This window comes from Benincasa hispida, chromosome 10 (genome assembly GCF_027475165.1).
Source record: "Benincasa hispida cultivar pf3 chromosome 10, pf3_genome.v1.1, whole genome shotgun sequence".
NCBI classification, from domain to species: Eukaryota; Viridiplantae; Streptophyta; class Magnoliopsida; order Cucurbitales; family Cucurbitaceae; genus Benincasa; species Benincasa hispida.
The window spans coordinates 26,398,045-26,470,133 of NC_143487.1; the positions used below are offsets into that span (position 1 = coordinate 26,398,045).

General features: G+C 33.1%; 2 protein-coding genes and 1 pseudogene across 2 annotated transcripts in view; 2 read left to right on the forward strand and 1 right to left on the reverse strand.

Moving 5' to 3' along the window:
• LOC120089497 (NAC domain-containing protein 6-like) overlaps positions 1-577 on the forward strand; it is a 1,894-nt gene extending 1,317 nt beyond the window's left edge. The window contains exon 3 of the mRNA XM_039046986.2: positions 1-577. This exon is cut by the window's left edge and continues 35 nt beyond it. Coding sequence (XP_038902914.1) covers positions 1-415 — 415 coding nt within the window. The 3' untranslated portion in view covers positions 416-577.
• A 29,448-nt stretch (positions 578-30,025) lies between these two features.
• On the reverse strand, positions 30,026-31,749 carry LOC120089006 (uncharacterized). The gene is made up of 2 exons (XM_039046442.2): positions 31,270-31,749; positions 30,026-30,722 (listed from the first exon to the last, which is right to left on the reverse strand). The coding sequence occupies exons 1-2, from the start codon at positions 31,663-31,665 to the stop codon at positions 30,213-30,215; spliced, it is 906 nt and encodes a 301-aa protein (XP_038902370.1). The 5' UTR covers positions 31,666-31,749; the 3' UTR covers positions 30,026-30,212.
• Positions 31,750-55,083: 23,334 nt separating this feature from the next.
• On the forward strand, positions 55,084-56,232 carry LOC150033226 (uncharacterized; annotated as a pseudogene).
• The last annotated feature ends 15,857 nt before the right edge of the window (positions 56,233-72,089 follow it).

The following is a 72,089-nucleotide window of genomic DNA, read 5'->3' on the forward strand; positions in this document are numbered from 1 at the left end:
ATCATTGAAGGTGTTGGAGCAAAGGGCAGTAGAGGAAGAGACAAAGAACTTACAAATGAATAATAATGCTACAATATTAACAAATGCTTTAATGGGTGAAGAAGAACAAGGTGATGAACAGGACTCATTTTGCACTCAAAATATTCCAAGGCTGAATACAAGTGAAGTGATAATGAAAAAAGAGACAAGTTGTGGGGATGATGAGGAAGAAGAAGTAGATTCGCAGGTGGCTGACGGAGGATCCTCCTCGTCGACAACGACGTCAAGTTTACAGATTCCGACAGGGTTCGACATGCTCACTGATTTGCAAGTTCCAAAGGTGAACATGGATTGGACTCAAGACCAGTTTTGGAACCAATTCAATAGTCCATGGCTTCTCAATTTCACCTTTCATAGCAATATACTTAATTTCTAAGAGCCTAATTTAATTATGCTTAATAACTCTAGTTATTGTACATAGCTTCTTTCTATATGCTCTCCCCACGCAATTACTAACTTTAAAAGTGTTTTTCGCTACGGTTGATGAAAGACAATATTTTTTTGTTAATTAGAGAAAAAAGAGTTTCTCATGGACAAATTGATGTTAAATAGCTAAATGAGCTCAAAAAAATAAGTACAGTCGAGAATCCATCTAAGTATTTTTCAATAGAGAAAGACTTGAAACTATAGTAGAACAGAAGGAAGATAAAAGATACTAAAACACGTATGATATTTCCTTAATTATTTATTTACTACACTTTAGATTAATTAACGTGACGAAAATGGCTACTAGTACAATTTCTCCTCTCCACCAACCACAATTTTTTTTTTCTCCCTTTCATATGTGAGAGAAATTGAAAAAGGGCCCATGATGGAACCTTTAATAGTTGAAAGTCTGTTTCAAAGTTAATTGTCATCTACCTCTCTCTCTCAGATGGGAGAAGGAAATTATTCATGGCCCCATGGGAATATCTTTGAGAGTGGAAATATTTGTTTCTACAAGTAGTAATTTTTCCTTTCTAAGTTCCAAAGTTGTAGTTTTTTATTTATATGTTGATTTAATATATAATATTATTCTTTTTCATTTTATCCATCATATATATTAATAATTTTCCACTGTTACATCATCTTTTCTATTTAATAATAATATCATATTAGCAAATTTAGTTTGTCGACGAGCTTTAATAATTGTTATAATAGTAGATATAAATGTAAATGTTCATACATTTAAAAACATAAAAATTACAAAATGATCATTATTAAGATTCTCGATTTCGTCAGTAAAAGAGTTTGTTGATGCCAAAGTTGAGAGCGTCAACAAAAGCTATATTATGGTGATGATTTTGTCTAACTAACATCAACAAATATAGTTTTGTCAAAACTTTCTATAAATAAAATATTAAAGTAAAGATGATTTAACCATTAAGTACCTTCAAGGTAACAAGAAGACTATAAAATGTTAATCTTGTGTTATATTTAAGCAAATGTGAGAGTGTGAAGATTACGTTAATTTAAATTTTAAATACAAATCGGAATGTCTAAAATTAATGTCCTGTGAAGGAAAATTTGTGTAGGGTCAATGTTATTTGTTTAGTTAGTCCATGATTATATTCTTAATTTCTTCCTTTCATCATTTAACTAAAGCGAAATTCAATTGATTTGGTAGTTTGAGAAATGTTCTTAAGAAAATGTAGGTTTGTTGTTTAACTGTATGTATTTTTCCTTTCTCTCTAATATGTTAATGAATTTTGATGGTAAGCTTGGTCTATTATTTCTAATTTTTGTTCTTTTAATAGTAAGTTTTCTTTAGTTTTGAGTTGTGTTTTGAATTTAATGTTTAATTTGTACTTTTACATAAAAAAAATGGTAGTTAGAATTTTTTCCGTTTCCACGTAGGTGTTCAACTAGGTTGTGATGTAGTTTTTTAAAAAGTTCAATGTACAATTTCGGTTTCAACTAGGTTGTCTGGGTAATTTTAAATTTTTAATGACGGATTTTCAATGTCATTTGTGGATGACAAGGTTTATGACCATCATTGTAATATATGATGATGAGCAATTTAGTGACATTTTTAAACTGATATTGATGGTTAGTAGTCTTTCATGTTTTAATATAATACTTGGAAAAATAATGGTGGTACACATTATGGTTTAAAACTGTCATTGAAAGATTAGATTTGTTAACCAAATCAATTTGATTATTAAGAATACAACAGTAATGATTTAAAATTTTTCTTTTCCATAAAATATGTCAAGGTGAATTTCTTTTTTTAGTTTTCATAATAGAAAATTAATTTTAAAAACCTCCTCAGTTAATTAAATTTCTGAAAATTGAGTCCTTATTTCAATATAACCATTGTAAAGTTTTTTTAGTTAAAAATAATAATTCCAACTTCTTCACTTAATAGTTATTTATTTCACTAATCATGGTACAATTTGACTATGATTTTAAACATGTATTTGGATCATCATTAAGAAGATAAAAAAAAATTCAAATACGTAAGGCATTTTGTAGTAAAAAACAAAAAGTAAAGTAAAATAAAATGTCATATGAAACGAACCTAAAATGATATTAAAATTTAATTCATCGATATTTTGAAAAGGTACCTATAGAATATTTTATAGAGTCGTATATTAACAAATAGATGCAACCAATTCTGAATCACAATCAAAACAATCAGCTTCTTTTCATTATCAAACAAAATGGAAATTGTAAAGTTAGATAAAAATTCCAAATTTATTAGACTTCATCAAATTGAATAATGCATGTCTACTTTTAAGAGGATATTTTGTATAACAGTGATATTTGTGGCTTGACTTGGCCTTTGTTTATTTATTTATTTATATTTATTTATTTTTTTTTTTTTCTATTAGTTGACTCTCAAGTTGACTCTTTCTTACCTAACTTGGTAATCAAGAAGAAGAATCAAGAAGGATTGAGAAATCAACAAAATTGAACAAAGTTAAAATATTTACCAAAATGACATCAGAAGTAGTGTCACGACCTTCCAAGAAGCGTTGAACAATAATGAAAGACAGAATGCATCATACTACTACAAAACAGGATAGTGTCGCAACGCTGTTAAAGAACGTCACAACATTTCGGAGCTTGACAGAAATGTCCCCCCGCGCGCGCATGCCTTGTGCAACCAAGCGTCACCCCAGCGTGTCAACCCTCACCTCACACTTCTTGTTTTTTTTGTGTAATAACATTGAAACGTTGTCCTCAGCATTGAGACGCTACACCTATAATTATAAAAAGTTTTCTTTCATTTCTAGCGAAAAGAGGCATAATTTTTCTACAAAGTCTGGGGTTCCTCTCTAGATCAATTCACATCCTTGGTAATTCTATTCTAATTAGGTTAGATTTTCATTTTAGTTTTTGAATTATAAACAATGTATTGAATTTCTACATGGATTTGTCGGTGAATTTATGAGGTAATTTCTTCAATTTCATTTCTAGTTCAAGAATCCTTTGTACCTTTCTTGAGTTTTTTTCTCTTCCTTAACTAATTGCAATCTCCTGAACATATGCTTCTTTGAATCAATTTGAACTTCTAAAAGCATGTTTATGGATCTTTATCTTTTGAGCATATATAGTCAAGATTCTTAGTTTTGCGACAATCTTGCTTGAATATGTTGCTTTGAATGTATTCATATATAAGAATGTCTAGCTAAGATCTACTAATTGGCATTAGTTAATTATGTATTTTATGGCCATTTCTAGGATACATTATTGCTAGATTCAAAGATAATTTCAATTAATTGAATATGACTATCTTGACAATTAATCAACACAATTGAATTCTCGAACTTAATGCATATGTTTTCCATTCTACATGGATGCTATCGAACCCAATAGGATTAGAAACATATAGATTGATTAGAGTTAGTCTTCCAACTTTAATCAATGTTTAGAACGCTTTCTGGATTAGATTTTTGCTAGCTATCCGCCATTGTAGAGGTTAGCTTAATCAAGTCAAGCGTGTAGTTGTGGTATAATTCGCTTGCATAATTACTTCGTAGAAATTATGGGTGATCATCGATTGGTCGGGGTCGGTTTTCTGACCAGATCGACGCTGAACCGAGAAGAATCGGTTCTAAACCTGACCAAACTGATCCGACCGTTGACTGAGCAAAAAACACGACCGACCAACCGTGACTGAGCAAAAAACAGGACTGACCGACCAATCGGTCGGTCTGGTCGGCTTGGTATTTTCTTTTTTTTTTTCCTCTTCTTTTAATAATATTCTTAGAAAAAATTCTATATTTAATAATTAATTATTTACATTTTACCACTTAGTAGTTAGTACTATTTTCTATTAGGTAAAAGTTATATTTAGTTATAAATCCTTATAGTTATAAATAGCAAGTTTTTAATACAAATTAAATCAACTATCAAAAGTCAACTATTTGTTAACTTCTTTTTTCTTCCTATCAATTTAGTTAGTCAATTTGGATTGCATAGTGCAAAGTTTTATTTAGTTATAAATCATTGTCGTTATAAATAGCAATTTTTTTAATACAAATTAAATTAAATATCAAAAGTCAACTATTTGTTAACTTCATTTTTCTTCCTATCAATTTAGTTATTCAATTTATATTGAATATTGCTATGAGGTAAAACTTATATTTAGTTGTAAATCATTATAGTTTTGTCAAGACTTTCAATAAATAAATTATTAAGGTAAAGATGATTTAACCACTAAGTACCTCCAAGGTAAAAAGAAGACTATAAAATGTTAATCTTGTGTTATATTTAAGCAAATGTGAGAGTGTGAAGATTACGTTAATTTAAATTTTAAATACAAATCGAAATGTCTAAAATTAATGTCCTGTGAAGGAAAATTTGTGTAGGGTCAATGTTATTTGTTTAGTTAGTCCATGATTATATTCTTAATTTCTTCCTTTCATCATTTAACTAAAGCGAAATTCAATTGATTTGGTAGTTTGAGAAATGTTCTTAAGAAAATGTAGGTTGGTTGTTTAACTGTATGTATTTAGCCTTTCTCTCTAATATGTTAATGAATTTTGATGGTAAGCTTGGTCTATTGTTTCTAATTTTTGTTCTTTTAATAGTAAGTTTTCTTGAGTTGTGTTTTGGATTTATGTTTAATTTGTATCTTTACATGAAAAAAAATGGTAGTTAGAATTTTTCCCTTAATCATTTTAGAATTTTTCCCTTAATCAAGGGTTTCGACGTAGGTGTTCAACTAGGTTGTGAGGTAGTTTTTTTAAAAAGTTCAATATACAATTTCGGTTTCAACTAGGTTGTTTGGATAATTTTAAATTTCAATGATGGACTTTCAATGTCATTTGTAGATGACAAGGTTTATGACCATCATTGTAATATATAATGACGAGCAATTTAGTGACATTTTTAAACCGATATTGATGATCTGTAGTCTTTTATGTTTTAATATAAAACTTAGAAAAATAGTGGTGGTACACATTATGGTTTAAAACTGTCATTGAAAGACTAGAATTTTTAATCAAATCAATTTGATTATTAAGCATACAACGACAATGATTTAAAATTTTTCTTTTCCATAAAATATGTCAAGGTGAATTTCTTTCTTTAATTTTCACAATAGAAAAATAATTTTAAAAACCTCCTCAGTTAATTAAATTTCTAAAATTGAATCCTTATTTAAATATAACTATTGTTAAGTTGTTTTAGTTAAAAATAATAATTATTTATTTGACTAGTCATTATACAATTCGACTATGATTTTAAACATGTATATGGATTATTATTAAAAAGATAAAAAAAAAAAAAAAAGAAAAAAAATCAAATACGCGATGCATTTTGTAGTAAAAAGAAAAAAATAAAGTAAAATAAAATATCGTATGAAACGAAGCTGAAATAATATTGAAATTTAATTCACGGATGTTTTGAAAAGGTACCTATAGAATATTTAATAGAGTCATATATTGACAAATAGATCCAACCAATTCTAAATATCAATCAAATCAATCAGCTTCTTTTCATTATCAAACAAAATGGAAATTGTAAAGTTTGATAAAAATTCTAAACTTATATTAGGCTTCATCAAATTGAATAATGCAGGTCTACTTTTAAATGGATATTTTGTATAATAGAGATTTTTGTGGCTTGATCTGGCCCTTATTTTTTTGGTTTTATTTATTTATTTTTATTTTTATTTTTTGCTATTAGTTGACTCTCAAGTTGACTCTTTATTACTTGACTTGGTATGTCTTTTAACAAGCACATGGCTTTGTAATATCATTGTCACATATATTTTAGCTAGAAGATAAAAGTGTTAATTGGCCCTACATAATAAATGCATCCAAACTTGATTTTCATTTATGTATTTGAAAGGTACAAAATGATGAAAAATGATTTTAAGACCTTTTTTAAATTTTAATTTACTATAACACCTTAAGTTGTATTTAGCTGGTAGAATTTCATTAGATCATAAGTATGATTGACATTATACACTTACCTACTTCCTAAGAAAATCTACTTATTTATGAATTACTTGGTTAATCAAACTATATATTTGACCTCTAATTAACTTTTAACATGGTATCTATTTAGTTGTTTTAATATTTAAAAGGTTCAATTTCTATTAAGATTTCTTTTGTTCAATACAAATTCAAACTTAAGATATTTCATTCAAAGATATGATGTTTTAATCAATTGAGCTTTATGTTCAAGTCTATTTGAACTTCTATTACATCTTTCTAAATTGAATGTTAATATGTCACATGCTTACAATATATGTACATTCAATATCTATTGACCATTAAAAACCACTCTTGATTGTACAAAAATCAATTTCAAAAGTATATAAATCAAACATTAAAATCATTATTACTTGAAAATTATTTTATAAATCACAGGGTGTATTTGATGTGCATAATTGAGCTGAGTTGATCAACTCAAGAGTTGGTAATAATTGTCAGTATTTGGAGTACAGAGTTGAGTTGAATTGGTTTAAGAAATCTGCATTTGGGGGTGCAAGTCAACTTGTGTTGAGCTACAATTTTTATGTGTTATTTTTGTTGTTGTTGTCATGTTTTGTTTTTGTTTTTTTATTAATTTTCCTTTTCACTTTTCAACTAAACATACTTTTCCAAACTTGTAATACTAATTTGTGATGTGAACTTGATAAATAAAAATAAACTTTACAATCTTCTACATGTAACCTATTGAACTTAATATTTTCTATATTATTATTTATATAATAAATAACTCCACAACATACTTTAACTAAGTTTCTATCTTATCTATGAAAAAGAAGAAAACCAAGCCCTAATTTTCTTTCATCTCTCTCCCTTTTTTTCTTTAACGATGAGTTTATCGTGCTTCTTTCTCAACAACAATACGCATGCACATCAGTTGAGAATCCAATCTAGCGCAGCTCTGGCATGGACCAATGACACTACGAAAATGCATGTCGAAGTAATAAATTCTAATTAACTTGAGGATCATCCTCAAAGATTCGTACTAATGATTTCCCTTAGCCATTGTTATGCACTTACCAATTTTACTTAGGCAACCAACAATCGATTCAATTTTGATATTTAAAATCAACAATTATACATATCTAACACTTCAATGAGATACATAATTCCAAGGTGTTGGTTCAGCATGGTTTCTTAATATATTAATGAAAGACTGATGGTTACTTTATTGATAATTGCCTGAGTATGGAAGTCTTATTTTAGGATATCCTTTTTCAAGCTCAAACCATTCTAATCCTAATATGCTAATTTGAATCTCTTCAAAATTACGATACTAAGACAACATTAAGACCCTTCATATCCAACCTTGGTTATTATCCTATCATTTTCATCCATGTTCCAATAACTATCTAACCTGTCAAGTTGAACTAAAAATCCTCTTTTTCAAGCAAAAAAAAATTAAACGAAGAACATTTGATAAATGGTCAGTTAATCGAATGCATTAACATAGATAAGTTAGAAAATAATTGCATCCAATAAAATTCTACGAGTCAGCAATAGTAAGATTTCAATTCATGCTAAATTCAACACCCTAAAATCTAAGGGTTTATCTACACATGATCAAGAAACTCATACTTCCCTAAACAAATTCAACCATCAACACAAAAAAGAAGAGATAAACAAAGCAAGTGATTTGATCTCCTTTCACTACCACTGATTCATGATCTCAAGCTCTTGACCTTTGTCATTCAGTTTCGGATTGATCTCCAATAGCAACACATTTTTCAAACAGCTCCCTTCTACCCTTGGTAGAAAATCCCCCGAAGAATAAACTTCTGCATCATGGCGTCACGACGTTGTTAAGTAGCACCATAGTTTATTGTATTTATATATTTACTCTTCATGTAATGTACTTATACATTTGACATTTCTAGCTTTGGATATATATTGTATATACATCCCACTAATTAGAAATTTAGTTCAAGTGGGAGTTTGTTGGGTTTTATGCCCTAAAACTTGTAAATAGTAAATGTAACATTTGATCGATCATTATTATTACAATAAATAGTTATCGTTTATCTTATATATATCTTGCCTAAATAACCTTGATCCAATAAACTAACATCCTAGACTGTTGTATGAGTCTTGAACTATATGTGGAGACATGCAGGGATCAATATTCAAGATACAACCTAAAGGATCTAAAGTATATGGATAAGGCTGGGTATTTATCCTGGTGACACTATGGATACGACCGACTTTGTATTTGATACAAATACAGTGATCGAACGCGTTTTGGTAGGGGACATGAGAGTGGGGGTATCCTATGTAATGAGTTTGCATAAGACCGGCCATGAAATGGTAACCACTAGATGTAACTCCGTTGACTAGTTAGGTTTCTATTTCACTAGGACGACTTAGGCAACTTAGTCTTAATCTTGAGTGAGTTATGGACTCCTAGTCATGAGGGATTATCTTTTGATTTGTATGGGTGAGAGGGTTAGTTCGCCGACTCAATAAGTCTACCAGTTTGAGGACAAGACAGAGTGGGAAGATGGGAACATAATTTCATGAGATGAAATTCACTCTTTCTTGGCTTTAGGATAAGTAGATGAGTGTTCCCTTAAGTGGTATCTCTAGAACCTAAACAAAGGGCCCTACCCTCTCACTGGCCTGAGAGGGGTTTCTGTTTAATGGTAGGACCATAAATATGTTGTTCATTAGAGAAGTACTGGTACTTAAGAATACGGAGGTAACCTAGGGGTAAAATGATAATTTGACCCAATTGGTATTATGAACACTCATGAAGGACTAACTTATTGTCATTTGTCTATATCTATGGATACAAAAATATATTTGCAGTGAGAAGAACACAACCATGGTTCTTTAGTGAAGTGTACCCATAGATAATGAATATTGTTTAACTGGTTAATGAGTTTAGTCATTAATCTCATATGTTGGAGCTTCTGATATGTAGGTCCATGAAATCTCCTTCCTAGCTCTAAAGAAAATTGAGGCAATTATGCTTTGAATAGAGTTTGAAATGCTCAATTCACTCGAGGAAATAATATAATGTATAATGATACATTATAATATAAAGTTTACATTTTAATTAAACTTTATAATATAAATTTATTTTTGGATATGATGCAAAATTAACTTATGGGAGAATTAAATATTTGAAGGAGTTCAAATATTAAAGAATTGGATTCATATTAAAATTATAAGTTAAATCTAATGTGTATTTGATGCACATTAAAGTTAAAGGTTATGAGAGAAGTACAATTGAATATGATTCAAATATAAGCTAAATTAGATCTTTGATATTTAATTTGGAAACAATTTGATTGGAGAATTAAATAATTACTTAATTTAATTTGATTTAATTAAATTAATTGAATTGAAACTATAGATTATGCGAGAGATGCTTCATTTAATATGATTTAAATGAAACAATTAATTAAATTAGATTTAATTAATTATTAATTATTAATTAATTAAATTAATTAATTAGATAACTCCCACATAGGGGGTTATTTAAAAACGTAGGTGATCCCACGTTTCTCTCCTTCTCTATCTTGGTTGATCAAAAAGTGGTTTTGAACATAGAGGAGAAGAAGGAAAATTGTCTACAGAATAGTTCTATATTTTTCTTTGCTTATCTCAATGAAAAAACCCCTCTTGTTCCTTTTCCCAGTTGAATTGGTTCCCACACACGAAAAAAAAAAAAAAAACACCAAGGTTTCTTAGAGGATAGCAAGGTTGCTCTCCTAGTTCTGAAATTCCAATTTGAGAATTGGACTCTCACTTGGTTCTACAAAGGTAAAAGTTTCCTATCCCTTTTCTGTGTATTTATTTTCTTTTTAAGCATGCTTAACCTAGGTTCTAATTTTACGGCAGGCTAAATTTTGTTTGTATCATTTCCGAATTGCCTAATGTGGTATTGCAGAAATCTCAAATTAATAATGAGTTTTAGTTCTGTGCTTTCCGTTGTGTTAGGGCTTCTATTCCTATAGGAAATTCACGCGTGCTTAGACTTCGAAGCACCGTGGTGCTGTACCAAATTTGATGCTTCTGGAAAAAGCGTAGGGTGCTAGTGGCCCTATGATGTGCTTCTAGGGCCATTTTGGTCATTTTGGCCTTCTCTTTCCCAGTTGATTCAATTAAGCTATGTTTTGGCCTATTTTAGCTCCATTTTATCATTAACACTTCATTATACCTCTTACATGTTTGAAACCTATAAATTCATCAAATAAACATATTAAGCTCTTTCACAATTACTAAATAGTGGCTTATTCTTCAGATGGACATAAAATATCCATTTTTCAGTGGCACACTATCTAAGAAAGTCGATATGAAGTCACCGTCTATTACCTCTCATTCGACTTAGAAAGTATATCTTTTTAGTCGAGCATTATAAGGTCTAAAACAAGCTCAACGAGCTTGGTTTGTCACATTCCAATCTACTATCACTCAACTTGGGCTTACCTCAAGTCTCCATGATATGACTCTTTTCACACGTTAGACTCCAAAGGGTATTATTCTTCTCCTCCTTTATCTTGATGATATGATCATTACAGATGATAATGATCTTCAGGATATATCTGACTTGCACAGCTACTTGAGGTAATGTTTTGAGGTGAAATATTTGGGGCCATTCAATTATTTTCTTGACCTAGAAGTTTCTTCCCAGTCTAACGGGTACTACTTATCTCAATCAAAATATGCTTATGATCTCCTAGCTCGATATGGTATTACTGACTCTATCATGTCATCCATACTATTGGATCCAAATGTTTGCTTAACTCCATCTGATGGTGTTCTTCATGAAGGTTTTGCTTTCTATCAACAACTTGTTGACAACTTTATTTACCTCACGGTGACTCACTCATATATTGCCTATGTTATTCATGTTGTTAGTTAGTTCATGACTACTCCTCGGACTATACAATTTACTATTGTACTTCACATTCTTCGTTACATCAAGGGCATTCTTGGTTATGGACTTCATTTTGCTTCTCAGTCATCTTTGGTGTTATCTGGCTTCTTTAATACTAATTGGGCTGGTGATCCTACTACTTGATCTACCATAGGCTACTATTTCTACTTAGGTGGTTCCCTCATCTATCGGTAGAGTAAGAAACAAATTGTTGTTTCACATTCCAGTACAAAATCTGAATATCATGCACTTGTTGATGCTACTTCTAAGTTCTTATTCGATGGCTTGTTTTTGATGTAGGTGTTCCTTAACAGTCTATTACTATACTTCATAGTGAAAATTGTAGTGTCATCCAAATAGCTACAATAATGTATTCCATGAGTGTACCATGCACATTGAAAATGAATGCCACTTCATATGTCATTATCTTATGGGAACCATTCTCCCTATCTAAACCATAGAGCAACCAACTGATATCTTGACAAAAGCACTATATCTTGGTCGCTTTACTTAAGTACTACACAAAATAAAGTTACTTGTCACTCTACCACTTTGAGTTTGAGGGAGAGTATTATTAGGGTTGATGCCCAAAATCTCGTAGAGTCTTATAGTTTATAATTGTATTGTACAAACATGATATTTTATTGGACATTTAGTAGCATTAAACCCACAAACAAATAAACTAACATCCAAAGTTATCATCTGTAGCTTAAACATGTATGTAGAAACATAAAGGTGGATCATGTTTAAGTGATAACCTAAACGGTCTGTAGTAGATAGATAAGTTTGGATACCTTATCCTAGTGATACTATGAATACGACCCGCTTTGTAGATGTTATAATTGTTGTAAATTACTACAAATGATATGATCCTAATCATTCATGTGGAGACATGTGAGCGGGGGTATTCTACATAAAGAACTTTGTATAAGATCAGACCACAAAATGAATAGTCTCATTATATAACTCCGTTCATAACAGAGACATACATTTTACCAGGATGACCATAGGTGGCATGACCTGAATCCTAAGGGAGTTGTGAACTCCTGCTTATGAAGGCATACTTTGATTTGTATGGGTGAGAGTAGCCGGTTCACGATTCAATAAGCCTACCATTTTAGGGATTTGTCTGATTGGGGAGTTGGGAACACAACTACACAAGATGGAATTCACTCCTTCCCAATGTTGGGTAAGTAGATAAATTTATACATAAAGGTTGATTTCAGGGCTTAAACAATGTGGCACTTCACTATTTCTTGGCCCGAGAAAGATTTGATCATAGTTGGACTATGACTTATTGTTCATTAGAGGGATCAATGGTACTTAAGGAGTTAAATGTAACTATAGGGGCAAAACGATAATTTTGGCCTAGCAATAATTACGTGCAATTTGTGAAGGGTCGTTGCACTATTGACTGGTTATATACAATGAACACAGAAATATATCTGTAGTGCAAAGACTGCAGCTGTCGGTCTTTAGTGAAGTGCCCAACAGTTAATGGGTGTTGAGCAATTTAATTAAAGATGTTTAATTAATTATTCAAGTACTATTGGAGCTTCAATCTACAGGTCCATAAAGTCCCTTCTGTAGCTCAACAAGGATTTATGAGCATCAATTTTGAATTAATTTGAATATTCCAAATTAACTGAGGGGACTTATTATATGTGATATAACTAATTTAATTTAATTATACATGATATAATTAATATAATGTATTTGATACATTATAATATAAAGTTTATTTGAGAGGAAATAAATATTTGAATAAGATTCAAATATTAATTATGTGAATTGGATTCATATAATTAAATTTAGTATAAATGAGATTTATATTAAATACTATGCATTAATGAGAGAACTAAAACTATAGGTTGTGTTGTATGATATACCACATATATACATAGAACAAGTTAGTTATTATATATATATATATAATTTATTTATTTTAAATCTAAGTTAATTTTTTTTAATTTTATTTTATTCTTGAATTTAAAGAGAGGAAAATAACTTCCCCTCCCCCCCTAATTCTTTCAACCATACGTATTGAGTTGGAAGTTGTTGGGTGAGATATTTTCTTCTTCACAAAAGAGGTGTGAAAAAAGATTTTCAATGTACAAAGAACTCTCTACAAAAAAAAAAAAAAAAAGAAAAAGAAAAAAAGAAAAAGAAAAAGAAAAGAAATCTCTCAGGCTTTCTCTTCCAAAATCACAAAACCCACACAACTCTTGTGAATCTCATCCCAAGAGAATACAGAAGGCTCCTACTGGTAGTCGCCATTTTGGATTATATTTGATCCTTATCAATTCCGGAGAAGAGGATTCATGAAGAAGAAAATTGTTCTTCAAGGGTAAGTCTCCCTTCTACATTTTATTTTGGCATGATGTAAATTTTTGTTTTATTGTATAATTCTGTTTTGTAATTTACTTTATGTGAAAATAATTTTTGGGACCGATTCCTGATTCTGCTCATGGCCTTCATAGGTTCCTTCAATTGGTTTCAGAGTGTGGTTTTGGTTCCAGTTTTTCTTATTTTCTAGAAATCTGAATTACAGTGAATTGGTGGGTTTGCATTATGATAATTTATTCATGCGATGAATGTTTTTGTTGAATGTTTATAATTATTGGATGTTTTCAGGATTAACCATTTCGATTTATTGCTTTTAACTTACAAATTGGTCTGTAAGGGCCCGGTGTTTTGGGCATAATTAATGTGATACAGTCTGTATTTAAAGTCTTCGAATTGTTCGTCATCGTTCTAGTGAAATTCTGGAGAAATCTAGGCCAAAAACCATGGAGATTCGACGGATTTCGAAACTATACACTTGCTACTGTATAGTAGTGTTGCAACGTTGTGCCCTAGCATTGCAACACTGTGAATTGAAAGGCGGATTGAAATTTTTGTAGCGTTGCAGTGCTAGGTCATAGTGTTGCAACGCTTCGTGATGGAAATTTCACGAATTGGCCGGTTCACGCGCGACTCATTGAGTGTTGATTCCAATTCGGTTCGTGGGTTCTCCGGTTCAGTTAGTTTGATTTCTTTTGGGTTGGTTCATGGCTTGTTCGAATAGTTCACAGTCCGATTCGAGCAGTTCAAGGCTCAGTTCACTTGTTTCGAACTGGTTGACTATTATTTTGTAATAATTAAATGTTTTCTAATTAATTAAATTAATATAAGTGTTATGTTAATGAAATTAATTGTTTAGATGTCCAATCCTAGTCCAATAAATATTTTTTAAAATTATGCATTTGATATATGATTCTTATGTATGATTGTATGTCATAATGTATGTCATATAGTAAAAATTACACCATAGGTTATGCATAATTGATGCATCATTTATATTATAAATGTTTTAATATTAGTTATGTGATTTTATTTTTATAGCATGCTCATGCATCAGATAATATAAAATGTTATAATATATGCATGCATGCATTAATAACATATTCATGCATCATTTATATTATAAGAGATAATATATAGTATGTATGTTTGGACGGTTATATGTTATTTATTATTTCTTTGCTTTATTATATAAGTGTTATATAAGTTTAGTAATGAAATGGAATTGCATGATGCATGACACTACTTTAGATAATGTTATAGTCGTTATAATTTTATTATGTACGTCATAACATGCAATGAATTATTTTAATTTGTTTCATTTATTTTATTAAATTTATAATTAAATGAAATTAGAAATTAAAATCAATAATTTAGAATTTCATGCAAACCTTAGTTTAAAATATTTTTTTAAAAATAGTTTTAAAATATGATTCACATAGACCTGAGATCACATTTCTAATAAGATTAGAGATTAAGTTTAATAGGATTAAATTGGTTCTTAATTAAAAGATTAAATTTGTAGCAAATGTATAAGGGACCTTTTGTCTAAAGCTAGTTTTGTCTAGGCTGGGATATTTAAGTTGATGGAAACATAACATCCCTATCTGGGAACTTACCTGGAAATGTGGATTAGATAGATTTGTTACAAACATGCAATGGTTGATTGAGGTTTAGTGTTTAATAAACATTAATCAAAGTTGTTTAACCATCCAAAATAAGTGTTACTTTTGGAAAAATTTAAACAATCACTTAGTTAAAATCAGTAGTCGAATTTTTCTAAGTTAAATAACCCTAGGTAAAATACTCAGTGGGAGGAAAATGGGTATATGATACTTCAGTTTACATTTTCACGTTTCTCCCTAAAAGTTCACACCATGAGATCTATACTCGGCCTCGAGGCACTTTTGCTTGTGTCCCTCTACAGATAGTATTTGTATAGGTCAATATCAAGGTGAATGGAGAGAGTGTTTATAGTAAGTGGGAGTGGGACGTGTGTCAACACATCCCACAGTCTCTCTTATTAATTTGTAGTAAATTTTTGTGCTCGGCCTTGAGGCATTTTTGCTTGTGTCCCCATACAGATGGCATTTGCATGATTTTTTACTTCAAACTCCAGAAATGGATAGGGTTGCTTTAGTTTTTGTCTCAATCGATTTTTTCCTACAATTGGCTCATTATGGCAGAACTCTAGAATCTAAAATGAGGGGTTACACTTACAAGAAAATGTTAAGCGAGTTTAACAATATTTGGACCGAACAATGGTGACTGATAGTTAACGTAACAAGGAATTGTGCTGTCTATTGGTTGAGATAGTCTCATTTTAGTGAAGACGTACCTGATTATCCTACGGTGGCTTTTGTCCTATCTCACTGAAACGTCATTGCAAAATAGATGTCACTTCGGGTGCATTGGATTATTTTGCTAAATTTGGTTGGTTTTTTCAAATGAATTAATGCATAGAGTACTAATATAAATAAATTGTATGGTTTTAGCAAATTACATTATAACTTCCGCGGCTTTAAACTTGCTTGTCACCGACAAAGTTACTGGCAAAAACTATACAACCTGGAAAAACACAATCAACATGACACTTATCATCGACGACCTAAGATTTGTCCTAATGGAGGATTGTACTCCTATTCCTATTCAGAATGCCACTCAAAACGTTCGAGAGGCATACGAGCGCTGGATAAGGGCAAATGAAAAGGCCCAAGCATATATCTTGGCAAGCATTTCTGAAGTCTTGGCCAAGAAGCATGAATCCATGCTCACTGTCGATGAGATCATGGAGTCCCTGCAGGGATGTATGGACAACCATCTGGACAGCTCAAGCACGACGTTCTTAAAAATATCTTCAATGCTCGTATGTAAGAAGGGGCATGTATTAGAAAACATGTTCTTCAACGTGGCGGAGATGAATAGGTTTGTCATTAATGAAACCAATCAAGTTAGCTTCATATCGAAATCTTTGCCTGAAAGTTTCCTACAGTTCCTTAGCAATGCTGTTATGAATATGATTGACTCAACCTGACCACCTTCCTCAGTGAGCTTTAGACATTTCAATCATTGATGAAATCCAAGGAACAAAAGGACGAGGCAAACTGCTTCATCCTCTAAGTAGTTCTATAAAGGTTCAACCTTTGGGACTAAGTCTATACCTTCTTCTTTCAGGACCAAAAAATGGAAGAAGAAGAAAGGTGGAAAGAGGAAAACTAACCCACCTACTATAGCCCAGAAGGGAAAGAAGGCCAAGGCTGCAAAGGAAATCTATTTCCATTGCAACCATGAAGGACACTAGAAGAGGAATTGTCCCAAATACTTGGCAACAAAAAAAGAAGGCCAAGTAAAGTAAATATGATTTACTTGTATTGGAGACTTGTTTAGTGGAGAAAGATGATTCAACCTGGATATTTTATTCAAGCGCCACTAACAATATTTGGTTTTCATTTCAAGGAATTAGTTCCTAGGGGTAACTAGAAGTTGAGGAGATAACGATGTGTGTTAGAACTGGGCAAGTCATCTTGGCTGTGGCAATGAGAGGACTTCGACTTTGTTTACATAAATCATATATTATATTAAATAATGTATATGTGGTTCCAAAATTGAAAATGAACCTTATTTCTGTGAAGTGCTTATTAGAAAAAAAATACTCTATTTCATTTGAAGTAAATAAAGTGTTTGTTTACCAAAATGGTGTATATATTTGTTCTGAAAATCTCAAAGATAATCTTTATGTGCTAAGACTGTTAGCAACTAAAGGCCTCCTAAATACTGAAATGTTTAAAACCGCAGTAACTCAAAATAAAAGACTTATAATTTCTCCTAAGGAAAATTATCGTCTTTGACACCTAAGGTTAGCACACATCAATCTCAATAGGATTGAGAGATTGGTTAAGAATGGACTTCTAAGTGAGTTAGAAAAAAATTCTTTACCTGTGTGTGAGACATGTCTTGAAGGCAAAATGACTAAAAGATATTTTATTGGAAAAGGTCATAGGGCCAAACAACCCTTGGAACTTGTACATTCAGACCTCTGTGGTTTGATAAATGTCAAGGAAAGAAGAGGGTTTGAATATTTCATCACTTTTACTGATGATTATTCAAGATATGGGTATGTTTATTTAATGCAACAGAAGTCTGAAGCTTTTGAAAAATTCAAAGAGTTTAAGGTTGAAGTTGAAAATAAATTAAATAAAACAATTTGGACATTTCGATCTGATCGGGGTGGAGAGTTTTTGGATCTTACATTCTAAAACCATTTGATAAAACATGGAATAGTGTCCCAACTCTCAACACTTAGTAAACCTCAACAGAATGGTGCATCAGAAAAGAGAAAGCCAAAATTGAGTTGTAGTCATATTGTTCGCCGCCTCGACACATTCCCTTCTCTCCCTGGCATCGAACCTTGTTGAACATGGTTCAGTCTATGATGAGTTATGCTTCCCTACCGAACTTGTTTTTAGTTATGCAGACTGTAACTTATATTTTGAACTGTGTTCCATCCAAGAGTGTTACGACAACACCTTTGGAATTATGGAATGGTCGTGAAGGTAGTTTATACCATTTCAAAATAGGGGTTCTCCAGCACATGTTCTTGAGGCAAATCCTAATAAATTGGAACCTCGTTCAAAATTATGCCTATTTGTAGGCTAAAAGGATCGAGAGGTGGTTACTTATACGATCCTAAATAAAATAAAATGTTTTTGTCAATGAACGCTGCATTTTTAAAAGAGGACCACATAAGGGAGCATAAGCCCTACAATAAGATTGTGTTGAATGAACTTTCTAAGGAAACCACTGAACCTTCAACAACAGTTGTTGAAGAACCCAACACCTCAACAAGAGTTGTTGAAGTTGGTTTATCTAGTAGGTCAAATTCACCTCAAGTGTTGAGGGAACCTCGATGTAGTAGGAGGGTTGCGAACTCGCCTGTTTGTTATATGGGTTTAATGGAAATCCTAGCTATGGTAGCTGATGAAGATGTTGATGATTCATTGTCTTACAAGAAAGAAATGGAGGATGTTGACAAAAATGAGTGGATCAAAGCTATGGATCTCGAAATGAAGTCTATGTACTTCAATTATGTTTGTGATCTTCTAGATCAACTTGATGGTGTTAATCTTATAGGTTGAAAATGGATCTATAAAAGAAAACAGGGCTCTAATGGGAAGGTGCAAACCTTCAAGGCTAGACCTGTGGCAAAGGATTATACGTAAGTTGAGGGAGTCGACTATGAGGAGACTTTCTCACCCGTTGCCATGTTAAAGTCTATCCGGATCCTCATGTCCATTGCATCATACTATGACTATGAGATTGTTGGGTTTTTATGTCCTAAAACTTGCAGATTCTAAACAATAAATTTATTCTGAAATTCATTACAGTTGTTATTGAATATATAAATTGCTTATTTCGTTTTAGAAATAAATCCAATAAACTAAATGATCCATGACTATCATATGAGTACTTGAACTTTATATGGAATCATAAAAGTGGATTAGATTCATGTAAATAGTCAAAATGATCTATAATATATGAATAAGGTTGGGTGCCTTCTTTTAGTAACACTATCTGATGCAGCCTACTCTATAATTGTTACAAGGAGTTGTAAAGTGCTACAGACGAAGTGATCTTAATTCGTACATGTGATGACATGAGTAGTAGGGGCGTCCTATGCAATGAGTTTTCACAAGATCGGACCACGAAATAAGTCATTCTTACTTTATAATGCTATTTATTGTTTAAGACTGACTAATTCAAAATGATGACCTAGGTAACTTGACCTGAATTCTGAGCTAATTATGGACTCCTGTTTATTCGGGATTATCCTTAGATTTGCATAGGTAAGGGTTGGCTCAATAGTGCTAGCTCAATAAGCCTCCCATTTCAGGGGTAAGATCGAGTAGATAGCTGAGGACATAGGGTGCAAGAAGAAATTCACTCTTACCCGTTTTTAGGGATAGTAGAGAGGTTGCTCCCTTAAATGCTGAATCCGGGTCTTGAACAAAGGGTCCCACCCTATCATTGGCTCAAGAGAAACCCAGTTTGATGATCGGATCACAAACTAATTGTTCATTAGCAGATCAGTGGGACTTAAAGAACAAGAGTTAATCTCGGGGGTAAAACAGTTTTTTGACCCAGTCGTTATTACGAACAACCTGTGAACGGTTAACTTACTAATTATGGTTATATCGAGTGGACATAATATATCTATAGTGAGGGGAGTGCAACAATGAACTTTAGTGGAGTGACCTAGTAGTTAACGAATGGAGGTTAATTCGGTATAAAGAGTTTAACCAAATAATCTTGGATTGTTGGAGTCCATGATCTGTAGGTCCATTAGGTCCCCTTACTAGCTCACAAACAGATTAGCTTTAAAGTAGCGTGATAAGTTGATTTGAAACATTCAAATTAGAATTAAGGGAATTAGTAATTATATGTGATATAATTACATGTTTAATTTTGGAATTAAAGGAAATTGGAGAATCGATTAATATTTAAATATGATTTAAATATTAATTTCATGAAGAAGGATTCATGAAGGTGGAATTGGTGTTAAATTAATTTAATATTTGATATTAATTAATTAAATTAATTAAATTGTTTAATTAATTAATTATTAATTTTATTAGAAAATTAATTGGCTACTTAATTTTGTAAAATTAATAAAAGTTTAAAGTTTAAATTAAGGAATTAAAAATTGAATTGAATTTTGATTTTGGAAATCAAAATTAAAAAGAAAAACTAAAGGAAATTTGAAAATGGAAAAAAAAATCTCAAAAGTGGGATTTTTCCACTTTCAAATTGTAGTAGTTCACACATAATTCTACTTTTTTTTTTTCAGCTCAATTATTCAAGCATGAGCTGTGATTCATGCAGGGATTCAGTTTGCATGATCTTCATGCAATAAAGCTCAGAAGGTCTGAGTGGAAAGGGTATGAAAATCACTGAAAATTGCTGAGAATTTTAAGAAATTGAAGAAGGTGTTCAATCAAAGCAAACTAGTGCCCTCTTCTACTTTGTTCTTTAATTCAAGCTTATTTTGAGTCCCACAACTCAATATAAGGCACCAAGAGAATAGTAGAGAAGACCTTGTAGTGGTTCACATCCAAAGGGAGGATTGCATCTATGATTCAAGGGTATCTTCAAAGGTTAGTGTTGAAACCCTCTTTTTAGTTTATGAGCATGCTATTTTTGGAGCCAAAATTAATAAATTAGAATGCTTATGATCCTATTTTGCTTCCGTTGCTTATTTCCAAGATCCAACAATTGGTATCAGATCATCATTTAAGCATTCAATTCGGTTTAACTTTGGCTTGGTAGGTGTTTTTTCATAAGTTGTATGAAAATGATGAGCTATTATGGTTTTCTTGGGATTTGACATTTGTTTTCTCTTCAATTATATTGTAGTTCTTGTAATTGGATCTTGTTTGATGAGTCTTAATGTGTGTTTAAGTGTTTGTAATTCGATTAGAGTTATTAGAGTTGTAAATAGGTTGTAATTTAAGAAAAACGTGAAGAAGGTCCAGTAGCATGAACTAGATTTTCAGCCACTGCCCAATACTTGATGCCCGATGATCCAAAACTCGATACACGATGCCATACTCAATGAGCAACTCGATAGTATTTGGTGAAATACTCGACGCATAACGCCATACTCGATGGTACTCAATGCTCATACTCGATGGTAATTTGTGAAATACTCGATGCATGATGCCATACTCGATGGCATACTCGATGCACGATAGTACTCGAGGGCATACTCTATGATCGATGTCATACTCGATGATTGATGGTACTTGATGGTTTTTGCACGGTTCAGCACAATTTTGAGCATTTGAGGTCTAATTCGAGAGGTTCGGGTTCGGTTTAAGGCGGTTCGAGCAATCCAAAAGTGTTTTGGAGCCAATTTTTGTTGAATTTTGTAATAATTAGACATTTGCTTGCTTGAAAATGCCAAAACTAAAACCATATCAGTTTGTATTTAATTATTTATACATGAGATGTATGTTATAATTAAATAAATCTTGTATGTACATGAAGTATGCCATGTAGATTTAAAATCCCACCATAGGAAGCATGTTACATGTATTGAAAGTATGTTATAAAGTGTTATAATATATAGTATGCATGAATAGGGTTTCAAATGTTTTAATATAAATGTTATATTAAATGTTGATTGCCTTTGATGTATGTTATGGATGCTTAGCTTGTCGAAATTTTTTGTAAGTTATTATAAAATTAGGATAGATATTTAAAATCCATAACAAAGATAAGTTGCATGATCACGTTGGTTAATCATCTATTTTAATAGTTAAAATAGGTCGACATCTTGTAAAATACGGTTACAAACTCAACTGGTATATAATCCTGTCTAAGGCTGGGGGTATTTAAGTTGACAGTCTATGGAACACCTCTTACCCTAGATTATGGCCGAATCATTGAGCGTTGTTAACCAGTTTTATAAGCAATACGCTAGCGGTGTGAGGTTTTAAAACTAGTTTATCACCTAGACATCATAGGTTAAATCCAAATATAAACGTTATACTTAGATAAAAACCTAGACTTAGGTTGTTTAATTAGCCAGAACAAACCTGTGTATAGAGATACCCAAACAAATGTTAGGACACTTCAATGGGAGTTTAATAGCATATATAATATGTTATTAGAACACTTTAGTGGGAATTTAGAATGTTTCAGTAAGAGATTAATAACGTATATGATATATTATTTTTAGGTCTCGCGTCCTTAAGAGTTCACATTGAGATTCATGCTTCGCTTCATGTCGATTATGAACCTCGACTGCTCTATTCAAAAAGTGTTGGCATGAATCAAGATCAGGTGAATAGGGGAAGTTGTTCACAGCAAAATCAAAAGTAATGTTTTGATTTTCATTCTCACATCCTAAGATGTTCATACCGTGAGATTCGTGCAATGCTTCATGTTGATATGAACCTCGACTGCTCCGTTCGAAAAATGTTTGCATGGGGTCAAAATCAAGGTGAATGAAGGGAAGTTGTTTAATATAAAATCAAATATACAATATATTTATTTCAACTCTCATGTCCTTAGAAAGTTCACACCGATAAGGTCCATTCAACGCTTCATGTCGATTATGAACTATGGCTACTCCATTCAGAAAGTGTTTATATGGGTAAATATCAAGGTGAATAGGGGAAGTAGTTCATAGTAAATGGGTGAAGGATATGTGTCAACGTATCCTGCAGTCTCTTTCGTTTGTTTAGACCATGAGATTCCTATGTTGCGTTTGTTTGTCATCTTTAAGTTGGCCTTGCTAGTCGTTTAACGATGGCTATCCCCTCGGAGGGTTGTAACATAGGATTCAGAACAACTCAAACTCCAAAAATGGATAGGATTTCTTAGGTCGTTTTCCAACCTTGACTTTCCAACTCGGTAGAATCGTTAGATCAGACATCTGAAGTCTGAAAATGGAGGGTTACACTTACGAAATTACTAAAGTGTTAGTAAGTTCTGACAAAAAATGGTAGCTAAATGACTATTAGAATATGAGTTATTCTAGAGATAGTATTTAGTCAAGAATATCTTGCTTTAGTGAAGGAGTATTTGACTGCCCCTCAGTAGCAATTATTCTGACTCACTATAGTATTAATGCAAAAATAATGATTTTTTTGGGTACATTATTATTTTGCTAAAACATGATTGTGTTTAAAAGCAATTCTCTAATAAAATTTGTTTATGTTTTCAGAATGATGAATTCTTTAGTACAACTATTGGGTTTTGATAAACATACTGGGGATAACTATGCTATATGAAAATCACACCTAAATACAATACTGGTGATAGATGACCTGAGGTTCATTTTAATAGAGGAGTGTCCTCCCATTCCTAGCTCAAATGAAAACCGAAATGTTCGGGATGCCTACGAAAGATGGATTAGGGCTAACGAGAAAGCCCATGCCTATATTTGTGCAAGCATATATGACGTATTGGCTAAAAAACATGAGAGCATGAGTACTGCCAAAGAGAATATGGAATCTCTGCATGGGATGTTTGGACAACTGTCCTTCTCCCTGAGGCATGATGCTATAAAATATGTTTATAACTTTCATATGAAAGAAGGGGCCTTTGTTAGAGAACATGGAGAACATTCCTGGACGACGTGATGGTCCATTTCAACATGGCAAAAGTAAACGGTGCTATCATTGATGAGAAGAGTCAAGTTGGTTTTATTCTTGAATCTCTTTCGAAAGTTTCTTACAGTTTTGTACGAAGGCATTGATGAATAAAATAAAGTATAACTTGACTACGCTTCTCAATGAGCTAAAGGCTTACTAGACCATAATGAGGACTAAAGGACTGGAATCAGAAGTAAATGTTACTACTGCTGAGAAAAGAGGATCGTCCTCTAAGAAGCCTGATATTGTTTCTTCTTCAAAGAATAAGAGTATTCCTATAAAAAAGAATAAGGGAAAAGGGAAAAAGAAACCTACTGGCAAAAAGGGCATGGAAAATGTTGTAGATAAAGGAAAATGTTTTCCACTATAGTGAAAAAGGACACTGGAAAAGGAATTGCTCACAATACCTAGAGAGAAAATAGCAGAGAAATCAAGACAAGGAAACTAGTTCCTTGTAAACTCCAAGTTTTGAACAAGGGAGTATTTCTCAGAACAACCAGTGGGAGATATAATTGCTGTCAAAAGATAAACTTGTTCACTTTTATTACTGCAATGTAAGTTCTTTTATCTTTTGTAAGAAACATGTTGTGTGTATACCTTTGTTATAAATGAAATGTTCTGAGAAATACTCACAAAGGTTGTTCATTAACAAAAGTTATATTTTTTCTAAACATGTTGTGTTATAAATGAAATGTTCACTTTTATCACTTTTATTACTGTAATGCAACTTCTGTTTGAACCAACCAAGTTAAAAGCCATTTACAAATACTCAGATATTTAAAAACGACTAGAAATCAATAAAGGAAAATAGTTATTTAACCTAAGTGATAAGATTAAGACACTTGAAGAGTTCAAGGTGTATAAAATTTATTAGGTAAAATAAATCCAAAATACTTCGATTGGATCTAAGTAAATAGAGAGTTTTAGATTTCTAGAGCTATTTTGATAAAACATAAAATTCAGTGAAATCTCTCTACATCTAATTACCTTAATTGTTTTGAACATCGTTCTAAATTTAAAAGGTATTTTTTGAAACTCCATATGATATGTGGAGTACTCATAAAAGCTATTTATGATATGTAAAAGATGTTTAGATAAATAAAAAAATCTAGAGAATAGATCAACACATATGTTAGTATTAAAACCTTAAGTATTAGAACACTGTTTAAATAGCATGTCTATCAGTAGGCAACCCAAAAGTAGTATATTTTTCAAGAAAATAAAAATCAAGTATCTGTGTTGACAAATACTAAATTTTTCCTATAAAAGTATACGAAATCACCATGTATTATTTAGTTTCCATAAAAGCAAGTGTATATCAATAAGAGCTATTGATTAAAGCCAATATTATAACATATGCTGTTTAGACAGGTCAGATGCATCTTACTCAAAGAGTTTAGGGTACCTCGATGTAGTGGGAGGGATGTATGATAGTCTAGCCACATTTTGAGTTTATTAGTAACTCGAGTTATCAAGTTTTGATAACAACATCAAAAAATAAAGAGTTGTGAAAATAAGATGCATTCCCTATATAGTTTAATAAAAAGTCCATTGTATGCTAACATGTTTACATCAATTCTCTCAGCTAAAGTGTTTGAGAAGCTCCTAGTAAGACTAGGACTACGAGGTATATAACCTAGGGCAAGTGGGAGAAAAACCTATGGGCATGTGATACCTAAAAGCAGACCACGGGTATGTGATGCCCTAGTTTATTGTATTTCTCCGTAAAACTCAAAAAACTTAGTATATATTCATATGCATGTTACCACTAGAGTATTAGTCCAAGTGGGAGTTTTTTGGGATTTATGTTCTAAAACTCGTGGATTGTAAACAATAAACTTATTCTGAAATTCAGTAAAGTTGTTATTGAATATATGAATTGCTTATTTCATTTTAGAAATAAATCCAATAAACTAAAAGGCTCATGAATATTATATGAGTACTTGAACTTTATGTGGAGATATAAAAGTCGATCAGGTTCGAGTAAATAGTTAAAATGATCTATAGTATATGAATAAGGTTGGATATTCTGGTAACTCTATTGCATGCGACCCACTCTGTAGTTGTTGCAAGGAGTTGTAAAGTGTTACAGACGAAGTGATCCTAATTCGTACATGTGATGACATGAGGAGTGGGGGCATCCTATGCAATGAGTTTGCACAAGATCGGATCATGAAATAAGTGACTCTTAATTTATAATGTTGTTTACTGTTTAAGACTGACTATTTCAAAACGATGACTTTGGTAACTTGACCTTAATCCTGAGCTAACTTTGAGCTCCTGTTTATTTGGGATTATCCTTAGATTTGCATAGGTGAGGGTTGTCTTAACAGCGCCGGCTCAATAAGCCTCCCATTTCAAAAGTAAGATCGAGTAGATAGCTGGGACATAGGGTGCAAGAAGGACATAAATGGCCCACCCTCTCATGGGCCTGAGAGGGACTCGATTTGATGATGGGATCACAAAACAATTGTTCATTGGAGGATCAATGGGACTTAAGAAACAAGAGGTAATTTCAGGGGTAAAACAACCTTTTGACCCAGCCGTTATTGCGAACAACCTATGACGGGTTAACTAATCATTGTTATATCGAGTAGACATAATATATCTACAATGAGAGGAGTGCAACTCTAGCCTTTAGTTGAGTGACCTAGTAGTTAACGAATGAGGGTTAATTCGGTGTGAAGAGTTTAGCCAATTAATAAAATAATAAATATAACCATATTATATTCATAACCTATAGTTCGATATCATATATCAACCATAGTATTTTCTCCTATACTTGATATAAATCATATTTATATCCAATTTCCTCCAAATTAATGTATCTCATACATTTAGTCGATCATATCATATATAATTAACCAGTTCAATTATATCATATATAATCGAACTCCCTCATATCTATTTGAACATTTCAAACTGACCCAAAAACTGATTCTCAACTTGTATCCAAGCTACCAAGAGGACGCTATGGACCTATGGCTCAAAGCTTGAAAGGTACATGCATAACTGACTAAACTCTTTAGCCACGAGATCCACCATCCGCTAAATGTCAGACATTCCACTAAAGACCGATAGCTGAACTCTTCTTACCACGAATATATTTTGTGTCCATCGGATATAACCAATCATGAGTACGATAACCCTTCACAAATGCTCGTAAGTACAATTGGGCCAATTTACTGTTTTGTCCCTATAGTTACATCTCACTCCTTAGGCACCATTGATCCCTCTAATGAACAATACAACACAGTTATACTATATGTGAACACCTCTCGAGCCAAGAGAAGGTGTGTGGCGCCACATCGTTCAAGCCCTAGATTAGCCCTTAAAGGAGCAATCTATCTACTTACCCCTACTTCGGGGAATGAGTGAATTCCATCTTGTATAGCTGAGTTCCCAACTCCCAAATCAGACGAATCCCCAAAGTGGTAGGTTTGAGTCGGCGAACTGGCAACTCATACCCATGCAAATCAAAGGACCGCCCTCAATGGCAGAAGTTCCCAACTGACTCAGAATTGAGGTCATGTTACCTATGGTCATCCTAATGAAGTGAAGTCTCTATCATGAATGGTGTTATATAATAAGACATTAACACTTTATGGTCAGGTCTTATACAAACTCTTTGTATAGGATGCCCCCGCCCATATGTCCTAACACGAATGATCAGGATCAAACAATCTGTGACAAGTCACATCACTTGTAACTATTCCACAAAGCCGGCACATTCGTAGCATTACCAGGATAAGCTTTCTCTCCTATATTCATATACTACAGACCATTTTGGTTATCACTTAAGACATGATCCACTTGTATGTCACCACATACATACTTAAGTTACATAAAGAAAACCAGGGATTTTAGTTTATTATTTTGTGGTAAAGCAAATAAAACATCTAAATATGCAAAGTCAAGAAGTGAAATAAATATCATATATTAAACATCACAAGCATTCGTACAAACTTTTTACAAACTACAGGACACGAGACTTTAGGACATCATCCCCAACAAGGTCTGCCCCTATAGTTTGAGTAAACCTGGCTTTGTTAAGGAGATAGTCCGAGATCAAATTGTTTCTTATCTACAGAGTGTGTAGGACGTTCTTCAACGTGAGGGTCTTCCTAGAGGTAAACTTCAGTTTCACCTTATCAGTTCCAGCAACTTTTGAGAAGTGGTGATCCCTTAACAGAATATTCTTATCCTTAGTTTCATTATAAGTTTTAAATAAACTAAGGTCGTGACAGACATGGCGTGTAACACCAGTGTCTATCCACCACCCTTCACAACCATCGATCACATTTACTTCTGTGATCATGGCAACTAACGGTTCTTCTGTCAGATTTGCCTAACCAGCAGAACGACTCCTGTTCTTACAGTTCCTAGCCATGTGCCCAAGTTTATTACAATTAAAGAAGAGGAACTGTACCGTTTCTTCTGAAGGAGGCTTCAGTTTTTTTCTGTTGGTTCTACTTACTGGAGCCATGGTTCTGACCTTTCCTTTTTTTCCCCTTTATATTTATGGTCAGGTTTTACCATGGCAGAGGCAGGTTTCCCAAGTACTACGTTCACTTCCTCCCTCTGGTCCTGCTTTTGAGCTTCTTTCTCGATCCATAGCTGGGTGATAAAACTCTCCAAGGAGAACTTCTTGGTCTTATGCCTCAATGTGTTCTTAAAGTCCTTCCACAAAGGGGGCAATTTATCAATAATAACAGCAACTTGGAATTGTTCGTCTAGAGGCATACCTTCAGTAATTATCTCGTGGGCTATATTCTAGAGTTCATGGGACTAGGCCTCCATGGATTTGTCATCCTTCATCTTGAACTTGAGATAATGGCTAACAACATATTTCTTCGACCCGGCCTCCTTGGTATCGTACTTCTTTTACAGGGCATCTCAGACCTCCTTCGTTGTCTTCATTATATTGTAGTAGTCATATAGATCATTAGTCAAACCATTTAAAATAAAATTCTTACAAAGAAAGTCTTTCTCCTCCCAGTCAATAGCTTCTTTTATCTGTTGTTCAGCTGGTTCTTCTAAAGATACGATCGACTTATCTCTGGTACAAGTTTCGGCAACTTTCTTGACGGTGAGAAAGAACGGCAGCTTTTGCTTCCACCGTTTGAAGTTTGCTCCTCCGAATCGGAATGGACAGTTGAGGTCAGATGTCATAACGTCATTATTGGTAGTGAGGGTCATTAGTGATTTGGCAGTATACTCGTCTTAATATTGTTGGAAACGACAAGACCTTCAGACGACGAACAAGATATTAACAAATGGTCAGGTCACGGCGGTCGAGCAAAGAATAAAACCTGCAAAACAGAAGCTCGTTATAGGCTGAGTCGCTGAGCTTGCTCTCTTTAAGACGTTTCGAGGATCTACCCAAGTATGCAAGCGGGTCAGGAATACTGCCATGTCGTCCCCAGGATAAAACAACCTAAAAAGAAAACATGATCGAAAATACACCGTTACTGATCGGAACACACACACCCTTTCTGACTAACTGGCCAGAAGCGAAAAGTGGAATGGAAAAATAGGAGAGGAGAAATGAGAACTTTCGAAAGGAAGTGAAAAGAAGAACTGTGTTGATGAACTACTGAAGGTCACACCTTTTAAAGGCCTTCAGCGTGGAACAGTTGAGTGAGAAAGAGACAGACAACCTCATAACGTGCGAGGGGCCGGAAGACTCGCGTGGAGGACCAAGTTTTTTTCTTTTCTTTTTTCCAGTTTTAAAACATAATAAAAATAATATTTTTATTAAAGAGAATAATAATAATCACACGCGCTACACTCGACCGGCAGCGGCTTGCGTGTGGGTCGTCCATCGAACCCACATTGGTTTATCTCCTCACTCTCTCCAAAATATGGGTACCCCTTGGGGCCCAAACCCAAAACTCAAAGTTGGACACAATGGAGGCTTCCAAATCAAAATTTTTCAATGTAGGATTCTCCAACCAAAGGTTGATTTCCTCTCATTTTTGAAAATTAAAGTTTTACCCAACAAGAGTTCATAGATGAAATAAACACAAACATAAAGTTTAAAAACCAGCTTATAATTTAATAAATTTTCCCTAATCACGAACTTAATTTTTTCGATTTATTGCCGATTTAACATTATCTTATTGTAAACGCGATACATTCATCTTAACTTAAACTTTTTTGAGTTAAGCAGTGAATTAAACAAAAAGACATCATTCAATTGAGAGAGAGAATACTCCTTTTTCTTTTTGCAAGACAAATATATACACACACATATATTTGCCATTAATTATATTCATCTACAAACCTTCCATATATGGCCTCAAAAATACACACATCAATGGAATCCCATTAACTTCAATTAACATTCATTCTCACATATCCTTAGTTATTGATAATATTCAAAAGTGAAACCCTATTTCTTATCAATCTCCTAAACAAACCCTCTAATCCTCCTTCTAAATCTTGAACACACGTCTCCAACTTCCCTAACTGATCCCCCATGCTCTCTACGCCGCCACTGCCTACAACTGCGCTATCAGAAGCTAATCTGCTTGCCACCGCATCGACCGCTGCATCCACGGTTGCAAACTCATTTGCCTCTCCGTCTAGACCCTCCTCGGTTAAAAGCGCTCGTTTTGAGCGCATCAGTTTCGAAACTAGCGCCCAACCGCTACCCTTGGCCTTTCCTTTCTTCCCCAACACATAGCACAAAAGGGCTTCAAAAACATTCACACTTGCAACTTCTACGTCGAATAATAGAGTTATTAAGGCCATAGTTTCGGTGTCTTTAATAGAGATTGAACTTGGTTTTGCCCCATAAGTCTTCACGCTTGCTAAAGCCTTTTGGATCGCTCTTTTCACTACTTTTCTTGAAGCTAAATATTTGTCCACCTGTATATCAAAAGGTTAAAGGTTATCAGTTTTTGCATTCATCAGTCATTTAATATGGTATGGAAATAGGAACATGTACAAAAATCAGATAAACTCAAAGATTTGGCTAGGTGTATTAATTTTTACTATAAGTTTTCTATTTCTATTACATCCATGGACTAATATCATATAAAGACGTAAACATTATATTTCTAAAAAAGAAGAGATTAAAGGTTTGAATCTCGCTTCACTCCCATATCATTATACCCGATAAAAATGTATTCAAATCAATCAATATTAAATAAAACTCTCAAAACTCCCAAAGTTCAACAGAAACCAGCTCCCTCACACATACGACGATTGTAGAGAAAGACCAGATGGTTCGTTGCAATACTCATCTACGATTAAGTTAAAAAACGTGACATTTATCAACTTCAAAATCAAATCAAAACTCTTCTTACACACCTTCCAATATTATTTTTAAACATAAAAATCAATCCTATTCTCTTAAATATAAATTTACCACAACCCAGCAACTACAGATTATGCGAGAGTTGAAAACACAAACCTGATTAGCAACACCATTTCCACAACACCAAGAAGAGGATCTTCTCCTAACCAAAGATTGCAACTCCCTCACACACTCCTTGGTATGAATAACACCATCCTTAGAAGCGCTACACAAGTCCAACAATCTCAACGATCCATCAAACACCTCATCCACCCATTTCTCCCGGCGCTGTGCTGCAAAGGCGTCCCTCGTCCGCCGTAGCAACAGCAGCTTGTTGACACACTCCTGCAAGTCCTGCAGCCCGGCCAGCTTCTTCGCCATCCCCGACGCCGTCCATGGAGCCGAGTCCAGCGCCTTCAACCGGCATAGGTGCTCGTCGCACTCTGTGACAAGGGGGTGAGGCCTCGTCGGAAGGCTGTTGGAACGAGCATGGTAATTGGAGGAGCCTCCCATTCGTACAAGAGACAGAAGAGAGAGTTTTTCGAAATTTTTTTTCTCTCTGTGTGTTTGATCTTTTTATATGTGTTTGTTGTGTATGTGTGTGTTTGAGGGATTTTATTAAGTTATATGCCAAATTTGTTCAAAGGAGACAATTGGAATCTGATCCATTTGGATCTTTTAAAAATTAAAGAGAGAAAGAAAACATTTTTTTGGTTATAATTTGGAATGAATAATGTTGTCATACAAATTAAATGAATATATCAACATTTTTTTTGTCATACAAATTAATAATTTTGTAACTTTTAAAGTACTTTAAATGAAAAAAAAAAAAACTAGTATTTTTGTTTTTAGAATTCAAACATTTCTTTACAAAATATAAAATCAATACATAGTAGATAAATGGTGAGAAAATGAGTAGTTAAATAAAATATGAAATTCTTATCCAATAAGGCAGCCTAGTTAATTTTTAGTTTTATCGTTTTAAGAATTTCAATCCTTTTACATTGTGAGCTTCTTTTTTTAATTTTATTATTATTATTATAAAACAACTATATTCACCAAGTAGCACTTAAACTCGTACATATATGAAGAATCAATATGAGTATAATTTAATTAAGACATATAGTTCTTTTTTGGTAATTGATTTTAGGATAGAACCTCATACTAAAACATTTAGTTCTTTCTTTAACGTTATATGTTCAAAATTTTCAATCTCATGTTATATTAAAGAGAAATTATTCAATGTAGCCACCACATTATAACAACGCTAATCCTCTAAACTCGTAGATGAATAGTGAAACAAAAATTTTTAAATTTTCTCTAGTATATATAATTGTATTGTTTTCAATTGTGCTTCTAACATTTTGTAAATTTTAATTTTAATCCAATCTTTTAATTTTTTTTCCATTAAGATATGCATTTTAATGGAGATTGCTAATGATGAATTAGCTAAAAAAGACAAAAATGAGATCTCAAACACACATGTATTAATTTAGTATTAATTACCAAATGAGGTTGAAAAGAGACAAGCAGAATCTGATCAACAATTTGGGGAAAAAAAATGAAAATAAAATTGAATTAGTGAGGTCTAAACGTGATTAGGATTGAGATTTGGATCCAAAAACACAAAATTCAGCAATGTTTATGGATTGTCCCCTGCCCACCCACGTCCCCAACTCATAACCCTAACATTACTTTAATACTATAACCCTTCCTTCAAGACACACACTATCTATATATTTATTTTCCTTTTTTATTTTCACTTTGTCTTCTTCTTTCAACCATCAACATTTTCAATTCCTTAACTACATAGATAAAAATGTCGAGATCTCAATTTTACAAAAATGTCTATATAAATATTGATAAAATGATCAAACAAAGGATAATTATTTTAAATGGTAGAATTACTGAAAATATTTTCAAGTATAGCAAAAAGTCATTACAGTGACATTTTACTATATTTGTAAATAAGTTGGTTCTTTTTTTTGAAGACGACCCACATTTTTTTTCCTTTTTCGAGATATGATAGAAATATTCGGTACAAATTTATATAGTAAAGTTAATTAAGGAAGATTAGACTCAATAAATAAAGAAATAGTTGCGTTAAGGATAGATATATGCATGCTTCGTTGTTTACAGACAGAATACAAATAAGGAAATAAATATATTGCTTAATTTAAAAAGGAAAAAGAAAAAAATAAAAAAGAGTTTAAAATCGAGTTATGAGATTTTGTACAGTTGGAGCTTAAGAAGCCCAATGTGCGCTGTGAGTAAAGAGACAAGAAGGTAGCTTTCCACATGCACACGTGTGGGGAAACCCATTTGATACTGTTTCTCCACATATATATATATATAGAGGTTTCTGTTATGTCATATTGACCTTAAACAGTTTTGTTTTTATTTATGGATTTTTAAATTGTTTTAAAAAATAATTGTTTTTCCTTGAAATTAAAACCATGATAATTGACCGAACTAAAGACTTCCTTTGGTAATCATTTGAGTCTAATTTGGTAACTATTTAGGTATGTTTGGTAATTATTTTTTTTTTTTAAATGAAAATTAAGTCTATATCATCCACATTTTTTACAATGATTTGTATCTTTCTTAAATACAATGGTTGAATTCATAGCTAAATTCCAAAAACAAAAACAACGTTTTGAAAGCTAATTTTTTTAATTCTCAAAATTTGACTTGGTGAAAAGTAGATAACAAATGAAGAAATTTGGAGGAGGATGTAGTGTTCATTGACTTAATTTTCAAAAACAAAATGGTTACCAAACGGGGCCCTAGTTTTTTGTTTTTGTGTTTGAAAATTAAACATATTTCATCCATATTTCTTACAATAATTTGCATATTTCTTAAGTACAATGGTTGAATTTGTAGTCAAATTCTAAAAACAAAAACAACTTTTTGAAAGCTATTTTTTTTAGTCCTCAAAACTTGATTTGGTTTTTTAAATTATTGATGAAAAATAGATAACAAATGAAGAAATTTGAAGGTGGAAGTAGTGTCCATAAGCTTAATTTTAAAAAACAAAATGGTTATCAAACAACGTGTTGACTTTTTGTTTTTTGTTTTTTAAAATTAAGCATATAGACACTACTTTCATCTTCAAATTTCTTTATTTGTTATCTACTTTTTACAAATGATTTACAAAATGAAGACAAAATTTGAAAACTAGAAAATGTAGCTTAAGAAAATGTTGCTTTTTATTTTGAAATTTGACTAAGAACTCAACTATCGTATTTAAGAAAAATGCAAATCATTGTAAAAAAAAATGGAAGAAGATAGACTTAATTTTTAAAAAGCAAAAACAAAAACAAAATAGTTACCAAATGGGGATTAAAAGATTCATCGTAGTTGTCAATTTTTTCATCCTTGTTTAAATCATTTACATATTTTTTTTTCTTAAAATACTTCTCGATTTTAATTCATATATTTTTAAATGTCCAATTTTAATTCTTATATTTTTAATAAATCTCAAATTTAGTATTTCAAAATTCAAAGTTAAATATTATTAAAATTTGCTAAATAGTAATAATAATTTTGATGAGAAAAATTATCTTATGTGAATCTATTTTCAATATTTAGAGTGAAAAGATTAATAAATAAGAAAGAATTTATGAAAAAACTAACAATAAATAAACTACTAAATTTAAGATTTTTTAAATTTACATGGACTCAAATTGAACATCACACGAACTAAAATAGAAACAAATTTCATATATAGAGACCATTGTTGTCTTATCAAAATTAAAATTAATATTTCATGTAATTAAAAATTCATGTATATATGTAAACATAGTTAGGTGGTAAGTTCCAATCTCTACTTCAAATGTACAAACCTTTAATATATCAATTTTAACGAGGACGATTAAATTGAATAAGATTTCTTATAATTATTTATTTATTGAGAGAGGAAATAAAGACTTAATAATTGAATAATATTGTTTGTTTTTATATAGAGTTTGTAATAAATTATAGAGATAAATTTGATGGTTATGATATGTGTCCAGCCAAACAGGGTGCACACAACTCAGCAAAGCATATTATGTTAATGACCAAAAATCAATTTGCATATCTTTATTTATTATTATAACATAAACCATACAGCTATGTCGTGTTCTGTTCCATCAATCCCTAGATGTATAAATACACGAGTGATGTTGACACCTACGTATGCCTAAAATATTTCGATTCCTATACTTTATGTTTTATTTTATTTTACTCACTATACATTTTGTTGATTTTAAATTTTCGACAAAAAAATAAATAGGTCTGACCTTCACGTGACACCAACCATAAATTTATTTGAATGAGAGAAGAATGTGATCTAAAAAAAAAAGAAAATCTATATATCGGTGTGGTACTTGCCACACACAATCTGATATTTAAGTCAAAGAGTGAAAGAATATAAAAGTTAGAGAGTTTGAGAGTAGGACTCAAGTTACCTCATATGAAGTTATAACGATGCATTTATAGAAAAATTTGACTCAGATTGTTCCCTAGAGTTTTGAAGTTGTCTCAGGATAATTAATAACCTATCTACTTGATTGTCGACCAGCAGTAGGGGCCTTCCGGCCCCTGCACGCCTCAGGCCCTCCCAACACCCCATGCACACGCATGCGCCCCACGCCCACCTTGCTCGGTTTCTTGTCTGGCTGGTATCGACCTCAGCAGAGCATCTTTTTTAGGCCATATATTTAGGGTCTAAAATAATCTCTCAGGATAGAGCATGCGTAAAGCATGTCCTGTTAGACATTTGATAAGATTTGAGATCGAGAACAAGTCAAGCCATTTTTCTAGGCCCATTATGGTCGTAAGTTGTCACTTTCAACCTTTATCATACTTTCTTCTTAATTTTTTCATCTCTGTTTGTGTTAGATACGATTATATCATTCGATCTAAAATTACCCATAACACTTTTAGTATTTTTACTTTCAATAAATTTTAATTCAGTCTTTATGTTTTTAATGAATTTAAAATTATTTTTATCCAAATTAATTAAATAATATTAATAATTCTCATGCATATGAAAAATATATTTTCATAAAATTCAGAGATTAAAATAGGACAAAACTGAAAAGTATATGAATTAAAAATAATATTTTAACCCCTTTCACTATACATGTTTTCTTATCTTTTACTCACACTAGGCGTGTACATGGGTTGGATTGGGTTGGGTTGAAAGTGTTTTTTTAAACCAACCCGAATTTGATTGTCAACCCAAATGACTCAAATAAAGTTTCCAACCCAACCAAACCCAACCCTTAAAATTCGGGTTGGGTTGGGTTGGTTGGGTTGTCGGTGTTGGGATTGATGCCCTAAAGTCTCGTGACCTGTAGTTTGTAAATAGTTTGTACGAACGCTTGTGTTGTTAATATATGATATTTACTTCACATCTTGTATTTTGCTCAGTTGCTTGTTTTATTTGCTTTACCATAAACCAATAAACATAAAATCCTTGGTTATCTGTATGTGACTCAAGAATGTATGTGGTGACATACAAGTGGATCATGTTTTGAGTGATAACCAAAATGGTCTGTAGTATATGGATATGAGAGGGAAACCTTATCCTGGTAACGCTACGGATGTGGCCCGCTTTGTGGAATGGTCACAAGTGTTGTGACTTGTCACAGATGGTCTGATGCTGATCATTCGTGTTGGGGACACGCGAGCGGGGGCGTCCTATACAAAGAGTTTGTATAAGATCTGGCCACGAAGTGTTAACGTCTCGTTATATAACATCGTTCATGACAGAGACTTCACTTCATTAGGATGACCATAGGTAACATGACCTCAATCTTGAGTGAGTTGGGAACTCCTGCTATTGAGGGTGGTCCTTTGATGTGTATAGGTGCGAGTGGCCAGGTCGTCGATTCAAACCTACCATTTTGGGGATTCGTCTGATTTGGGAGTAGGGAACTTATCTACACAAGATGAAATTCACTCCTACCCCAAGGCAGGGGTAAGTAGATAGATAGCTCCCTTAAGGGCTGATTCCGGAGCTTGAACGATGTGGTGCCACACACCTTCTCTTGGCCTGAGAGGTGTTCACACATAGTTGAACTATGTTGTATTGTTCATTAGAGGAATCAGTGGTACTTAAGGAGTGAGATATAACTACAGGGGAAAAACGATAATTTGGCCCAACTGTACTTACGAGCATCTGTGAAAGGTCATCGTACTCATGATTGGTTATATCCGATGGACACTAAAATATATCTGTGGTAAGAAGAGTTCAGCAGTTGGTCTTTAGTGGAATACCTGATAGTTAACAGATGGTGGATCTCGTGGCTAAAGAGTTTAGTTAACTATTCACGACCCGTTGGAGCTTCGAGCCACAGGTCCATTAGGTCCCCGGGTAGCTTGGATAAAGTCAAGAACCAGTGTTTGGTTTAATTTGAAATGTTCAAATTGACAATAGGAAGTCCAATTATATATTATATAATTGGACTTGTTAATTATATATGATATAATTGGCTAAATGTATGAGATACATTTTTTTGAAGAAAATTAGATATAAATATGATTTATATCAAGTAGAGGATAAAATATTATAGTAGATATGTGATATCAAACTATAGGATAAAAATATAATATGATTATATTTATTAATTAATTAGTTAGTTAATTATATGATAATCAATCTAAAATTTACGTTCGGACGTGGGTTAATGGGGGAGCATGAATTAAAATGAAAATAATTTTCATTTTGTTCGAACGTCCAGAGAGAAAAAGTGAGAGTACATTGGTAGTATTGTAAATTATCGCTTAAAGAATCGAGAGCCTATACGATAGTTGCCTCGGGCCTAAACGATCGTCCACCTCGGGCCTAAACGATCACACACTATCGCCTACACGATCGCATAACTTCTCTAAATGATCGTAGTGTGTGTTGATTTTGCTAAACGATTGTATACCTTTTCCTGTACAATCGTTCAATAAAACCTACACGATCGTGTAGCTTCTCTTAAACGATAAGCATTTTGCTATACGATTGCGTATTTTTCCCTCCCACTTGCTTAACGCCTACACGATTCATGTTTCCTCATTCCTCTACCAAATTCACCAAAGACCACGCTTTGGGTTCTCAATCTGAGAATACCCGGGGATCTTTTCTGGTGGTGTCGTCCCCGTTGCGGTCGTGAGTTTGCGGTCATGCGTGCTACTACGTTGACGATTGGGTGGAGGTTTCCGTTGCAATGAGTTCCGAAGTTTCGAAGATTATCTTCAACTGGTATGGAACTCTCTCCCTTGTTATATCTTGTTCTTAGCATGCTGTTAATTAAGATTTGTTTGCATAACTGTATGTTTTGAATGTATAATGTGTATTTCGTTCACGGTGAGATCGGAGCAATCTGAACGTGCTCATGGAACTCTTCGGTAAGAGATCCTTCAGTCGGGTTAAAACTTACTTTTTTATTTTAAATGAAAAATATATAAATTTATATAGAACACATGACTAATAACTAAGATCTCATAAAATTAAAAGGCTAGATACCAAATATCTATGATATTTATTGTAAATTTTAAGCAACGACAAATATCATAACAATTTTAAAAGAAAAATATTAAAAATTCACAAATTAATTAATACAAAGTAAATCAAACTTTAAACAAAAAGGAATATATATATAATTTGGGTTGGGTTGGGTTGGGTGAACCCAATTTTTTTTTTAGCGAATCCACAACCCAAGCGAACCCAATAAAAATAGAAAAATTCAACCCAACCCTAGAATAAAACCAACCCAACCTAACCCTTACATTTTGGGTTGAGTAGTTCAGATTATTCGGGTTATCGGGTTATTTGAACACCCTTAACTCACACATATATACACTTATAAATGTATCTTTATTTTTCTCCCTTTCTTATTTTAAAGTTTTCAATTTATGTGACTTAATTATAATGTATGTGATTAACAATTTGTCTTCTTTTGTTACCTATATTGAAATATACGTTTCAAATTTTGAGGTGAATTTTAAAGGATAAAAAATATTTTCTTTTTTAACATATAATTTTTAACATTCTGGCTGTGAATTCAAACTTAAAATAAAAATGATATAATTTACAAACATTAATAGAAAACCAACATAGTCTTTGAAAATTAAATAATAGTAATTAAAATTTAGTTTATTGTGAGTGAACCTTTCAGACAATTATGTGGTTTATCAACACTGATTATTAATAAAGCTAGTGTGAATCCATGCATAAACTATAATTCATTTAAATTTACAATAGGTAGGATGAGCACCATTCACAACTGACTAAGCATGTGATTTTGTGTGTTTTTCAATCTTACAAACATCAAATTATAATAAATTAATACTACATGGTGTGGCTTTAGTACTAAGTGAAGAGGTCATTAATCTCTGACTTCAATACTAAGTGAAGAGGTCATTAAGCTTTCATTAATATATATATATATATATATATATATATTAGTTAAATTACAAATTTACTCTCTAAACTTTCACGTTGAACCTATTTAGTTTGAAAATTCAAACTGTCTTTCAACTTTTTATCCAATAAGTCTTTGAAATTTCAAATTTGTGTTCTTTTAAGTCTCTAAAATTTTAATATTGTGTTTAACGTGTTGCTTGTCTCATTTTCTATTTTTTAAAATTTAAAATTTAAAATTCTATTAGACATTAATTTCAAATTTTATATCATATATAAAAATCAATAAATTTTAAGACTTGAATGTGTCAATAATTTATTGGACTTGAAGTTTAGAAACGATATATATAAGATCCATCAAATTTATGTAATTTAGTTTTATGGTAAAATATATTTTTGGGTGAGTCTTTTTGTCGAAATTTTGTCATCAACACGATATAAATTAACAATATGACACAATCACAAACACCATGACAAAAAGGGCCACAACGTTATTCGATGACAAAGGAGAATATATATGAGAAAAAATGGGTCTGGAACGAATGAAGAAAGGGGAGTGAAGAGGGAAGGAAGATGATGACAGAAAAATTACTTATCATTATAACAATATAAAACTACAAATTGTTAACTCATTAATGTCATATAATTTTTCTATTAGTCAACTAACAGTAATTTAGTTCAAAAACAATTTAAAACTATTCTCAATACTTTAGGGATAAAAGTATTTGTTTTCAAACCTCAGGAACTAAATAGACATCAACATTAAACATCAAGATCTAAAATGTCTTTTGCCCTTAATTTTAATAGCCATTTTGATCGTGGACAGATTCATTATCAATTCATGTGAAAAATAAATTTTAGTGAATCTCTTTCTTAGTTGAGCTAAATCAAAGGATCAAATAGCAATTATACTTTTATTTCTGTATATAAAAATAGACAGACTCAAATCATTTTTGTGATAGGACCCAAAAAATATAACAAATCCCATTGGATCTCGTCCAAAACAATCAACCAAATAATTGTTCTCCAAAACACCAAAAATAAATCATCAAATAATCACCAAACAACCAATCGACAATGGACAACAATAAACCAAAAAATTTTGGAAGACTAAAAACAAAGAACACATATGAATTATACGTGGAAAACCCTTTCGATGTGAAAAGTAAAAACCACAGGATTTGTGAGAAGTCCACTATTGTCAACTTTTCTTATTATGATAAAATTGAGGGGAAAAAAAAGAACCCAAATCAATCATACAAAGGTTCACTACCCACACATACTTTCATACATAAAAGATGAACACTCGAGAGATAAAAAGAATGAAAATCACCCAGTTTTACAATTTATGTTTGGCAGCAATTACGAACGAACCAAAGCTCCATACAATGATCCAACCGTTTAAAACGAGGCTCTATGTAACCTGAATAGGCTAACCAAATTTCAACACGATCCAATGGTTTAAACTCTGTGAATTGACAACTTTGTAGAAGTTGTCATTGAAAAATCGAACTCCTCTCTTTCTTCCGATTTTCTGCTTCTGTTTGTCACTCTCTTGTCATCCTCATATCACGTAAAAGAAAACCTAGGGCTTTCAAGATAGTTCAACCCCAAAAATTAGTCCCAATTGGGCTCACAAAACGCAAGTTTAAAATAAAGTCTCGATTGTAAAACAAGTGGGTTGGACACCCACCACAATCTCTTCCACTATCCCAACATAGGGAAGACTCAATCACATCCATAATCACTTGAACCTCATCTCGACAAGCTTACGAAAAACTCAATATTGCTTCTAGGAACTACTTTAGTTAACATATCTGCACTATTCTTGTTAGTGTGGACTTTCTTCAGATTAAATCTCTTCTCTTTAGTGTGGACTTTCTTCAGATTCAATCTCTTCTCTTCAATTACATATCATAGCTAGTGATATCTAATGTCAATATGGTTAGTACGAGCATGATACATTGGATTCTTGCTCAAATCTATACTACTTTAACTATCACAAAATATAACATACTCACTTTGATTCAAACTTAACTCTTGAAGGAACCTTTTAAGCCATAACAACTCCTCGCTTACTTTAATTGCTGCAATATACTCTGCCTTAGTTGTGGATAATGCTATGCTTTTTTATAGCTTAGATTGCTATGAGATGCTCTCTCTGAAAATATAAATGCATAACTTGAGATGAACTTTCTATTATCAAGATCACCTGCCATGTCTGCATAAATATAGCCTTTAAGCATAGGTTTGTCACCTCGATAACACAAACTCAATTTGGAGGTGCTCCGCAAATATCTGAAGATCCACTTCATTACTTCCTAGTGAGACTTATCTGGATTGGCTAGAAGACAACTCACTAGACTAACTACATGTGTAATATCAGGTCTAGTACACAACAAAGCATATATCAAAGAATCAACAGCAGAAGAGTAAGGAATTTATGACATAACTTCTTTCTCTTTCTCTGTTGTAGGGTAAACTCTCTTACTTAGTTTAAAGTGAGTTACTAGTGGTGTACTAATATGCTTAGCATGCTTCATATTGAACCTTTCCAGCACCTATTCAATATACTTCTCCTGGGATAACCACAATTTCTCAGCTTTCCTGTTACTAGAAATCATCATACCTAAGATTTGCTTTGCAGGACCCAAACCTTTCATGTCAAATGATTTGGACACATCTTTCTTCAAAATTTTGAATCATATCTATATCTTGTTCAACTATCAACATATCATCTACATATAAAAGAAGAATAATGAAGTTGCTTGTAGGGAGCTTTCTAAAAGAATAAGTTGTAGTTCGTTTATAATCATTACTTATCATAAATGAATCAAATTTCTTATACCACTACCTTGGTGCCTGTCTAAGCCCATAACGACTCTTCTTCAACTTGTAAACAAATCTACCTTTCCCTTTTTCTTCAAATCCTTTAGGCTGCTCCATGTAGATCTTTTCATGCAAGTCACCATGTAAAAAAACAATGTTTACATCAAGTTTCTATATCTCAAGACCAAGACTAGCTGCTAATCCCAACACTATTCTGATAGATGTTTTTTGACCACTGGAGAGAAGATCTTATCAAAGTCAATGCCCTTTTTATAGTTGCATCCCTTAACCACTAATTTTGCTTTGTACCTCACTATCTTCTCACCATCATTCTTGTACTTGAAAACCCATGTCTTTTTAATACTATAAGATACAAATAAGTGGAATCATGTCCCTTTCATACTCTCTCTAGAATGTCTAAACAAAGAGAAATTGATGAAGATTGATTATCAAATACACGACACATTGCACTGCTTCATCCCAAAATGTCTTAGGAAGATTAGACGTTCTAAGCCTACTCCTCACCTTCTCCATAATGATTTTGTTCATCCTCTCAGCAACTCCATTTTGTTGTGGTATGCCAGTCTCTATCTTCTCATGTCTAATGCCATGTTGTGAACAATAATACTTGAACTCATTCGAAGTATACTCACCACCATTGTCAGATAGAAAACACTTCAATTTTCTTTCAGTCTCTCTTTCTACCCTGACATGAAACTTCCTGAATCTCAAACACTTGGTTTTTTGTCTTCAACATATCACCCAAGTTCTTTGAGTATCATCAATAAAAGTGACAAAATATTTATTGCCACCAAGTCACCTCAATAGGCCCACAAATATAAGAATGTATTAACTCCAATTTTCCTTCCTTCTTGTGGACTTCCCAGAAAAGGAAATTCTTTGTTGCTTACTTTCCAAATAATGATCACAAGGGTCAAGAGAAAATGTTTTATCAACAGGGATAAGAGATTTACCTAACAACAATTTAATCCCTTTATCACTCACATGCCTTAGCCTTTAATGCCATAAATTTAGAAAATTCTTTTCTTCAACTACATTCAACTTAGAAGAACATATCCTCAAGTTTGTTTTATACAAAGAGCAACACAACTCACATCGAGCAACTATAATGAACTCTTAGAAAATTTTCACTTACTATCACAAAAGGTATATCGAAATTCTTCTTAATCAAGGACATTTTCAAACAACAAGTTAAGGTTTAAATCATGAATATGACGCATGTTCTTTAATGTAAGTGTGCACCAACACTTGTCTTCACACAAATATCACCTAACCCAACTATGCTAGCTGAGCTCTCGTTTCCCATCTACACACTACCAAAATCACAAGATTGATAGTTCATAAAATGCTCTCTTTTAGAAACACAATGGTATGAAGCACCTGAATCTACCACCCACTCTATTTTTGAACTCTTTGAAGGGATAGAATCCCGTAGCGGAAGCGTTGTGAAATCCTTGCATCCCACAATTTGATTTTTACATAAACAAATTTAGTATAGTAAAACAGAATATAAACATATAATATAGCATGCTTTAGGGAAAAAAATTAGAACCATTCTTACCTTTGTAGATTCCCAAGTTCCAAGAATGATCCTCTCGAAGTTTCAATGAATGGCTTCTCCTACGATCTTGATCACGAACGATTTCTTGAACAATCTCGAACACTACCACGAGCGTAACCTCGTTATTCTTTAGGATCTAATAAAGGGATCGGTGGTATCCAACTATTGGGAGAGAGAGAGGAGAAAAGGGTTTTGAAAAGTAGAGAGAATTTTCTTTGTGACTTATGGAAAATTTTGCACAATAACACTTGTGTGTTGTGTATTGTCAACGTGTCTCCCAAAAGCACCATAGGGAGGTACCCAGCCTTATTCCTATACTATAGACCTCAGGTTGTTCTTGAACATTGATCCCTGTATGTCTCCATATACAATTCACGATTCATAAGGCAGCCTTGGATGTTAGTTTGTTAGATTTATGTTATTAAGACAAAAATAGAAAAACAACACAGTTCTATAACTTGATTCCCGTATGTCTCCATATACAGTTCTATAACTTTTTATTGACGATGGTCAATTAATAACACTTACTATCTATGAGTTTTAAGGTATAAAACCCAACACTCTCTACATGATGACACTCATTGGTTGAACAAATCAAGGTGACAACATTATCACTCTGAGAAATAATTACTACAATATTTTTATCATCTTCCGCTTTTTGTGAATCTTGCTTCTTACTTTGTTCTTTCTTCCAATGATAGTAACACTTCTTTATATGGTTAGGCTTGTTACTAGTCTCTTTGTCTCTAGACTTGGACCTCCCTCTTGAGTTACCACGGTCTTTAGGTCCTTTACTCTTATTTTTCCCACAATTCTTAGCAACAAGAGCATGTGAATTATCAACTCTCATCTCCTTTCTTCTTATCTCTTCATTTAACATGTTTTGTTTGATAACATCAAAGACAAAACACCTTCTAGAGCAAAATTACTAACAGTCACAACCAAGGTTTCCCAATTGTTTGTTAAAGAACTCAATAAGACCAAAGTATGCAATTCATCAATAAAATCAATCTTCATAGTAGTCAACTTATTAATAATATCCTGAAAATCACTCAAATGCTCAGAGACAGAATTCCCATCCTTCAATTTCAAAGCAACAAGTTGCTTGATTAAAGAAACCTTGTTATGTGCGGTCATCCTTTCTTAAAGGCCTTCTAATTTTTGATGGACTTAGTATGTAATTAGCAGAAGCAAATAAAATCATTAAGCACTCTAATCCATTCAATTTTAGCAATAAGAAGCATGTTCATAGAATAAAAAAGAGGGTTTTTAATATACCTTTGTAGAACTCTTCAATTATAAAATTTTTCTTGATTCTTCACTCCAAAAGGATGTAGACCACCATTTGATCTTTGCTACTATTCTCTTGGACTTTAGATTAGGTGGTGAAACCTAAAATGAGTTGAACTCAAGGGAATTTTTGGTGAGGAGAGTTAATTTTCTGCAGAAATTGAAGTACCCTTCTTCAATTGATTTTTCAGCCGAAAATTGCACTGCCTCTCCCTATAACCTTAGTTGAAGAACTCTTGTTCTAATCAAGTCCTTCATGAAATTTCAATTGAACAATACCTTGATACCACATAGTTGAGAAATTGGGTGGAATGTGAGTGTAAGTGTGGGATTAATCCACTTAATTGATTTTTCCAATTTTCAAATTTAAAAATAAATTTTATTTAAAATCAAATTTAAATTTAAATTTCCAAAGTTGACAACAAAATTTGATTTTCATAAAACTCAAAATTTCAATTTAAATAAAATATAATTAATAATTAAACAATTTAATCAATTAATATAATTTAGTATCTAATATTAAATTATTTACGCAACCAATTCCACAAACATGAATCCACGTTCATATAATTTTAATATTTAAATCATATTTGAATATTATCTAATTCTCCAATTTTGTTTAATTCATCAATTAAACGTGTAATTATATTGTATATAATTACTGATTTCCTCAATTTGAATTTGAACACTTCAAATTTACTCATCACTCTATTCTAAGATTTAATTCATTTGTAAGCTAATAGAGGGACTTAATGAATCTACAAATCATGAGCTCCAACGATCCGAGATTAATCGATAAAACTCTTTAACCCAAATTAACTAACATTCGTTAACTACTGGGTCACTCCACTGTATAAACTGTTGGCAGGTCTTTTTCTATGTGTTGTTCGGAAAAAGGAGGACTCAATGATTATTTTTTCGCCAAAACCAGAAGTCAAAATTTTTGTAGATAGGGATCCCATAAAAATTTTTTTCGAGGAATGGGCCAGAGTGGATCATTTCTCGAGAACAATAGTTAAGGGTCTTGATACTACCACTTGGATCTGGAACCTTCATGCTCACGATTTCGATAATCATACTAGTGATTTGAAGGAGATCTCTCAAAAAGTGTTTAGTGCCCATTTTGGCCAACTCTCGTATTTCCAATTATGAAGCATGACTAGGCGATCCTACTCACATTGTCCCTAGTGCCCATATGGTTTGGTCAATAGTGGGACAAGAAATACTGAATGGTGATGTAGGCAGTCATTTAAGGGCCTTAGCTGGTTATTCGGGCTAAGCGATTCCTGTATGAATCAGCAAGGACCGCTTTGCAAGGCTAAATATTCCTGGTGACCATTAGTGAAGTAGTACCGTGAAGGAAGGGTTAAAAGAACCCCCACGGGGGAATGAAATAGAACTTGAAACCGTAAGCTTCCAAGCAATGGGAGGAGACTAGAACTCTAACCCCATGCCTATTGAAGAATGAGTCGGTGACTCATAGGCAGTGGTTTGGTTAAGGGAACTCATCGGAGCTGTAGTGAAAGTGAGTCTTCATGGAGAAATTGTCATTGCTTATGGACTCAAACCTTGGTGATCTATCCATGCTTAGGATGAAGCTTGGGTGAAACTAAGTGGAGGTACGAAATGACTGATGTTGAAGAATCAGCGGATGAGTTATACTTAGGGGTGAAATGCCACTCGAACCCAAAGTTATCTTGTTCTCCCTGAAATGCATTGAGTTCTCCCCGAAATGCGTTGAGGCACAATAGTTGACTGGACATATAGGGGTAAAGCACTATTTCAGTGCGGGCTGCAAGAGCGATACCAAATCGAGGCAAACTCTAAATATTAGATATGATCTCAAAATAGCAAGGGTCAAGGTCAGCCAATGAGACGATGGGGGCTAAGATTCATCGTCTAGAGGGAAATAGCCCGGATCACCATCTAAGGCCCCTAAATGACCGCTAAGTGATAAAAGAGGTAGGGGTACAGAGATAGCCAAGAGATTTGCCTATAAGTAGCTAGGTTGGTCTAGTAATTAGAACTTTAAAATGTTATAATTGAAACATAAAATAAATTCATTGTTTTCATTTATTAGGTTTTATTAGGTAGAATATATATAATTTCTATAAAATAATAAACATAAATATATATAAATATATTAAAGAAAGTAGATAATATTTCTAGAAATATATATCAATATTAAAATGAAATGTAAATACAATTAAGACATTTTTGAATAAAATAGTGAAAAGTGAAAAATAGATTATATTTCTACTAATATATTTAAAATATCATAAATATCTTAATATTTTGAATTTGAATATCCTTTCTACTAATATCTTATTTTCAAGTAAAACATAATCAAATTATTAGTTTATTTATATAATAAATAAATCTAAAACTAGAGTGACAATATATTGGTACATCAGAGGTGCATCCTTCCTGGCCCTCTAGTACTAGGGAAAGGTCCTCTCAATGCTCTAACGGCCACATAGGATATGGACCGAACTGTCTCACGATGTTTTGAACCCAGCTCACATACCGTTTTAATGGGCGAACAACTTAACCCTTGGAACATACTATACCCCTAGATGGCAAAGAGTCGACATCGAGGTGCCAAACCTTCCTGTCGGTGTGAGCTATTGGGGGAAGATTAGCCTGTTATCCCTAGAGTAAATTTTATCCACTCGGCACTGTCGATCATTAAGGTTAATTTTCGTCCCTACTCGATGGGTGGGTCTTGCAGTCAAGCTCCCTTTTGCCTTTCCACTTAAGGGCCAATCTCCATCTAGCCTGAGGAAACCTTTGCACGCCTCTATTATCTTTTGGGAGGCCCACGCCCCCTAGAAGCTGTCTAACACAAGGATATAATTCTAGCTCTTCTAGAGTGGTATCTCATTGATGGCTCTGGTCCCTACGGAAGGGGACCTTCTTCGTCTTCCACCTAAGCTACTTAGGAAAGGCCGAAAACCATCTTCAATTATTTTAGGTTTATGCTCTACCCTGAGTCAAGATCTGTCCGATTTGGATTTTCACATATAGGACAAATGGCCCAATAGTATGTCTTTTTACTATGATTTTTATTTTCAATTTACTTCATGCTTTAACCAAATATTCAACCAACGTATTCATCATATTACTCGATTGATTAAGAGTTTTCTATCAATGCTATTTATAAATCGAATCGTAGACCTTCTCGATAAAACAAATCAAATTTAGCATTATCAAAATGATTTGAACTGTTTCAAAGATCCAACATGCAATTTTTTGCATTGGGCTCTTTCATTAATTGGTATAAATATAAGTAAGTTAGTCTCCTTATTTTTTTTCTTGACAGAAAGAAAGGGAGATGGTTCCATGTGCTTTGATTCATTCTTTTGATTCGAATCTCGGAGCATTACCAAAGTGGTTCAAAGAAGGGTTATCTTGGCATAGGTATGCTTTTGACCTAGATCAACTTAAGTTAAATGAAATTTCCATCGTCTTGCTTCTGTTTAAAGAATAAAATATGAAACTTCATACACGTTAAAGTAGTTCATAAGATAAAATGAAAGATAATTTTTTTGAGGTCCTGATACTCATTATGCCTAGCATTGAATAGATTGGGTATTCATCTTATCAATATCTCAAATCAATGATGGTTCTTTTCTAGTGCCTAAAATGGGCACTCGATTCAGACTGAATTGTTTGTCAGGCTACTGTTCTCTTGTTTTGTACCCTAAAAGTAATAGAGTAAGACATCAATTATTCAATAAGTTCAACATCTTTTATTACATGATGTAGTTCTCTGAAAAATATTGCCGCACGTGTAAACGAGGTGCTCTACCAACTAAGCTATAGCCCCTGTGTTTGTGATGCATATCTTATCATATAGATAATTTCTTATCAAGAGGAATATTCTATGATCTATTTTGTTGATTTGTTTCATTTGTATTGCTTATCAATAATATTAGATTTATAATCTATCGATGTGATGTAATAGGGCCCATTTGTTTTTCTTTGTGATGATAAATGACCTACTTAACTCAGTGGTTAGAGTATTGCTTTCATATGGAGGGAGTCATTGGTTCAGACCCAATAGTAGGTAGAACTTATTAGATACCACTGCTTCTATGGTATCTAAAAAGTTTTTTTACTCATCTTTGTTCTAGTGATTGTCTATCTTTTCCATCCCACTCTATATTTATCTATATTTATTTCATTTTTTAATTGTAATTCTTTTTTCCATGAAAATTTCATTTCATTTGATTATTTAGACGCATTAACTAGGTATTCCATTGATAGCCTTTACTTGTGTCCTAGCTCGTCTGAGAGCTAAATTTGCCATGATTGTTTGTCTCTTGCCCTGAGCTTTCCTCAAGTTAGCTTCTGCTATTTCTAGAGTTTGTTGAGCTTCTTGTGGATCAATGTGACTAGCATTTTTCGCATCATTTACTAAAATAGTGGCCTCATTATTGCCTATTCTAGCAAAACCACCAATCAGAGCCATTGTTAACCATCCGTCATTAGGAGTAAGGCGTATTTTCAATACCTAAATCTACAACTGTGGCAATAGGTGTGTGATCTAGTTTACACCAATTTGGCCACTATTCGTAACTAAAATGATTTCTTTTACTTCTGAATCCTAAATAATTCAATTCAGAGTCAAAACACTAAGATTTAAGGTCCTTTCTTCAATTTTCTACCCGTTTCTAAGTTCGTAGCCTTCACAGTAGCTTCATCGATGTTACGTACTAAATAAAAGGCTTATTGGGGAAGACCATCTAATTCTCCAGAAAGGATTAATTTAGCTAGACATTTAGCCAAGAATGTGACGTAACTAAAAGTCTATTAGTTATGCATGATCATGCAAGAACAGTCAACCTCACAAACATGCTTATAAAAATTATCATGGATTCATAGAAGACACAAATTCAGCATGTAATTCATTTAAGAAAATAAAATTCTCAAGAGATTAGCCAAGAATTAACACTCCAAAAACTAGATATAAAAGTTACATCAAACAATCCATAGACAAATCGAAGAGGTCAAACCAATTCATTGTTTACAATAAAAAATAAATTCAAAATCTACCCTAAAGAAAGGAAGAAAACTAGGCCTCTCCTCAGCCTCCATCAACAACCCCCACCACCACCAATTGACCTAAATTGAAGGGAAGTATAAATGGAAGTCAAGTGTAATGTTGCAACACGCTCTCTTATCGACAGCAGCCCTAAGCATTGGAGTAGGGTGAGGCAGCATTGCAACTCTAGTGAAAATTTGAGGTGCACGCAAATTTCAACACTTTTTCATCAAAACTCATGAGCATTGCAATGTTGTCCTGCATACACACATTCTGCCTTACAACATTGCACATGAGCATTGCAATAGGGTTGGGACGCTCCAATCGATGGCAGATTTGTAATTTTTAGGTTTTTTACCTATTTGGTGCATCCAACCTCCAAATTAGCTCATTTTGGTTCACTTTTCTTCTAATTGGGTTCCTTGCCTTTCGAGATGAATTTATCTACAAAGTAGGATAATTAAACATTAAAAAGCTATTAATGAGCCTAAATTAAGCTAATTTCTAGAGCCATTCAATGCAATTTTTTGTGTAGGCGCGGGTTTACGAGCGATGGTAAACTTGACCACACAATTATACTACATAAGTGGCAAGTACAGAGTTGAACTATAGAGAGGCCAAGAATTACATCTCTCCTAAGCTAAATTTGACAATTTGATTGTGGAAAGCAGTAAAAACGAGGGGTTTTGGTTTTGGATGAAATGAAAACATGCAAGAAATTAAAATGCAAGGGATAAATGTAAACTAGGATCGATTAATCTAGTTTCTAGAGCCATTCAATGCAATTTTTATCACCGACTTCTGTAATATAAACATACAACTGATTCATGTGTGCACAATAACTTGCTCGATGCGACCTAACTAGCCTCTACAAAGGCGGACAACTAGCAAGGATCGAACCTAGGGAGCATCCTAAGTAATTAAGGTCAGAAAGGCCAAACCCCAACTAATCTACATGCTTCTAAATTCTATTGGGTTTGATAACGTCCATATATAATTAAAAATATGTGCATTACGAACAAGGATAATATTGGGTCGATTAATAAACTTGATAGCCTAATTCATTAACCATAGTTTGTCTTCGAACCTAGCAATTCATGCATCATAGGAATAGTCATTAAATGCACAATTATCTATTTCTAACTTGATCGATTTTAGCTAGACATTCAGGCAAAAACATGATGTAACTAAAAATTGATTAGCTATGCATGATCATGCGTGAAAAGTCAACCTAAAAAACATGCTTATAAAAACTATCATGGATTCGAAGAAGACATAAATTCTGCATGCAATTCATTCAAGAAAATAGAAGTCTAAAGAGATTAGCGAAGAACTACCACGCCAAAAACTAAATATAAAAGTTACTTAAAAAAATTCATAGACAAATCGAAGAGGTCTAACCAATTCATTGTTTACAATCCAAAATAAATTCAAAATCTAGCCTAAAGATGTTGGAAAGATAAAAGGAAAGGAAGAAAACTAGGTCTCTCCTCGACCTCCATTAAAATCGGCATCCCCTCTCCCATTGACCTAAATTGAAGAGAAGTATATATGGAAATCAGATGTAGGGTTAAGGCATCAAAATTGACATTCCCTCTCTCTTGAGAGCATTGCAACTTTCTTGTTGACAGTGACCCTTAAACGTTGGGTTAGGGTTGAGACAACGTTACAACTCTAGTGTAAATTTGAGGTGTGTGCAGATTTCAACACTTTTTTCGTCAAAACTGGTAGCAATGCAATGCTACTCTGCATCCACACTTTCTACCTTATAGTGTTGCATGGAAGCATTGTACTAGGGCTGCGGCGCTCCAATCGATGGCAGATTAGTGCATCAAACCTCCAAATTAGCTCATTTTTTGCTCGTTTTTCTTCTAATTGGTTTCCTTGCCTTACGTTATGAATTTACCTATAGAATAGGATAATTAAACATTAAAAACTATTTTCATGCCTAAATTAAGCTAGAAATTATAGCTCTTTTTTAGAGCTATCAATTAGGATTCGATCCATTCAATTAGAATAAGAGCCATTTAATTGTCTTTGTTTTTTTATTTAAGGTAATCAAAATTGATTTTTGTGGGTGAATTTTGATAGCTCTAAAAAAGAGCTATATTTCCTTGCTTAATTTAGGTTTATTAATGGATTTTATGAGTTAATTGTCTTATTTTGTAGCTGTCGAGGAATCAAAAGGTATAATTAACCATTTGATGAGAAATGAGGTTAATTTGAGGCAATTTGAAGGTGATTTCAGCATCCGAGCTTCAAAGAAGTAAAAATGACCAAACCATCCCTTGCTTAAAAGGAGTATTTTGATGAAAAAATGAAAAACGTGCGCGCTTCACGCACTCAGCGTTGCAACGCTCTCAATAGTGTTGCCACGCTACAGGTTTTGATGGAAAAATTATGTGCTCTTCAACATCGTTGCAACGCTCTTTTAGTAGACGTTATCGTGACCTAGATTTCTTCCCAAGACAATTTAGCTAATCCATTTACGAAGGCCCTCTCGGCTAAAGTGTTTGAGAGTCACCTAGAAGGACTAGGTCTATGAGTTTTGTATCACTAGGGCAAGTGGGAGAATTGATGGGTATGGTAATGCTCTAGTTTATTGTATTTGTACATTTTATTCTCTCCATGTAAACTCAACATTGTATATATTTGTATATATTGATCCACTGGAGTTTTAGTCTAAGTGGGAGTATTGTTGGGTTTTATGTCCTAAAAACTCGCAGTTTGTAAAATAATAAACATCTTCTATTGTCAATATACTTGTTATTGATCTCATAAATTGTATGAAAGTCTAAATCCAATAAACTAAGACCCATGACTATAGTATGAGTACTTGAACTTTATGTGGAGACATAAGAGTAAATCGGGTTCAAGTAAATAGTCAAAATGATCTATGATACATGAATGAGGTTGGGTACCTTCTTCTGGTAACACCATTGGATGCGGCCTACTCTGTAGTTGTTACGAAGAGTTGTAAAGTGCTACATACGATGTGATCCTAATTCGTACATGTTATGACATGAGGTGTGGGGGCATTCTATGCAATGAGTTTGCATAAGATCAGGACCAAGAAATAAGTCACTCTTACTTTATAACATTGTTTACTGTTTAAGACTGACTATTTCACCTAGATGACCTAGGTAACTTGATCTTAATCCTGAGCTAACATGAACTCCTGTTTATTCGAGATTGCCCTTAGATTTGCATAGTTGAGGGTTGGCTCAACAGGGGTGGCTCAATAAGACTCCCATTTCAAGGGTAAGACCGGATAGATAGCTGGGAACATATGGTGGAAGACAGAGTTCACGCCTACCCGATTTAGGGATAGGAGAAAGGTTGTTCTCTCAAATACTGAATCCAGGTCTTGAACAAGGGGCCCCACCCTCTCACTGGGCTGAGAGAGTTTGGTTTGGTGATTGGATCACAAACCAGTTTTTCATTAGAGAATCAGTAGAGACTTGAAGAATAAGATGTAATCTAACGAATAACCTGTGAAGGGTCGACTTGCTGATTATGGTTAAATCATGTGGACATAATATATCTACAGTGAGGGGAGTGCAACTATGGGCTTTAGTGGAGTGACCCATTAATTAATGAATGGGAATTAATTTGGTCTATGAGTTTAGCCAATTAATCTCGGATCATTGGAGTCCATGATCTGTAGGTCCGTGAGGTCCCCTTAATAGCTCGTAACGGACTAGCTCTAAAATAACGTGATAAGTTAATTTGAAACGTTCAAATTAGAATTAAGAGAATTAGTAATTATGTGAGATATAGTTATATGTTTAATTTTATAATTAAATGGAATTGGAGAATTTATATATTTAAATATGATTTAAATATATAAAGATGGATATGTGTTAAAATTAATTTAATATTTGATATTAAATTAATTAAGTTTTATTTAATAATTAATTTATGAAATTAATTGATTTTTCCATTTTAAAATCAAAATAGATTTAATAAAATCAAAATAGATTTAATAAAATCATATTTTTATTTTTGAGATAAAATTGAAAAAGGAAAAACAAACAAAACACATAAAATGGAAAAATAGGTTTTTCCATTATCCATCACCAAGTAGCTCACTCAAGTTGCATTATCTTTGCCTTGTCTTCTCCAAGCATGAGCTGCAACTCATGCAACTCTTCTCTTTGCATGTTGATTTGCAATATAATGAAGAGATTGGAGTGAAAATCGGGCATGTAATCTATAGAGATTTTGAGAGAAAAATTAGTTTGAAGAAAGAGTTCTTCAGCTGATTTTCTACAATGAGCATTTCTTTTTCTACCCTTGATTCAATCTTGTTTTGAGTCCCACAACTTAATCTAGAGCACCAAGAGAATAGTGAGGAAGATCTTGAGGTGCTCTACAACAAGATTTAGAGAAGATGGTAGCTGATGAAGGAGCTTTGAAGAAGTTCTACAAGAGGTATTTCTTGAAACTCATTTTTTCCTGCAAAAGCATGCTTTATAGTTTGCCAAAATTAGTGAATTTGAGTGCTTAGATGATCATTGTGCTTCCGCTACTGTTGATACAATCCTACAATTGGCACATACTTAGCACCACTAATTGAAGATTTAAAACCTTTATGGGAAAGTGGTGTTAAATGTTTTGATGTTTATCCAGAAGAACTATTCAACTTACGGTCAGTTTTGTTGTGGACAATCAACGATTTCCTGCATATGGTAACCTAAGTGGATGTTGTGTGAAAGAGTAGAAGGTGTGACCAATTTGTGGAGATAATACATCTTCTATAAGATTGAAATATGGGGAAAAATGGCATACCATGGACATCAAAGATTTCTAGCACGAAATCATCTGCACCGGCACCAAAAAAGGTCATTTAACGGTCAAAAGAAACTTGATACAATTCTAGAACAACTATCTGGGGAGGCTATATATTTAACAATCAAAGATCTTTAATTTCCTAAAGGAAAGAAGAACAATAAAAAACAAACCACGAAAGGAAGTTCAAAGATTTGTTGGAACAGGTTGTCTTCTTTTTTTTTTTTTTTAGCTGCCATACTGGAAAGATCTTCATATCAGGCATTGTTTAGATGTGATGCACATTGAAAAAAATGTTTCCATGAATATCTTAGGTACCCTTCTTGATATTCCATGGAGAATTAAGGATGGATTAAATGCAAGACATGATTTAGTTCATTTAAAAATTCGACCAGAGCTTGCACCTTTTAGCGGTGACAAAACAATCTTCATTCCTCCCGCATGTTATACTCTTACAAAGGATGAAAAACGTTGTGTTTTAAAGACATTGTCAGGAATAACGGTTCCCTAAGGTTACTCTTCGAATGTTAAAAACCTTGTGTCGATGACAAATTTAAAGCTTAATAGTTTAAAATCTCACGATTGCCATGTGATCTTACAACAATTATTTCCTATTGCGATAAGATCAATGCTACCAAAATATGTTTGATATGCCATAACTCGATTGTGTATATTTTTCAATTCGGTATGCAACAAGGTCCTAGATGTGCAGCAATTAGAAAAGTTGGAAGAAGATATTGTGCTTATATTATGTTTATTGTAAAATTATTTTCCTCCTTCGTTTTTCACAATTATGGTGCATCTCATAGTACGCATAGTTAAGGAAGTTAAACTTTGTGGGCCTTATATCTACGATAGATGTATCCCTTTGAAAGATTCATGAAAGTCATTAAAAACTCCGTGAGAAATAGATATCGTCCAGAAGGTTGTATTATTGAAAGTTATATAGTAGAAGAAGCCATTGAATTTTCTTTTGATTTCCTATATTTAGTAGATTCTATTGGGGTTGGCACTCATAATTCACAAGACTATTTAGAAAATACAAATATTGGTAGACCATTGTCCAAAGGAGTTTCTTTCAAACCTGAACAAGAATGTTTATATCAAGCTCATCGGTATGTTTTGGAAAAATACAATTGATGTGCAACCATATTGAGAGTAAGTTTTTTCAATGATTTTGGTTTTATTTTTTCATTTAGTTTTATGATATAAATCTAACTATACAATGATTCAATGTTCACAAAATTTCTTGACATTTTTTCCAAGAATGCCCATATTCTTGACATTTAAAAAAAAAATGTCAAGTGTCTGTGTTTCTTGACATTTTTTAAATGTCAAGTTCATAAAATTTCTTCACGTTTTTTCCTTGTCAAGAATGCCTATATGCTTGACATTTCAAACATGTCAAGTGTTTGTGTTTCTTGACGTTTTTTAAATGTCAAGTGTCACTTTTCTTAACATTTTTAAAACGCCAAGAAAATCGACATTCTTGACACTAGCTTCCTTGACGTTTTTAAAAATGTCAAGAAAAGTCATTCTTGACATTTAAAAAAGTCAAGAAACACTATTTTTGTCGTAGTGCACATTAAGTCTAGGGACTATGCTAAGATGACTGTTAAACTTCCAACGTCTAATCAAACAATCAATATGGTTTTTCTCTAGGTTGCTAGGAACAGTTCTTTTTGCCTAACTAATCTATTGCTTCCAATTGGGATTATCCTATAAATATTTATCATATATTACAAGGTAATCTCAAAGCATTAGAATAACACGATAAAATTACTGGGTGTCAATCAACAATTAAAATCATGCAATTCATAAATATAAATTCCGATCAAAGCCCATAAACAAGTTTGAATAAATCTTTAAATTGAAATCTAAAAAATTACATCGAGTTCCTCCGAATCCCTAAAGTTAGAAATCAAAATCTTACCTTCTTATGGAGGGTGAGAAGCTACAATCGGCATCTACTCAATAAATTACTAAAGATACTAAAAATTGAAGGAAAAGAAAGAAGAATGAAGTTTCTTTCGGCCTCCATCAATTTGGCCTCCTAAATTTGACATATTTTGACCTTGGGCCAAGGGGAAGTATATATAATGATCAACGCAAAGTTGCTACGCTGATGCGACGAAAGGGAAGTATCAGGAAAGAATTCCAATGCTGATGTGACAAAAGGGAAATATCAAGAAAGAATTCCAACGCATGGTCCAACGCTCACTTGTGTGCACGCTCAGCTCCACATCCGTCAATTGTCGCAGCGTCGCGACGCTCTAAAGAAGTGTTGCAACACTGACGCTTCTGTCTTCAAGCATTCGTGTTGAAGGCCATATTAGACCGAAGTGTTTTAAATTGAAATATGCTCATACTACTTCTCCAAGAAGAAATTTTTCTCAAAGGGCAAAGTTTCACAATGCTCCAAGGAATAATTTCTCCAAGAAAAGTAGAGTGCATTTGTTGTAAGAGATAAATCTTTGCATAATGTTGTTTGTTTCTCATGTGGCAAGTTTGGATATACAACTTATTCTTGTTACTTGTCTAAATCCAATGCCTTAAATGTCTATGCAAAAATGAAATTGATTCCCAAGTTTGTCAATGCTAACCTTCTAGAATCCAAATAAGTGTGGGTACCAAAGAATCAAACTTGAACATTTGTGTTTGTAGGTTTGTTTGAAAGCCTCTAATAAAAACAAGTGGTACTTGGATAGTGGTTGCTCGAGGCACATGACGGGAGACCCATCCAAGTTTGTCTCTCTCTCCAAAAAGGATGAAGGTCTTGTAACCTTTGGTGACAACAAGAAAGGTAAAATAATTGGTAAAGGTAGTATAGATAATGAATCTTCTATTTTAATTGAAAATGTACTTTTGGATGATGGTTTGAAGCATGATTTGCTTAGTATTAGTCAATTGTGTGATAAAGGCTTTAGACTTGTGTTTGATAAAAAGAATTGCATCATTGAAAATGCTAGTGATAGAAAAGTTATATTTGATGGAAATAGAGATGAAAATGTTTATACTATTGATTTGAATGATTGTCCTATTAATGATAAATGTTTATCGGCTTTGCATAATAATTCTTGGTTATGACATAGAAGACTAGGACATGCTAGCATGCACTTAATTTCAAATATTTCCAAGAATTCTTTGGTTAGAGATCTTCCCAAATTTAAATTTATGCTTGTCAAATGGGTAAGCAAACTAAGTCCTCTTTCAAATCTAAAAATGTAATCTCTACAACTAGACCCCTTCAATTATTACACATGGACTTATTTGGCCCTTCTAGAATTTCTAGTTTTGGAGGGAACTATTATGCCTTTGTGATAGTTGATGATTTTTCAAGATTTACTTGGGTTTTGATGCTAAAACACAAGGATGATGCTTTGAAAAGCTTTTCTAGTTTTGCAAAAAGAGTTCAAAATGAAAAAGGTTTTTTTGATTTCTAAAATTAGGAGTGATCATGGAGGAGAATTTGATAGCAATGCTTTTGAAACTTTTTGTGAAGAAAATAGTTTTTCTCATAATTTCTCTGCTCCAAGAACTCCTCAACAAAACGGTGTAGTTGAAAATAAAAACCGTACTTTGCAAGAATTTGCTAGATCAATGTTGCATGAGTATGGTTTACCTACATACTTTTGGGCAGAAGCCGTTAACACCACTTGTTATGTTTTAAATAGAGTTTTAATTAGACCTTCTTTGGATAAAACTCCTTATGAACTTTGGCATAACAAAATTCCAAATATTGAGTATTTCAACATTTTTGGTTGCAAATGTTTTATTTTGAATAACAAAGAAAAACTTGGAAAATTTGATTCTAAGACGGATGTTGGTATTTTCCTTGGCTATTCCTCTACTAGTAAAGCTTATAAAGTTTTCAATAAAAGAACTTTAGTAATTGAGGAATCTATGCATATAGTATTTGATGAATCTTGCAATGTTATTTCTAATGAGCCTATTTATAGTGATGTTTTAGAAGAAAATTTTGGAGATTTACTTGTTAATGACAAAGGCAAGGAAATTGTTTCAAGTAAGCAAGAGGTGAGCTTAATCGAAAAGAACGAAGTTGGTTCTTCATCCATGCCTAAAGAGTGGAGGTATGCTCCTTCCCATCCCAAAGAATTATTTATTGGTGATCCCGAACAAGGTGTGAAAACTCGTTCCTCTCTTAATATGTTTAATAATCTTGCTTTTGTTTCTCAAATTGAACAAAAAAGTTTTAAAGATGCTGAAAATGATGAATTTTGGATTTTAGCTATGCAAGAAGAATTAAATCAATTTGAAAGGAATAAAGTTTGGGAGTTAGTCCCTAGGCACTCTAATGCTTCTATAATTGGAACTAAATGGGTCTTTAGAAATAAAATGGATGAAAATGGAAATATCATTGGAAATAAAGCTAGACTTGTAGCTCAAGGTTATTGTCAAGAGGAAGGAATAGATTATGAAGAAATTTTTGCACCCATTGCTAGATTAGAAGCTATTAGAATGATGCTTGCTTTTTCTTCTTATAAGAATTTCATTTTGTATTAAATGGATGTGAAAAGTGCATTTTTAAATGGTTATATCATGGAGGAAGTTTATGTAGAACAACCTCTAGGGTTTGAAAGTTTTGATTTTCCTAATCATGTCTATAAGTTGAAAAGGGCTCTTTATGGCTTAAAACAAGCTCCAAGAGCTTGGTATGATAGACTTAGTAATTTCTTGCTTGAGAATGTATTTAAAATGGGTAAAATTGATACTATTCTTTTTATTAAGACTAAAGAAAATGATATGCTTTTAGTACAAATATATGTGGATGATATTATTTTTGGTTCTACCAATCCATCTTTGTGTGAAGAATTTTCTAAGTGTATGCATAGTGAATTTGAGATGAGTATGATGGGAGAACTTAGCTTCTTTCTTGGACTCTAAATCAAACAACTCAAGGATGGTATTTTCATAAGTCAAGAAAAATACATAAGGGATTTGCTCAAAAGGTTCAAATTCAATGAAGGTAAAATTGTAAAAACTCCTATGAGCACATCCACTAAGCTTGACAAGGATGAAAAAGGTAAGTGTGTGGATATAAAAACTTATAGAGATATGATTGGATCTTTACTTTATTTAACCGCTAGTAGACCCGATATTATGTTTAGTGTATGTCTTTGTGCTAGATTTCAATCTTGTCCTAAGGAATCACATTTACATGCCGTTAAAAGAATTTTTAAATATGTTGCTTGGTACTATAGATTTAGGCTTATGGTATCCTAGAAATGTTGAATTTAATTTGGTAGGATATTCTGATGCGGATTTTGCGGGTAGTTGACTTGACAATAGTATTAGTGGGACTTGTCAATTTCTTGGTAGTTCCTTAGTTTCTTGGTTTAGTAAAAAGCAAAATTTGGTTGCCTTATCCACTACCGAAGCGGAATATATTACAGTTGCTAGTTGTTGTGCTCAAATTCTTTGGATGAAACAAACTCGTTGTGATTTTGAATTAAAGTTTGATAATGTGCCTATATTTTGTTATAATACTAGTGCTATTAATTTGACTAAAAATCCTATACATCATTCTAGGACTAAGCACATTGATATTAGGCATCACTTTATTAGAGAGCGTGTGCAAAATGATAATATTACTCTTGAATTTATAGGCTCTAATAATCAATTAGCGGATATTTTTACCAAGCCTTTGAATGAAGAAAACTTTTGCAAAAATAGGCTTGAGCTCGGTATTATTCATTGTGATGCCTCTTGATTTTATAATTTTACTTGTTAAATCTTTTAGAAGTATTTTGATAAGGGGAGATATGTCATGTTTTTAAGGGAAACATTTATGTAGTTCTAAATTTTCTTAGTTATTCTTTTTCATGATTCCAAAGTGGGAGAAGTTTAAGAACAATATGCTATAAATTTGTTATGATTTTGATTGTATTAATTAGGGGGAGAATTTATTTTTTTTTTTAGTGAATTTCAAGAATGATCTTCATGGTGATATGTTGAATTTTATTATGTGCTACATACGGTTTACATGTATTTCAAGCTATTTTTCTTGAATGGTTTGTCATCATCAAAAAGTGGGAGATTGTTGGCATTTTGGCTCTTAATCGTAAATTAATTAATTTTAATTAATTAATTAATCAATGTTTTGATAATAACAAACTCAATTTTTAATTACTGAAAATCTTAGTGTTTTAATATGTCCATAGCGTAGAACTCGAAACATCGTTTCCAACAGCTCTTGAATCACTCAAATCGTAACTAAAATGAAGACGATATAACCGAAACAAGTCTATATAGAAAATACCGTGGTGGATGATGTGGCATAACCAAACCATTTGCATGTAGACATGTGGTAGTATATTGGTTGAACGGTGGATCATTAAGAGATTAACATATGATGGACTTTTGATTTTTGGATTGATTTAAAATTAAAAAAAAATTGAAATTAAAAAGAAATTTAAAAGGAAAATAAATTTAATAGTATGTTTGTGTCTAACGGCTAGTTTTTGACACATGGTATGTTTTTTTTTTAATTTTTGGATTGACTTTAAAGAGAATGAATTTAAAAGAAAATGAACTAAAAGGAAAATGAATTTAATATTATTTTATGTTTGTGTCTAACGGCTAGTTTTTTACACATGGTATGTTTTTTTATTTTTGGATTAATTTTAAAAAGAAAACGAATTTAAAAAAAAAATTAATATTATATTTTGTTTGTATCGAACGACTAGTTTAGTTTAAAATCTCCACCATTGATTTTTTTCCAAAATCCAATGGTCCAAATTAATTGTGGTTTCTAAAAATTTTTCCATCTCTATATAAATCATCTTCCTCTCCAAATTTTAAACCAACAAATTTTACATTTCATAATCTTCAAAAACTCAAAAGTTTCATTATTGCTCTCTCTAAGTTCCCATTTTTTTTTTCTTTTCATCTTATTCTTGAGAGAGTGTTATTGTATTGTGAGGATAAATTTATTGAGTGCTTAAACCTGTAAATCCACTCTAGTGAGAGTTGTATTGTGTTCTTAAAAAATTCCAACATTTGTAACGGTTTGATCCTAAACCGTGGAAAGGATCAGGTTTGCTCTTGAACCCGTAAAAGGAGCGGTGGTATAACGATTGGGCTCTAATTCGTGGAAAGAGTCGGAAAGATTTTATTCAAATTCTTAAGAGGCGCTTGGGGAGTGGAGTAGATCGAGTTTGACCGAACCACTATAAAAATTATGGTGTCTTCTTCTCTAACTCTTTCCCTTTTATTTTTACAATTAATTTAAGCAATTTATTGTATGTTTTAGTTTGTTCTTATTTATTTGCTAAAATTTGATAGAATTAAATTATCACATTTTTTGTCATCTTATTTGTTGCATAATTTTAATTTTTCTTATTATTTATAAAAAGTGTATTAATTAGTTTAATTGGGTTAATTTAGAAAAAAAAAGGTTTAATTAAACCCTATTCACCCCCCCTCTAGGGTTGCCATATCGATCCAACAACATAAATGTGGATCAAGTTCAAATATATAGCCAAAATGGTCTATAGTATATGAATAAGGTTGGACGCCTTATTCTGGAGACACTATGGATGCGGCCCATTTTATATTTAGTACAAACGATATGATCCTAAACCGTTCATGTAGAGACATGAAATTGGAGGCATCCTATGTAAAGAATTTACATAAGACTGAACCATGAAATAGTCACTTTTTACGTTCTAAACGCCGTTTTATGTATAAAACTGACTATTTCGTTAATTGATGACCTAGGTAACTTAATCTTAATCCTGAGCTAACTATGCACTCCTGTTCACTCGGAATTATCCTTAGATCTACATAGGTGAGGGCAGCTCATTATCGCTGGCCCAATAAGCTCCCATTTCAGGGGTAAGATCAGGTGGATAGTTGGGAACATAGGGTGCAAGACGGAATTCACTCCTACCCATTATAGAGATAGTAGATAGGTTCTTCCCTTTAGTACAGAATCCAGGTCTTGAACAAGAGGCCCCACCCTCTCCTTAACCCGAGAGGGGTTCGGTTTATAGGTTGGACCTTAAACCAATTGTTCATTAGAGAATCAGTGGAACTTAAGGAATAAGATGTAGTCTTGGGGGTAAAATGGTTTTTATGACCCAACCGAGATTACGAACACCTAAGAATTAGCTTAGTAGTCATGGTTATATCATATGGACATAAATATATCTATAGTGAGGGGAGTGCAACTACGGGACTATAGTGGAATGACCCGTGAGTTAACGAATGTTGATTAGCTCCGTCTAAAGAGTTTAGCCAGCTAATCTCGGATCGTTGGAGCCCATGGTCTATAGGTTCATAAGGTTCCCCTACTAGCTCATATGGAATAAACTTAGAACAGTATGATAGAATAATTCGAATTGTTTGAATTAGGTGAAGAGAGAGAAACCGAAAAGTATATGTGATATAGTGGTCAGTTTTTCAGTTTAGAGATACAGCTTTAATATTTAAATGTGATTTAAATATCAAGAATATGAATACGTTCATATTTAGAAGCTCGGAAATAATGGAAATGGTCAAAGATGTAAAAAGTCAAAGAGTTGACTTTTGACTTTGAAAAGTCAAACTTTGACTGACATTATATTCAAATGTGATTTGAATTTCGAGAAAATGAATGCAGATTCATGCTCGGGAGGTCAAAATTAGTCAACATGGAAAAAATCATAATAATTCAAAATGTTGACTTTTCGGTCAAAGTTTGACTTTGACAAAATGATTATTTTGCTCTTTGACTAAAGTTAGTGAGGAAATCCAAACTTTTGTTGGATAATTCCACTAACAAGATAGTGGGCTAGGTGTTGGCTTATAGTGGAGACATCAAACCCACTTAGATAGTGGATTTTGAGGTGTTGGGTCTTTATGAATTTGTTCCATGCAAATGTTGCGTGAATTTATTCTATAAATTTGGGCTTTCAAATTGGATGAAAAAACTTTTTGACATGTTTGGATAGAAAAGTAGTTTCTAAATTGGGCTGAAAAAAAAATCCAAACCAAAAAGAAAAATCCATCTCCTATTTCCATCTCTTTCTCTCTCTCGGTTTCTTCATCCATCGGGTCCCACAATCCGGTTATAAGTCCAGAGGATAGTAGGTCAGCTCTAGTGGTTGTTCGGTTCGTTCGGGTGGAGATGAAAGCATTTCGGGAGCTTCAAAGGTAATTTTTCAAAAAACCCTAGTTAATTAATTTAGGGTTGCATGCTATTTTCCTTTTAATTAGAAGCAATTAGAGTATAATTAGATCCTTATTTCGCTGCGTATGTCTCGTGTTCAATCAGTATCGTCCAAACTTTGAATTTACCCTTTTAGCACAAATTAGATAAGTATGCTTAGTTTTTTTTTAGGCTATCCATGAATCTTTGCATCACACGTTTAATCTAGATTTAAGGAACAAATTGATTATTTGAACACGACTTTCTTGACACTTAATAGCCATAGTTGAATCCTGTATCTTAATGCATGTATTTCTAATTCTTTATGGCCGTTGAGGACCCAATTGCATCTAGGAGGATGTAGATTAGTTAGGCACGTCTTTCCAGCCTCAACGACGAATTAGGAAGCTTGATCTATTCGAATTAATTGATTTTTGGGCTTATTGAGATTAGTCAATTCGCACCGATTGAGTAGTTATGCATGCATAATTCAAATATATGATATTATGGCTGAAAACAATGATTTAATTTATATTGAATGGCTACTTGATCCAAGAACTAAACGAACCCATTATCGTTTCATATATCCATCACATTTTACTTTTTACTTGCATATTTTCAATCTCAAAACCACACACTTAAACCCAATTTTTACTGGTTTTCCATGATCAAATCTAATTCGAAAGAAATTAATTCTTCGCTTCTCTGTGGTTCGACCCCACAATTAACACTGTTGCTACATTTTAGTAGTAATAGGAGTAGTTTAGGTATTTACAAATTTTCTTTTGTTTCAGTTTGGAGTCGAATTAACGACATCGATTCCTGAGTCTGAACAACGTGGCTTAACAAATTGAAGTCTCTGTAGAGCCTAGGGTGAGGTGGATGCATAATAGAAAATTTAAGAGGTTGGAATGATAGCTCGATAAGGGCCTATGCGTTGGACTTTGCATGGTGGAGACACCTCAAGCTCGCATATAAGTAGGAGATGTCAAGGACCTTTGTGCTGGACTTTGCATGGTGCTGACACTTAGGATTTTCATGCAAAACATATGTCATAGGAAGGGTGACAAGGACACCCTTGAGGGCCTATAAATACCCGGTGAGAACTTCATTTCAGTTCACAACTTAAATTCCCATCAAAGAAGACTCAAAAGGATAGTTTGGAGAGAATTCAGGTTCCGGAGTAAGGCCTATGCGTTAACCAAGGAAGGCCCATGTATTGATTAGTGATGCCATGTGTCCATGTTTGAGTCAATACATTGATCAGAGGATATCCAAGGATCTAGAAGGCTGCCATGCGTCTAACTACTTAGGGAAAGTCTGCCTTGTGTCCAACTGTTGTCCAAAGGTGTTCAAAGGCATAGTTCATATCAGTTAGAGTTGGCCCGACATTCCAGAAGGAACTAGGGGAAATCATCAAACTTGGAGAAGAAAGGCGAACCTTACTAACAACTTGTGGGTGGTATTATTTTAAGGTCTTATGCATATCGATATAAATTCTATGCATATATAGATGTATGAGTAGTTTGAATGATGATGAGAATATGTGGCTCATGGTGGTTAAGGGTCAAAAGACCTAGTTCCTGTGCCAATGGCAAAACCCCATGGGATCATCAAGGGGTCATGAGCGCTCAGTTCTTGAGCCTGTGAGAGGAACCTCATATGGGATGGTCAGAGGACCTATGGGTCTAGATTCAAAGCCCATAAGAAGGGGATCTATGTGCACATAATATTAATAAAAGAGATATGTTTAACTACCTACCGTGTGTATAGGTAGAGTAGAGAATGGCCCCGATCAGGCCTGAGGTTTGAGTAGTAACCTCGCTATGTGGATATGCTGATTGAGCTATTTGTCTCTAAAGGGTTGAAAGAACCCTTTAAGTTGTTACCATTCACTGGCTGCTAGCTCACTCTTTTCTTTTATGTTTTACTTCACAAGTAGTAGAAGAGTCCTGGTTGCTGCGAGAGAACGAGGTCTACCACGAGTTAAATGTTTATATAGTAGTTGTAAAGATGGGGTTAGGTAAATATTGTAAAACCCCTAAAACTATAATTTATGGTAAATAGAAACAATAAGTTAATTTTATTTGTCTTTGATTAAGTTGAGTTAAGATGAGTTAAGGTTAGATGGGCAATAGATCACACCCCCTCCCTAGAACAAGGCACTCGAAGAAAAATGGTGCTAAACGGTCAAGACTAGAGCTAAAATTCACTAAAGAAAAAAGACCACTAAATTAAAATTCTACTCCTAGAGGGAGCGTCGCAACACTCTATGGAGCATAATGCTACGCTCTAAGGTAGGATGGTCATTATTTTGGAGATGCAAGGGAGTGTTGCAACATTATATGGAGCATAATGCTATCCTTGAAGACAGTAGTACCTTTGCCGAGAGTGTGGCGACCTTGCCTTGGTGAATTGTGATGATCCGAACATTGATAGAGATGCATGGCGTGCATGCACGCGAGAGCATAAAGCTTCAGTGTCATGACGCTTGAGGCTTACACTATGGTAACCTAAAGACCAGCATTGCAATGCTTTAGTTGAGTATTGCAACATTTCATGCTACTATAAAATGTTTTCTTGCTCGATTTTTCATTTTGTCACATCGTTTTCCATTTTCTCCCACTGTATTCTTCTCCTCTTCGCTATACACATTAGTTTCCTTCCATTTGCGTCATCCTTAAGCTTTAACATCTTGATTAAGAGGATGATTAGAGGTTAGAGGTAAGTACTTAGCTTTGGTTCTAGGGTTCTTCTTCTATTTTTTGTAAGTTCTTTAGATTTTGCAGCTAAATTTGTTGGAACTCTACTGGTTTTTATTAGATCTCATCTTATGAAAATTCTCCAATCTTTTGAGCATAGGATTATTTGACATATTAGCTATGTTCTCTTGATGGCTTCCTTAAGATTAATAACTAATACATAATTGTTAGGAAGGTAATCGCCAAGAAGCATGGGTTAAGTTAGATTGTTAAATTGAATAGGGATTCCATTCAAGAAGCATATTCTAACTAATCTAGATGATTTCTTACTTCACGTAATTCTTCGGACGGTGGAATCCAGTTACTCAGCTTAGCATGCCCTAGTCCTTAATGCATGGAAATTAATTAATTAGGATATGATTCTCACAAATTTATTGATTAACATGATTCAACGGACTTCCATTCAAGATTCTAAATGAGATGGCTCAGTAATGAATTGGTAGAATCGCAAGAAATAAAAAAAGGCTCGTTCGACCCAAGCTAGGAGTTTCATGTTGGAGTTTATGTCCTACATCTCATGTATCTTGTGGTTTGTAAAGACAAGTTCATATCTAATATAATAAGAAGTATTTTATTAATGTTTAGACTACATTAATTCAATCCAACAAACTAAGATCCAAGGTTATTTTATGCAACTTAAACATGTATGTAGAGACATACAGGTAGATCATGTTTAAGTGATAACCTAAATGATCTGTAGTATATGGATAAGGTTGGGTACCTTATCCATGTGACACTACGAATACTACCCGCTTTGTAGATGTTACAATTGTTGTAAAGTGCTATAAATTATCTGATCCTGATCATTTATCTAGAGACATATGAGTAGGGGTATTCTATACAAAGAGTTTATATAAGACTAGACTACGTAATGAATAGTCACTCTTTATAACACTGTTGCTAGAAGAGACTTATATTTCACTAGGATGACCATAGGTGACTTGACCTTAATCCTAAGTGAGTTGTGAACTCCTGTCTATGAGGGCGATCCTTTGATTTGTATAGGTGAGAGTGGCCAAATTAGCCGACTCAACATGCCTACCATTTTGGGGATCTGTCTGAGCGGGGAGCTGGGAACAAAGCTACACAAGATGGAATTTGCTCCTTCCCGTCTTTTGAGAAAGTAGATAAATTGCTCCCTTAATAGCTGATTTCGGGTCTTGAACATTGAGGCCTCAACCTCTCACTGCCTTAAGATGTGTCAGTTTATAGTTGGACTATAAACTGTTTGTTCATTAAAGGGATCAATGGGAGTTAGATGTAATTATAGGGGTAAAATCGTAATTTGATCCAACTATAGTTACGAGCGATTTGTGGAGGGTTGACTCACTATTGATTAGTTATATCCGTGGACACAGAAATATATCTACTGTGCAAAGAGTGCAACTATCGGTCTTTAGTGGAGTGCCTGATAGTTAATGAAGATTGATTAATTTAATTAATTAATCTCATATCATTTAAGCTTCTAATCTATAGGTCCATAAGGTCCTCTTGTTAGCTCACTAAAGGAAAAGATGAATGATTTGAATAGTTCAAATCAATTGATGGAATAACATGTTAATGAGATTAATCTGACATGTTTAATTATAGATATGATCTATAATTAAGAGAAAAACATTTGAATAGTATTCAAATATTGAATTCTTATGAATTAGATTCTTAAAGAATTAATTAATTTTCAGAGGTGGAGACAAATAAACATATGATGTTTATTAATTAATTAAATATATATTAAATTAGATTTAATAAAGTTATTTAAATAATGATCTAATTAATTATGGTTTAGTTAAATTAGCCCCAAGGATAATTTTGGAAAGCTATGGAGAAAGTCTCCATATAAATTCATCATTTTGCCCAAATTAGATAAAACAAGGGATTTTATTTGATGAAACCCTAACCTCCAACTCATTTTCCTCTAAAAATTTCTCTTCTCCAGGTTGTGAGAGACCACTCTTCTCCCCTTGGTTCCTAGAGAATAACAACGTCTCACTTACAGTGGTGTTTATTGTTCATTGGACATTCGTTATGGAGAAAGGCTTGGGATTTTTATGAAGATAAAGGGAATCTACAAAGGTAAGAAATTGTTCTTTCCTCTCTTCTATAGTCTTCAAAAGCATGCTGAATTAAATACGTTTATCCTTTATTTTATTATGCTTGTGTTTTATTTTGTTTCATTAAGCCAAAAAATCGAAATGCAAGCCGTTCACACCCTTCCGCTCGGGATTCCATCCTTTCATTTCTTTCATTGGTAATTACACTTCATACACTCTATTCACTATTGTATCCCACACACCCACTTCACACCATTTTATTTTATGTAATTTACATTCATTTCACAATTACCCATCACAAAACCCTCCTTTGGTTACTACCTATAAGCTATTCGATTTAGAAATCTTAGTGCTTCTCTGTGGTTTTACTTCATACTTCCCTTTATTACCTTTTGTAGAATAAATCACAGATGATTATTTGTCTAAGATCGTAGGATTTTATGACACCCTATGGATGTTAACCAAATTGGTGTTGTTGCTAGGAGCCAATAGATTTCTTTATTTAAAGGCTTATAGTTCCTTGCTTGGTAACTTCTTTTTCTTTTAATGCATGACTGAAACTCTCGAGGAGTCTAGGCTGTTATATTTTTAAGAAATATATCGATAGGAGAGGAGAATTAAAAGGAATTAGAAGAGAAGGAAGAGAGCAAGTTGTGCAAGAAGATCATATCCGTGTAGAAGACACACTAGAAGGGATGTTTGAAGAAAGTGGTCCTAAAGAAGTAACACTACTCATTGCTGAGCAGGAGAAGATTTTAGAGAACTCGCTACCCCTGACATTATGCAAAAACCACTATGCATCACATACCCCGAGGCGACAGGTACATTTGAATTAAAGTCTAGGATAATTCACTTACTTCCATCTTCTTTTTGGCCTTGTAGGGGAGGATCCATATAAAAACCTTAAGGAGTTCCATCTCATGTGTGACAAGATGAGGCCAAATGGAGTAACTTAGCAGCAATTAAACATGAGGGCATTTCCCTTTTCCTCGAAGGGGGATACTAAGGATTGTTTGTATATTCTACCACCTAGGAGTATCTCATCCTAGGAAGAATGAGATACTCCTAGGTGGAGATGTTAGAGATGAACGCCATTGGAGGGTCCAATTTCAATGGGAAAAGCAGATGAAGAGATCCCTACAATCAGTCGTATAATCCTGGGTGGCAGGATCGCCCAAATTTCAAGTGGAATGAACAAAATGAGCAAGTCCAATCTAGCAAAGGGCCTCATCTAGCTCAGGTATGTCTATGGAAGATATCATTAAAAGTTGAAGGAACCTATAAAGACCTTGAGCGGAAGCGTGGATCGGTTTCAATTTCAATTTTACACAGAATTAAATTATAGAATACAAAAATTATGCATAATACGAAATTTACAGCATGCTATTGAAAAATTAAACAAAAGAGAAATTAGGGTTTTGAAATCCTTACCTTTGAAGAACCTTTTCTTCTAGTTTGTCCTCTTCTCCAAAATCTCATGAACAAAAAGAACCAAATGGCCACCACCACGAAAAAAAGCTCCTATATTCTCTATTGAAATGAGAGTCACTAAGGAGTTTTGTGGGCTTTTAGAATTTTTGGAGAGGGAAAGATTGAGAGGAGAAGGGAGAGTTTTTTCTTGGGAATTCTTACAGAGCGACCACACTTATTTACACACCCTTCTTTTCTTTGTAACAAAACTTACAAAAAGAAGATAAACCCTAGAAAAAACCACCACCACTTACTACATGAGTTGAGAGAAATTAGGGAAAGGAAGTTATTTCCCTTTCTTTAATTCAAAATAAAATTAAAATAATTAATATATTAATTTAAATTTAAATATATATATATATATATAACATATATAACTTATGGTTTAATATTGTATCATATAAATATAACCTATAGTTTTAATTCTCTCATCAATGGTATTTAATATAAATCCCGTTTATATTAAGTTGAATTATATGAATCCAATTCATATAATTAATATTTGAATCATATTCAAATATTTATTTTCTCTTAAATAAACATTATATTATAATGTATCAAATACATTATAATAATTATATCATATATAATTAAGTTAATTATATCACATATACTTAATTCCGTATATTAATTTGAATAATTCAAATTAAACCAAAATTGATTCTCATTTAATCCCTGTTGAGCTACAAAGGGGACTTCATGGACCTGTAGCTTGAAGCTTCAATGATACTTGAATAATTAATTAAACTTCTTTACTGTTTAATTAAATTATTCAACATCCATTAACTGATGGGTACTCCACTAAAGACCGACAACTACACTCTTCACACTATAGATATATTTTTGTGTCCATTAGATATAACCAGTGAACAATGCGATGACTCTTCACAAATTGCTCATAAGTATAGCTAGGCCAAAACTACTGTTTTCCCATATAGTTACATCTAACTTCTTAAGTACCACATATCCCTCTAATGAACAATAAGTCATAGTCCAACTATGACCAAACCCATTTCGGCCAGGAGAAGGTGTGGTGCCACATTGTTCAAGCCCTGAAATCATCCCTTAAGGAAGAAATTTATCTACTTACCCCGACTTGGGGGCAGAGTGAGTTCCGTCTTGTGTAGGATTATAGAGTCGATGATCTGGCCACTCTCACCCATATAAATCAAAGGACCGCCTTTATAGGCAGAAGTTCACAACTCAATCAGGATTCAGGTCATATCATCTACGGTCATCCTGGTGAAATGTAAGTCTCTATTATGAATAATGATAAATAATGAGACTAGTTATTTCGTGGTCTGGTCTTATACAAATCCTTTATATAGAATACCCCTACTCATATGCCTCCACATGAATGATCAGGATCAGATCATTTGTAGTCCTTTACAACAATTGTAATCTCTACAAAGTGGGTCATATTCATAGTGTCACTAGGATAAAGTATGCAACCTTATTCATCTACTACAGACCATTTAGGTTATCACTTAAACATGACCCACCTGTATGTCTCTATATACATGTTTAAGCTACAAATGATAACCTTGGATGTTAGTTTATTGG

Bases quoted from the DNA above. Each gene is read 5' to 3' on its own strand.
- LOC120089006 (XM_039046442.2), bottom strand. From the start codon at position 31,665: ATGGGAGGCTCCTCCAATTACCATGCTCGTTCCAACAGCCTTCCGACG. The intron at 30,723-31,269 runs GTTTGTGTTTTC...TTTGATATACAG, and splicing joins GAAATGGTGTTGCTAATCAG to GTGGACAAATATTTAGCTTC.